Source organism: Rutidosis leptorrhynchoides, chromosome 1 (genome assembly GCF_046630445.1).
Source record: "Rutidosis leptorrhynchoides isolate AG116_Rl617_1_P2 chromosome 1, CSIRO_AGI_Rlap_v1, whole genome shotgun sequence".
NCBI lineage: Eukaryota > Viridiplantae > Streptophyta > Magnoliopsida > Asterales > Asteraceae > Rutidosis > Rutidosis leptorrhynchoides.
Window position 1 is genome coordinate 555,301,166 of NC_092333.1, and position 72,089 is coordinate 555,373,254.

At 32.9% G+C, this 72,089-nt stretch overlaps 1 long non-coding RNA gene across 3 annotated transcripts; it reads right to left on the minus strand.

Moving 5' to 3' along the window:
* Positions 1-19,600: 19,600 nt before the first annotated feature.
* Positions 19,601-21,842, minus strand: LOC139880141 (uncharacterized). Of its 3 annotated transcripts, none has more exons than XR_011770978.1 (5): positions 21,737-21,842; positions 21,542-21,656; positions 21,194-21,253; positions 20,785-20,888; positions 19,601-19,922 (listed from the first exon to the last, which is right to left on the minus strand). It is a non-coding gene; the product is annotated as an uncharacterized lncRNA (long non-coding RNA). The 3 variants fall into 3 exon arrangements; XR_011770984.1 differs by having other exon boundaries at positions 20,785-20,916; XR_011770990.1 differs by lacking the exon at positions 21,194-21,253.
* Positions 21,843-72,089: the final 50,247 nt, after the last annotated feature.

Here is a 72,089-nt window from a genome sequence, read left to right on the forward strand (position 1 = left end):
CCCTTAGTTGATGATAACCCGAACGGAGATCGATTTGAAATTCAACCGGTCGATGAGGTGGAAGACCCGGTAATTCGTCGGGAAATACATCGGAAAAGTCACTAACAATTGGCACATCTTCGATGCGCTTTTCGTCGGCCTCGACTTTCTTAACATGAGCAAGAATCGCGAAACAACCCTTGCGAAGTAGCTTTCAAACTTTAAGGCACGAAACGAGATTGAGTCCGGTGCAATTTTTGTCGCCATAGACAATCAATGGTTCACCATTCTCGATAGGAATTCGGATTGCGTGAAGATCGCAAAGAATGTGAGATTTATTTTTGACCATCCAATTCATACCGATTATTACATCAAAACTCCCTAGTTCCATGGGTATCAAGTCAATTTCAAATTCATTACCCAAAATGTTTAAAGTACACCCCCGGTAATATGTGTCGGCACTTAAGAGTTTTCCGTCGGCCACTTCGATGGAATAAGTAGTATCTAAGGGGTGTGGTGGAGTGCAAAGAGTAGGAGCCAAAGTCTTAGACACAAAACATTTATCGGCACCCGAATCGAATAAGCAAGTAACATAAGTGTTGTTGAGAAGAAACGTACCCGTGACTAGTTCATTGTCATCTCGGGCTTCCTCGGTGTTGATGTTAAAGGCTCGGCCTCGGTTGTTGGGGTTGGTTTTCTTTTTCGGGCATTCGTTCTTATAATGGCCCGTTTGGCCACATTCGTAACAAGTGACCATTTTTGGAGGATTGGGCCCCTTTCGAGCAACGGGGGCGGCGCTTGTGCAATTGTTGGCCCTATGACCAACACCTTGGCAACGGTGACAAACTAGCTTGTTACATTCGCCGTGATGATGCTTGTGGCATTTGTTGCAAAAAGGTAAGTTTCCGACATAACCCTTCTTGCCGTCGTTGTTGAAAGGCTTTTTGGTGAAGGTGTTGTTGTTGTAGTTGGTTGATGGAGTGGCTTCCCATTTCCTTTTGTTGCCACCCGACTTGTCCTCGGCCTTAGGAGCCGGCACTACGATTTCGTCAACCGTTTCGATTAATTGACGGGCCATGTTCATAGCGGCTTGATGAGTAGCGGGTTTGGATGACATCACCCCTTGTTTGATGCTTTTTGGAAGACCGAGCATGTAGAGCTCAATCCTTTGAGATTCGGGGTTAACAAGATTAGGACACATCAAGGATAGTTCGGCGAAGCGTTGATTATAAGCCTTAAGATCGTTTCCGACCGCTTTCAAAGCTCTTAGTTCTTCCTCAAGCTTTCGGGTTTCTTCGCGCGGAAAATATTCAACAATCATCTTTTCCCTTAGATCGGCCCAAGAGAGGGCATGAGCTTCATCGGTACCTACCGATTGAACATAGGTGTTCCACCATGTTAGAGCAATTCCGGAGAAAGTGTGGGTGGAGTATTTGACCTTGTCTTGATCCCGACAACCGCTTATGCTAAAGACGGCCTCGGTTTGTTCAAACCAACGAGTAAGCACAACCGGTCCCCCGGTTCCATCATAAGTGTGGGGTTTGCACCCCATGAAAGCTTTGTAGGAGCACCCTTCGCTAGAGTTACCGGCTCCTTGGTTGTTGTTGTTGTTGTTATTGTTATTGTTGTTGTTGGACGAGTGACCAGCCATGGCCGCATCCACAGCGGTGGCTATCATGCGTTGCAAAGCTTGTTCGGGAGTTTCATTGCGTCGTACACGGCGAGGAGGCATTGTTCCTTCAAAACAAAAGAATACCGTTGGTTAGTATTCTAAATAATACTAACCGCGATATGGAATAAAGATAAAGAGAAAATTATCCTTGACTCGCCTTAAATTCTTTATGGCATAATGTCGGTATGTTCATATGAGTCACCGTAATATAATTTCCGGGAATCATATTACCCTAATTCATATGTGCATTCGACATTACATCATATAGTCAAGGTGGCGTGTCAATTAAATTATACAACGCAAGATTTAGATAGAATAAGAGTAGATATGAGTAGAAGAGTTAGAGTATAAATGCACAATTTCCCAAGTAATTCCTATGTCAAGTCTATATGCCGGTTGTAGTCTAGACTCACCAATGTACCCTATGACTCGGGGTCGACACCAATGAACTCTAAATCCCTACAACCAAGGCTCTGATACCACTTGTAGCGACCCCGACAAATCGTCAAATGACGGCGTCATCTACGTATGGTCCCATTACATGGTCGTAAGTCTTTATAACAAAGTTTGACCGAAAAATATGTCGCATTCATTTCATAAATAAGGATGTCTCAAAGTTTACAAAAGTAGTTTCCATAACAAGTACATAACAATGTTTAAAGTTTGTATGAAACACGCGCGACACAATTAAAAGTAGTCAAAAAGACGCTCCACGTGTGCAAGTATACTCGACATCCAATGCAAGTATCAAAAAGTATGAGCAGAAGCATGTATCACCTAAGTTCAAGGACCTGAGAAAAACATAGAGAATCTGTCAACGAAAACGTTGGTGAAATCATATGTTTAAATAAGTAAGTGAGTAATAGTAAGTTGAACCACAAGATTTGCAAGATCGATAAAGTCATAGTACATTCTGAAAGTTAATATTCACGAGCACTCAATTATCAAAGCTTAACATTCCGTCCGTTGAACCCCGTAATAATAGTGTTAGAACATACACTGTTTCCCGAAAATATATTTCACCCGTAGACGGTAGCGAACCGTCCGAAGTGAGGGTTTGTCAAACCCATATGGCCATATAACATAAGTTCTCGCTTACACCATCTGATGTAACTAATGATAATCGAATTGAGGATTTGTGTTCAAACTCGTATGTAGAATGTTTGTTTTCCCTGTACTTGTGTTCACGTAGTTTAAAAGAACGTTTATGTTTTCTCATCCCAAAAGTAAGTTCAAAAAGAGTAAAAGTGGGACTATGATCTCACCTTGTATGCACGAACCAAAAAGTACTTCGACAAGTAACGTGTGCAAAGAACAATTCTAGTCTTGACCTAAACAAATAGGTTGTATCAATAACGATAGTCACGAAGGGTCAAAGATGTTCAATTAGTCCTATGGCTCGTTACGACTCGATTATGTAGCATGTGAAATCAAATTGTCAAGTTTCATGCAAGGTACAAGTATATAAACAAGTTAGGAGGGTTGCATAATCATTTGGTTAAGTTTGACAAAAAGTCAAACTTTGGTCGGTCAAAGTCAACAAAAAGTCAACACGTTCGGGTCGGGTCCCGAACTATTTTTCTGAGGTTTTTAATCATGTATGAGCATGTTAGGACAAGTTACATGTGAATCGGAGGTGCGTAGCATAGCAAACATTATTCGAAAATTGACAAAGTTGGACAGACCATAATGGCGCGCCGCGCGGGTATATGGCGCGCCGCGCCATTACCTGTGCAGAGAGTTCTGGCAGTTTTTAAGTTTTATGCACGAACCTAACTTCAAACAATCACCATTTATGATCCGCAAACAATCAAGACAAGTATCTTATACCGTTGGGAAGGTAATTTGACGAGGAAAACAACTAAACACATTTCATCAATCAATCTACCTATTACAACAACCAAAACCGCATCTAATGCTTAACATTAACCGCATACAAGTTCATAAATGCAATTCAATGATTCGGGCAACCAATTTACATGAATGATATGCCGTTTCGAAGGTAATCAAGCATACAATCCAACTAAACACTTACCAATAATATTATCAAGCATTTAATGCATCAAGATTCAATTTACTTCTATCAAACCCTAACCCAAAATCACAAATTCAACAATCATGATTATGAAACTAATCCATGTCAACCTACATACCAATTTGAAGCTAGTAATGTTAGGAACACAATTAAAACATGAACTTTCATCATCAAACAACATATGAACACCTAAAACTCAAGATTATGCAAGTGTTCTTTCATAATGAACTAGTTACATCAAAATTGCAAGAACAAGCATACAAATCACATAATCATACTAGACTTGAGCCATAGACACTAATTAACAACTTTATAACTCAAAAATCTCAAGAACACATAAAATTAGTGATTTTAGAAAGTTACCCAAAATTGATGAAATCGGTATGGAATCGAAGAGGAGATCACGAGGAGTTCAAATATGTAATTTGTTTTGATTGAATCCTTCTTGGACGAATTTGGATGATGATTTCCTTTTGATGAAATTTGAGAAAAATATGGAAGTATTTTAGAAAAAAGAGAAATGAATGGATAATGGTGGGGAGGTGGTTGACTTAGTCAAAAGCTAGTCACCACTTTGGTGTTTTGGCGAAACTAGTCCCTCGAGTTCGGTTGCGGGTGCGTTAAATTACCTAAACATGATAATTTAAAACGCGTATTAACGAGATGTGTTATAAACATATAACGGAACTTAAATAGTTAAACGGAAAATTGACGGAAAAAGGCGGGATGTTACAAAGATTTCAGTTGTTTCATCCAGAAACGTTTATCAAAATATTCTATGAAATTGAGCACCCTGGTAACTAAACTTAACGTATATATAATTTATACCCTTTGTATAATCATCTTAATAATACACGCAAATCAACGTGTACGCTTCTCAAATAGCATACGTCCGTTAAAAGGCTAGTGCTCTAGCTCGGACGGGGATATCAAGCCCTATGGATCCATATACTACTAATCGCGCCCACCAGTTCTTATAACCGGCAGTTACTAGTTACCACAGCTAAGGGATTTTCGGTTCAAACTCAGTGAAGAATTTAGTATGTACTTGTATCCATTGTGTTTAAAATAAAGTGCATGTATTCTCAGCCCAAAAATATAGATTGCAAAATAAATTAAAAAGGGAGCAAATGAAACTCACCTTAGCAGCACATAAAGTTGTTCATCGTAATGTGACCGAAACTCGGAAATCAAATAATCGTAGATTTCAACCTAGAGAACATATGTTGGTCAATAAATGTCTATCAAGCTAGGTCAGGTCATAGTGTATCACAATCCTAATGCTCGAGATCGACATACAAAAGTTATCCAAAGTCGTTTCAAAAAGTCAATTTTGACAGTTACTTAACCAAACGAGACGTGTTTTATATAAGGATTCATTTACTCGGCTGGTAATATTCAAAAATCCAGTTTATCAACCTTACAAACAAGTTGTTTAAATATTAATTGCAGATTCAAAAGCAATTCCAATTATCGTCAATTATAATTCAGTTGACCATATCTTTTGATTCGTTCTTCGAAACTATTCGATATCTAAATGAAAAGTTATTGATTTTTCGCTAGCTTTCCAAAAACATGTATATCATATACCTTTTACCAGTAATATATGTATTTAATTCATGATTCATTATAAACTGTTTAGCGATAAAATTTAGCATACAAGCATGTATAAATATATATACTCGAGCACTAGACATGGATACACAATTAATATATAAAAGATAAAATATAAGTGCTTACGTATCAATATTGAGATTCAATATTGTAGAAAAGTACGTAGACGCAACGGAGATGATAAACACTAGGTTTGATTCATATATATACCCCCGAACATTACCCATAACCTCCTTGGCAATAACCCATAATTTCCTTAGCTCTAGCTTCCTCGTAAACCACTTTTGAAATCGTTTAGACATAACCTCGTCGTAGTATTTTATGTATAATACTAATAATTATTATACTACTGATAATAATAATAATAATAATAATAATAATAAGATTAATAATAATATTAATCTTAATAATAATAATAATAATAATAATAATAATAATAATAATAATAATAATAATAATAATAATAATAATAATAATAATAATAATAATAATAATAATAATAATAAGAGTGTGAGAGAGAGATGGATGGAATGCATCAAAAATCAGAAACGATCGAGCTTTTATACATGTTTGCTGAATCTGATGCCCATGCAATCGCATGGGCTTTCAGTGCAAATGCCATGCGATCGCATGGCCTGTCTGGACAGCTCACTTTCGTTTGTTTTCTTGCTTGTCGACATATTATTTAATTATATATATAATATATTTAATTTATATAATTAATTATATATTATATTAAATTCACATGCATAGTTGACTTGTACTTTTTGTTCCGATAAGTCGTACATCATCACTCGACTTATGTCCCGGTTCCGGTTTTTCGAACGTCCTTTCGTACGCTGAGAAAACTTGTACATTACGTTTCGCGACTCGTACCTTTGTCAAAATATAGTCTTAAATTGTCCATAAACTATACCACTCGAGATATAACTTATACTTTTGAGTGTTTTGGTCATTTACTTCTATAAATCATCTTCTCGTTATTTGTTAATATATATATAATAACAATTCGTTTTATGACCAAGTTAATATTATATTTTATCGTATTGTTAAATATATATTTTCAATATTAATAAACACGTTTTAAAATACATATCGCAAGTTTATTCATATCTAATTCCAACAGTTATTATTCCTTATTATTGTATGTGTCCAAATTACGTTATTTAAACAAACACTTTAAAATTTATTTCGAATATCGTTAAAAATGAACGATTTCTTAAATCAACGTGGACCTCACAACAGAGACTCGTAATAATATTATAATCCTTAAGGGATTCAATAAATATCTTTTAATTCAATCGTTTTGCATAATCTTTTATCTCCGTAGTTAAATATATCGATCAGGTAATCAAACCAATAAATTTTAATTCACAGTATCATATACTCAACACTTTGTTACGTTTTCAAGTTATAGTATATGTATCTATTTACATATAATTGTTCACGAATCATTGAGAACAATCGAAGGGTAATTGAATAGTTCAAAATTTTGAGATTCAACTTCATAGACTTTGCTTATCGTGTCAGAAATATTAAACCATATTGAGAATTTAGTTCAGAATAAGTCAAAATTTTCCGGGTCATCACAGTACCTACCCGTTAAAGAAATTTCGTCCCGAAATTTGAGTAAGGTCGTCATGGCTAACAATAAAAATGTTTTCATGACGAATATGAGTCGATAACTAGAGTTTTATCACTGTTGAATAATATGGATAAAACAATCCAATTACTCGAAGCGTATGAGAGAAGTTATCATAAAAGAGTGAAGATGAGTAAATACATGTTCACCTTAGCTGGTGACGTAGTCACAGTTGATTTCCGGAATTTAAGGAATAGAAAAACTTCGTAATCTAAATAAGATTTGATTCTTTGGGAATTAAGGAGATTAAGATCTTCTTTAATTATATGCGGTCATCTGTCTCGATTGTTCTGTCTGTTATTTCTCTATAAATTGACCTCTTCCGTTTCATTATTTTCACCACTCCTACATCTTCTTCCTCATTTCATACTTCCAAAAGATCGTGAAATGCTTCATCCAGTTCTGATTCTTGATATACTTCTAACTTTCATATCTGTCATTCTTCTCTTTCATCTATCACCGGAGGATTTTATTTACTTTTACTTTTACCTTGGGGTTATAGTGTTTTTAATTCTCCCGTGTCTTTATGTTGCAATTCATATTGATATACACGGTTTATAATTTATGTGTTGCTGTGGGGCTTTATATCTTTCCTTATTTTTCAGAGTCCCTGCTTCTGTCTTTCTATAATCATCAACATCCACAGTTAATGCTCTCTTTTATTTGCTGCGATTTATACCCCAATTTCTGTTTCGGAGCTTTGTCCTTTTGTTTCTTCTTCTTGCGATTAAGCACCACTTGTAATGGTTCAGAAGTCGCAGATTTAAATTTCGAAATGAACATTGTTAATGTTCTAAGAAAGAAATGGTAATGGCACGATCTTGATTTGTTAAATTACCTTAAAACCCTGGAAAAGACCGAATCATCAAGAAAATACTTTCTTGATATTTTTAGAGGTTAAATAGAATACAAGAGTCATGTGACATAATATATGATGACGTTATGATCTGTGAATCATCACATTCCATTTAGAAACTCAGCATAACTTACTGTAATATAATCACGTTGATCAAGTGTCATTATATTATACTAATTTATGCTTCAGTTCCCAACACTACTTCAATAACATTCATATTTTAAACTCGAAGGTTTCAGAATTTAGAAACTAAAATAGTTTCCTTTATGATGATACAGATAACGCAAGAAGATAAATGATTTCAGATAAGAATAGCTATGAAAATATCTTCAGAAATATGGAGGATATTTATAATGAAAGATACGATGATATCTTAGAATTTCTAATATCAGAGGATGATGAAGAATATTGTCCATGAGGGTTTAGAGTCAGGAGCAAGGTATTCGTTAATGACTTCAGCAGATACTGAATCATTTGGATTCTTTGAAGGTAGGTTTAGTCTTTGTGATTTGTCCACAGCCTCATTCATAGTTTGCTCAATCCGTTTTCCAGTTCCAAACCTTCTCTTTTTCTGAGCTTTGCCAACACACTATTTTTTTATTATCAAACTTTTGACTGTTACGGTTGTCTACAGTTTCTGCTGCTTCATTCAGCTTTTTCAAAGTTCCAAGAACTAGTTTGCAGTTTAAGGTGTTTTTCAGAAACTTCACATTCAAAGTATGTAAGTCCAGGAGATAGACGTTATATGTACACATATATCTGTTGGCGTAGACATGCTGCAAAATTTCAAAATACTGATTGCGGATTCCAGTAATTGACATGACAATTCTTGTTACAAGATGCGGATAAGTAAATGATGGGGTTTCGATAAATATAATGATTTTTCAAAAAATCAAGGATCAATGAAGTTGTTGGTAAGTTTACTGCTAATGTGGTGGAATATAAACGATTTCCCGGTAACGATGACGAAGGGCAATGGTTATAATGAGGCTTATTCGAATGAAAAATGGGTGTGACAAAATTGCCTATTTTAGAAGGGATTGAAAAGTTATTTTAGCTAATAAATGCCAAAAGGTCTAACACAAATACGTGTTAAATTATGACTTTGGTTTCAAGAGTTTTTCAGGTACATAACTGTGGGTATCATGTGGTTGGATCATCATCTCGATTGTTCATTGTTTGGAATGTTTTCAGAAATTTCGGATGGTTTGAACACGGATTGTATATATGATGTTCTAGCACAGTTTTGAAGTCAAAGTATAGCTTTGAAAGATGTAGGAATCTAAGAGTGATGATATCGGTTATATTTCGACTTGGATTCTGATATGTTAAAATCAGAATATGTAATTAAATTTGAACGAGTATGGTTGTTTTGATTTCTACGAAAGAATATATCTCATTGTGAAAGTAATGAGTATAATTGATGATTGCTGAATCAGATTCGAAGAATGTAACATATTAATTGTGACTTTATAAATCTCTCGGGTATTACCTACCCGTTAAAATATTCTCACTATTAACAATTTGTACAAAAGAATTACAATCTTCATGAAAATATACCTTTATATATATTTTCCTTAGAAGTAATCATGGATTTAATGAGTTAATCATAATATTAATCTCATCTGGTTTTCGACTAGAACTAGAACATATAATCTTTAAAACTTTTAGAAACTACATATTCTCTGCAGAATATTTCTTTGATGAAGTTATGAATCAATACTTCATCATTTGTTGTTATTGGTATTCCTGTGTATCTACAGGGCGTATGACACCGATGTTCGTGGAACGGATTGTAAAGTTGAGGTTTACGATACTGTTGTGGTTGATGGTGGTAATGGTACTGTTGATGCCGGTGATGCTGTTGGTGCTTGTAACCTTTGCACCATATTTTCTAAAGCCACTACCCGAGCGCGAAGCTCGTTGACTTCTTCTATTACACCGGGGTGATTGGCGGTTCGGACGAGTGAATGAATAAGATCCAGAATTTATGATAGACGAAATACTCTGGAGAGAGAGAGAGAGAGAGAGAGAGAAAAAATGGTATCTCGAACAAGTTCGCCGGTGAGTGCTTCGGGTTCATCGCCAATAGGGCAATGTGGTGGATGGAAGGGATCACCTTCTTCTTGTCTCCAATGATTGAGGAGGCTACGAACCCATTCCCAATTCATCCAGAATAGATGATGGCTGATTGTCTGATCCATTCCGATTATGCTGCTTTCGGAGCTCAGGTCAAATTTCATATCGGAATAGCTGTCGAAATCTGAGAAATTCGAACTTGATACGTGATCCATCTTGTATAATCAGAGAATTGATTTTTGATATGAGATAGATTATAGGATTTAGTTTGGTATTCTCCGATACATAATTTACATATGTATATATAATACCAAAATTCCATAAATTACGGAGAAATTTTTAAAAGATGTCAGGAAAAATTTACAGTAACCGATATGCTAAGATATGTATTAGCAGATACGCTAAGATATGAATTTTTTCTATACACTATTCATGCAATAGTTGCAGGTAAACGTGTCTAGACTTAAGAATGATAAGCATGTAATTTCTGACAAGAAATGATAAGCAAAACTCGGTAAAAACAGATACGATCATAGTCCAGACTCACTAATGCATCCTAACAATTACCAGTTAAACACACTAATGTAAATTCTGGTTCCCTATGACCTCAAGCTCTGATACCAACTGTGACGATCGCTCCAAATCCATATGGACGAACACGTCATTCATTGATTTCATTGCGAGGAATTTGACCTCTATATGATACGTTTTGTAAACATTGCATTCTTTTGAAAAGGCATACCATAAATGAATATTTAATTCTAAGGTTTTCGACATCTGATGATTTCTACATATAGACAATCACCGTAAATAATAGTTTACAATAATACTTCCGTTGAAAATGCAGTCAAAATGGATACATGATGATGGTTTTGTGAATGCAACGTTTTCTTGAATAAAGCATGCAAGACTCCATGCACATAGCTTGTATCACATATAAGCAAACAGCGGAAGACTTCTAGGGAACCTGAGAATAAACATGCTAACAAGTGTCAACACAAAGGTTGGTGAGTTCATAGTTTTAGTGTTTCGCATAATCTGTATATAAAAGTGGATCACAAGATTTCAGTTGTTTCATCCAGAAACGTTTATCAAAATATTCTATGAAATTGAGCACCCTGGTAACTAAACTTAACGTATATATAATTTATACCCTTTGTATAATCATCTTAATAATACACGCAAACCAACGTGTACGCTTCTCAAATAGCATACGTCCGTTAAAAGGCTAGTGCTCTAGCTCGGACGGGGATATCAAGCCCTATGGATCCATATACTACTAATCGCGCCCACCAGTTCTTATAACCGGCAGTTACTAGTTACCACAGCTAAGGGATTTTCGGTTCAAACTCAGTGTAGAATTTAGTATGTACTTGTATCCATTGTGTTTAAAATAAAGTGCATGTATTCTCAGCCCAAAAATATAGATTGCAAAAGCAATTAAAAAGGGAGCAAATGAAACTCACCTTAGCAGCACATAAAGTTGTTCATCGTAATGTGACCGAAACTCGGAAATCAAATAATCGTAGATTTCAACCTAGAGAACATATGTTGGTCAATAAATGTCTATCAAGCTAGGTCAGGTCATAGTGTATCACAATCCTAATGCTCGAGATCGACATACAAAAGTTATCCAAAGTCGTTTCAAAAAGTCAATTTTGACAGTTGCTTAACCAAACGAGACGTGTTTTATATAAGGATTCATTTACTCGGCTGGTAATATTCAAAAATCCAGTTTATCAACCTTACAAACAAGTTGTTTAAATATTAATTGCAGATTCAAAAGCAATTCCAATTATCGTCAATTATAATTCAGTTGACCATATCTTTTGATTCGTTCTTCGAAACTATTCGATATCTAAATGAAAAGTTATTGATTTTTCGCTAGCTTTCCAAAAACATATCATATACCTTTTACCAGTAATATATGTATTTAATTCATGATTCATTATAAACTGTTTAGCGATAAAATTTAGCATACAAGCATGTATAAATATATATACTCGAGCACTAGACATGGATACACAATTAATATATAAAAGATAAAATATAAGTGCTTGCATATCAATATTGAGATTCAATATTGTAGAAAAGTACGTAGACGCAACGGAGATGATAAACACTAGGTTTGATTCATATATATACCCCCGAACATTACTCATAACCTCCTTGGCAATAACCCATAATTTCCTTAGCTCTAGCTTACTCGTAAACCATTTTTGAAATCGTTTAGACATAACCTCGTCGTAGTATTTTATGTATAATACTAATAATTATTATACTACTGATAATAATAATAATAATAATAAGATTAATAATAATATTAATCTTAATAATAATAATAATAATAATAATAATAATAATAATAATAATAATAATAATAATAATAATAATAATAATAATAAATATAATAAATATAAATATAAGAGTGTGAGAGAGAGATGGATGGAATGCATCAAAAATCAGAAACGATCGAGCTTTTATACATGTTTGTTGAATCTGATGCCCATGCAATCGCATGGGCTTTCAGTGCAAATGCCATGCGATCGCATGGCCTGTCTGGACAGCTCACTTTCGTTTGTTTTCTTGCTTGTCGACATATTATTTAATTATATATATAATATATTTAATTTATATAATTAATTATATATTATATTAAATTCACATGCATAGTTGACTTGTACTTTTTGTTCCGATAAGTCGTACATCATTACTCGACTTATGTCCCGGTTCCGGTTTTTCGAACGTCCTTTCGTACGCTGATAAAACTTGTACATTACGTTTCGCGACTCGTACCTTTGTCAAAATATAGTCTTAAATTGTCCATAAACTATACCACTCGAGATATAACTTATACTTTTGAGTGTTTTGGTCATTTACTTCTATAAATCATCTTCTCGTTATTTGTTAATATATATATAATAACAATTCGTTTTATGACCAAGTTAATATTATATTTTATCGTATTGTTAAATATATATTTTCAATATTAATAAACACGTTTTAAATTACATATCGCAAGTTTATTCATATCTAATTCCAACAGTTAATATTCCTTATTATTGTATGTGTCCAAATTACGTTATTTAAACAAACACTTTAATATTTATTTCGAATATCGTTAAAAATGAACGCTTTCTTAAATCAACGTGGACCTCACAACAGAGACTCGTAATAATATTATAATCCTTAAGGGATTCAATAAATATCTTTTAATTCAATCGTTTTGCATAATCTTTTATCTCCGTAGTTAAATATATCAATCAGGTAATCAAACCAATAAATTTTAATTCACAGTATCATATACTCAACACTTTGTTACGTTTTCAAGTTATAGTATATGTATCTATTTACATATAATTGTTCACGAATCGTTGAGAACAATCGAAGGGTAATTGAATAGTTCAAAATTTTGAGATTCAACTTCATAGACTTTGCTTATCGTGTCAGAAATATTAAACCATATTGAGAATTTAGTTCAGAATAAGTCAAAATTTTCCGGGTCATCACACAAGTGGATGAGGAACTCATGATATTATATGTAGCTTAATATTTGGATCCTTAGCCGATGTGGGATGAGATGAGACAACTCAATACTAAACACGCCCCCCTCACACGAGGCGCAAATTACTGCGGGCGCGGTCCCAACATCATATATTTGGATCCTTAGCCGATGTGGAATGAGATGAGACAACTCAATACTAAACACGCCCCCCTCACACGAGGCGCAAATTACTGCGGGCGCGGTCCCAACATCATTCCTTAGCTCTGATACCATGTGAAATAATAGTCTTGAGCTCAATTCAACCCCAAAAGTTAACTCAATGATATGAGAAACCCAAGCTATTATATGTAACTTAATATTTGGATCCTTACCCTATGTGGGATGAAATGAGACAACTCAATACTCAACACATGGTATCAGACTAACTTCGATCCTCACGATCAATTACAAACATAATTTTCTTCTCTTCTTTTTATCCACAATCTACTATCAGTGTTCTCATAATTTTGTGTATCAATTAACTCTATTGTACATGTTTGCATATTAATTTCTTATCCCCAAAGAGTATAAGAGATTTCATCTACTTTTGTGTCCACCGCCTCAACTTTCTTATCGATTTTCTTTTCCTATTTAATTTTTTATCGTCATATTTGTTGAGGATTCTTTTCCCAATCATTTATTTTTCTATCGATAAATTTAATTCTCCATTGTTTATATGGTTTCTTTTTCTATTTAATCCACTGACGTACATACATGTGAAACATTCTTTTGTTTAATCCTCCACTGCCACATAATATCGTCTAAAGTTCTTTCTCGTTTCTTTTGTTTTTTTAAATAAATCACCATGAAATCTTCTTATGCAATCAGTCGCAATGGTGGTCGTAGATGTAGTTGGATTAATTCTGCGTCAAACCAGAACCTCAATTTGAATCACTATAATGGTGGGCCTACTAATAATTATAGTCCAAGACCACCTTATTTGACTACACCACATTATAATTGGATTCGGCCCAACAACACTTCTACCGGAATTTTAGGCCCAAGACTGCAACAGGCAAGTTCAAGTTATGCTAATAATCATCCCGACGAAAATTGGTACATGGACACCGGTGCTTCCTTACACATGATAGGTTCACTAGGAAATCTCTCTCCCTATTTTAATTCGCGCATTAATAAAAATATTATTGCTAGCAATGGTCATGCTATACCAATTAAAGGTTACAGACATACCACTTTACCTCCTCCCCACGCTCCTCTTTTACTAAAACACGTCCTTAATGTACTAAATTTAATTAAAAATTTGTAAATGATACATTATGTATGATGGAATCATTGGGGCTAGTGATGTAAAGTAACACCGTTGAACTTATAGGTAGGAAAGAACAATCACTTAAAGGATCCATTAGAGTAAAAAATATATAATTATTCTTCTTCAAAATCATATACTCGATATTATTATTTCCGAACCATATATTTTAATTAATATTTAAAGTACCATGTTTTGTTAATTACTTTTTAAAAACACTACCCTCTTTAACAAACACGTAAATGATAAATAATTTTAAACTATCTATTTTTTTTAAATATGTTTTCAAACTACAGTTGAACCTCTATAAATTAATAATGTTAGGACAGAAATATTTTATTAATTGATCGAGATATAATTATATAGATAAATTAATAAATTATTAATTTAAAAAATTGGCTTATACTTGTGAGCAACTCTCGAATTAATGTATCGACATTCGAAATTACCATGTCCGTTGAGTTTACCTATTTGATGAAGTTGTGGATGTCGTTCAAAATCTGGTTGATGATGAAGTTGATGATGATTAAGTATCCATGGAACCGATCACTCCGAAAGAAGCATTACAAGCAGCAACAACTCTACACCATTTTTTGTTGCAATACGAGAATACAATGCTTCACTTTTTAAGTGCAATGAGGGGATTTAAATATGAACTCGATATAGATTTGAAATTAACCAAAAACAAGTAACTATAGATTAATGTTTTACTAGAAAATTCTAGAATTTTAGAATATTTTAATAATTATTAATTTATAACTTTGTTATGATTAATATATTTACATGGTCCAATTTTATACTACCCTCAAAGTTGAACGAGACAAAATATTAATTTTATGAAGGTTATTAATTTTTTTTTAATTATATGGAGGTTATTTAGTACGAGGATACAACTCTACTAAATGGCCTATTTCTAAATGTAACCAGAAGACGTCGAAAGACCCAAAAACCCAATCCGCCTCGTATATTTATACTTGTTATCGCTCGATACCCCAACCTTAAAATCAGAAGCATCTGACTCTGTTGCACCCGTAAACGAAGACCAGATCCAGCTACAAAATTAAACGAATTAACCATAGGTAACCTTCCTGATTTACAATTTCACCATTTAGATCACTTTTTCTGTACTCTTTCGATGGTTAATCGTTGTTAATTTCAGTTATAATCGATCAACAACTATTGGAATTTGTTTAACAGGAAAGTTTACGGATCTTTGGCTCGTGCAGGTAAAGTGATTTAGGTTAAACAAGCTCGTGTCAGTGCCGTATGTTTGGCTCGTGCTGGTTAACAAAGTACTCTATATATACGACGTACCAATTGATCAGTTTTTTTTTATCTAACTAATTTACGTTACACAAGTTCAAAAAACGATGAATCCATATAATGTTCACCCCAACATACTAAATCTACCACCAGATTTGTTAGCTTGTGTATACGGTCTATTGGCTCAACATCCACCACCAAACTTGGTAGAATATTTAGATGGGAAACTGATTTTTCGTTATAACACACATTATATGGTATGGACTATTTGTCCTTCTTATACTCGGAATTATCACTACTCACCAAATAATTTTCACCCCAACATGCGAAATCTACCATCAGCCTTGGTAGAATTTGTATACAGTAAGTTGGCTTTACATCCACCCCCAAACTTGGTAGAATATTTAGACGGAAAATTGATTTTCCGTTATAACACACGCTGTAGGGTATGGGCGATTGGCCCTTTAGATAGTCGGAATCATTACTACTTACCAAACAGAAGAAAACGAGAAGAAGATTCTACCCATAATGTTGTACATGGTTATGGTTTATCCAAAAATCAAATACTAAGCCATTTACAAGTGAGCACGTTCACAACTAAAGGCGAAGAAGTTGATGGTATGTGTGCAAGTTGTTTGCGCGATTATGAAGAAAACGACATCGTGGGTGCATTGCCATGTCTGCATCGTTATCATCTCAACTGTATTTATGGGTGGTTGTCACATAAGAATGTTTGCCCAATGTGTAGGTCTACAGCATTGCCCATCTAGATTTACATTGTTCATGTTTAGGATATAGTTCTTGTTTATGTCAGTTTTGAAATACTGGATTTTGTGATTTTTGACAACTTTGCCATTTGAGTAGTTTCTTTAATTGCTGCTTAAACTTTATCTGTTTTGCCGATAGGCTATGTCTTAGGATTGGAAATCTATATTCTTTTAAAACTAATTGCATGATACTTGTTGTGCTCTGATATATAGAACGAGAATTTGGTCCGACATTATATTATGGTTTGGTGATTGTTTGGTACATAGTACGGTTGATGTTACAGTGGCTGTAAATGTATATTACAAAAGTTCGCTACATAAACATCATGTAGCTTGAATTATGTTAGCAATAAGCGTTTGGTTTGGGGTTGTGTGGCCTGCGTGAAATCCATGCACGATATACCCTAGCCTCGAGTATGTTGTTTGTAACACCCCAATACCGAAAGAGGAACGAGAGGTCACATTTATTAGTAATATTAAAGTCTCGTAATGATTATTAATCGTAAATATTTTATTTAATAAAAATTTAAATCTTTTAACATGTTATAAATCCAAACTAATAAATGAAGGTAAGTCTCTAGGTCATCTGCATGTCTTGAAGCTCTCTCACTCATCCCAGATTACCCGAATACATGTCGCGGGAAAAGAAAATGCGGCTGAGCTAATTGCTCAGTGCGCGGATGTAGACAAATATAATATTAACTAGTTAAAGACCCGCGATTTCGCAGGTTTTATGGAATGCTGATATTGAAAGATAATCTTCAAAACATTTCAAAAGTTCAAATGTGTAAAATAATAAATAAAAAATCTTGCTCAATAAAACTACTGGCTTAAATTTGAAAGTAGAAGTAATCAACAGTGCAGTGCGTATCTGCTAATAGATTCGATGTATAAAGTTGCAGGCGCTGATATAATCTTTTGGTGTTTTTCAATTCTTTGGTGTAGTTTCTCACAAATTTGTTAATTTTATTGATCTTTTGAGGTGGTAATGAGTTGTGAATAATGTCATATTCTTTTCTCTTGTAGTGAGTATCTTTTAGATCTCTGACAAAGCATTTTCACATAAATGGTCATCATTTAAAAATCATAACATTATATTTTGCTACAAATATGTATATTATTGAAAAATATTCAAAGCTGAAAATGTATTGATTGGTTTGCATGATCCATAAAATTTTTTACAATACTTAGTTTTCAAACTAAACTTGACATACAATAAGAAAACATTAACAAAAGAAAATAAGTTATAAATGTTGTTACAATTAAAGATATTTTGAACTTTGCTATAACAATTTTAGTTAAAAAATAATTATCTTTAGTTAGTCTTACTTTGAGTATATCCGAAGAATGCATCCCACCAATAAACATAACATAATGTTTGATACGTGTTTGTTCAAGGTGCGTGAATAAGTTAAGTGATGGTGGATGTATAGAACTATGTACAATCATGTTGGTAAATTTCAGCTGTTGTGTTGTTAGGGTGATGGCATAGTGTGTTGCATAGTTATGTAGGTACATATATGTACCCGCTACATACATACATATTGTTTCAAAAGATTGGTGGCGTATATTTAACTACATATAAACAGGATACTTTCCTAAGTAGTTGGTAGATTGGAACATTAACTACATATTGTTTGAAAAAGACAATAGCGTGTTTTTGTGCCGCTTATGCAAAGAGTTCATCCTACTTCAGTTGCGTTTCTTCTTGGCGATTGTTTCCTGCCTGTCTATTGTTGAAAGGAACTTGTTATATTGAGAGTAATGGTTCAGTGTTTTTGGTTGACGATGTTTACCGTTGTTTTAGAACAGCGCTCGTTTCGATCCAGGTTGAATGTTGCTGATGTTTGTTACTGCCCTGCTGGCAGGCTGGTCGATTATCTGGGGTGTCTGCAGTTGTGCGACTCCACCGCTGCAACCTGTTATAGAAGTAGATATTTAATATGTGATTTGTTGTTGCTAGTTATGTTGTAAGTCTGTGTTCCTTTTTTACCTGTTGGTCGTTGCGTTGTTTGTTCTAGGTCGAATGTGTGTTCGATGAAGAACTCTGGTGGTGTCTTTTTGGGAGTGGTGTATAGGAATTGCAAAATTATTTTTTTGTGGTGGATTTTCTTGAGGATATTTGGTATTTTGTATGCGTTGTTGTGCTATCAAGTGCATCCAAAATACGGGGTACATATTTAAACTTATTCCACAGTTACCAGAACATAAAATAATAAACAACCTAACTTTTTAGCTCTAATAACCAAACACCAACTGAATCTCTACAGCTGATACGAAATGAACAAAGTTTGTGTAAACTGAATCGTGTTTACAATATGAGCCCACAATAGGACGCCGTATAATTCATATTGATACTCGTGGAATGCAGATCCAGTTTCGACAATTTCCTAACCATGTATTCATGCCTAATAAATATAACATTTACATATATCAAAAAATGATGCCACTTGTCAGAAAATCAAATTTCCAGATATCCATATACATACATAAATTCATAAGAGTAATAAATAGTACCTTTCAGGAGACATGTTCCCATATAACAAATCTTTAATGGCGTTAGATGAGCCAAAACATTGAAAAGTAAGTGGCACAATATACTCATATAAACAGGTAAAACAATTGTTCATGAACGTAATAGTGTTTGCGAATCAAATCCAGCCCAGCCTAACCTTTTTTTGAGACAGAACTAAAACTATTTACCAACCCAAATCAACCACTTTAAAGTTCAAAAAAGTAGATTACATAGCATAAAATTTGACCGGTAATTAGGGAGTAAAGGGTAAACTCATTCCGTTAGATATATAGTTCCTGAAAAATGTAATATACTCAAATAAAAAATAATTATGCTTTCATAGATTCAGTAACAATGGGATCTTCTCTTATTTCATTTGAATAAAACTGAAAGTAATACAAGCATACCTTATTAAGCACATAGATCACTTTTAACAGGATAGTGATTATACATGAATCCCATCACAAGTAATTACATATAATGATGTAATAAATAAATAACCTATGTGAATATTGGTGGTGGATATATTCGTATTAAACCATCAAAATCTTACAGACGTCATTCTAGGCTAGATTTTCATTAAAAGGTATCTATGTTATGGATATATAATATAGGTACCAGGACGTTGGTGTTGAGTCATTGTCGTGATCAGCTTCTTGAATTAGAGATTGCTTTCCGTCACTATTCTCCTGAAAAAACAATATCAGTCTAACAGCTTGGCGGTTTGTATGGAAAAGTCAATTATCAGTAAATCTTATAGTAGTACATGAGACAAGAAATGGAACTTAAAAATTTAAAGTTAATCTTATTTACGAATATTTTTTTGATGAATAACTGGACAAAGTAGCAATTTTAAATCTTATCATCGTTTTTTGCACATTCTGTTTGTTTCCCCACCACTATGGGTTCAAAATGAACTTAATGAAGTAACATCATTATGCAGGTCAAAACATCATATTGACTTCAGCAAATAGAAAATAAAAACAGAAACAAGAAGTGCGTTAGCTGTCAGCCCAAGATGACCCATTGTGGGCTACAACAGTTATTGTATTCATTATTTACTTTACTTGTCTATTTGACCCGCCCTTTTTTGCTAATTTTCACAATCTTTCTCCTACCCGTTTTACCTATTTCACAGTTCTTCATAACTTTTTGTCAGACATTTGTGCTTTTGACAAAGCAATAGTTCTTTTTTTTTTTTTTTATTCAGGCATTCCTTAAACAAGTTTCCCTCTTCTTCAAAACCAAATTTTGATTTAGAAATTCCTTAACGACCTCATGCAACATTTTAGTTTAACTGTATGGCCAATCCACCTGGTATGAGATTACTCATTTTGATAAAAAAAACAAGTCTTGACCAATTCCCCAACCTGACAGACCCGCCCACATTGCCAGAATTTTCGGGAGCAGCAAGATATTCACTAAAAACATTATTAAGTAGAGGGTTCAAGCCAAGACTTTAAAATTGCAAATAGATTTCATGAAGTAATGAACATAAAATGCATAAAAAAATACAACAAATAGAGAGCCTTGGAATGGTTTAACAGTCACCTAAAGTTTCTTTGCAAGATCTTCGTGAATCTACAATCCAATCGAGACGTTATGTTGGCAGCAATTTCCGTAGGACTGGTGAAATGGTGAGTAACCTCCTCCAACTGGAAATAATCCAATAAAACGTGAATTCTGTTTAAGGTTGGAGAAGAATTGTATGTATAAGAATTCAAGAACACGAGAATGATAATATATGTAACGTAGCATAGAAAGGGTTTCACAAACCACCTTTCATACCGATAAGTCATAAAGGATTAGAGAGTTATGTAAAAACTAACAATTTAATAAAAAAAAAATATTTTTTAACAGCATGAAGATAAGCATTACACAATTAAACGTTCATATCAAATTGAGTAACACAAATATAGTAAATCAAAGACCAACCCATCATGCATTAATCAATCAATACCTCAAAAATACATTAAAAGCATCAAAATTTGCAAGAACCAAGAAAACCCCAAATGAGTACCTGAAACCAAATATCCGAAATTGAAACTAAAGTATCGGTTTACGGTTCCTGTAATCAGTACCCGCGTAAGCAGTAAAAGTGGACGTTATGAACGAAACGAATGACAAAGTAAAAGTATGAAAATCATCTGAGCAAAACATTAGTGGTAACAAAAATCACGATGAATAAATGTAAACTATGATTTCAAATAATTTAGTATCTAACGATTCAAGTATTACACAGAACCTAAATCAATCAACCAAAAAGTTACAAATATATACATCAACAAAAAATTAGAATCAAAATTACCTCCTACAGAGAACCCTAAATTAATTAACGGAACGCACGTACGTTATGATTCAGGATAATGAAATCTTCAGAGAAAAGGACGGCTTCATGGTATCATCCGTCATATTCTTCGCACCTGTGAAATCAACGAATAGAAAATTGAACATTTGGATTTGGGGCGCTAGATTTAGTGTTTCTCTTAAACGATTTTCTAACCTGAATGGTAGATGATGAATTTGGTAAATGTAGATAATTTGGGAGAGAAAGTTAGGGTTTGGTTTTTCATGAAGGTCGTGGATTATATTATTTCATAACTGATACTCCCGTGTTTTTTATTATTGAAGGGGTATTTTAGGTAGTTTAAAAATCAAAATTGATTTATTAGCTAATATTAACACAGGATTATTTTGAACCATTAGATTAAGGGGTATGTGAAAATCTTTTTTTATCTAAGCGTTAAAAAGTGATTTTTGAAAATAATTATTAGCTAATAATGACTGTCTTTTAAGGTATAGATTGATTGATAATAAAACTTTTATTTTAGCACGATAAGAGTGAAAGGAATATAAATAATTTATACTTTAATTTCAAAATCTCCATCGAGTATCACCACAACACCAGAGTACAAAAATAAAGGCCAGATTAAAGAAGGGTCAGTCTATACCGAGTACACCTAACAAAACAGAATATCATAATCGCACACATCGGTGCCAGAACATATCACATATCATATACCAAAATCACACACTGGTCGCGAATCCAAGTGTCATCCTAATCGAAAGGTGTGTATGGCACTACATCACACGACCGCTCTACACAATCATATCATAATATATCCTAGGCTGCATCCATACGCCTCCCAAATAAACCAAACGCTCTTCCACGAGCAAATATAATAAAGTGGAGACGCTGTGAACTAATCACACCGCCACGGGTAGTGCCAAGTCATTGGTCGCCACAATGACAAGCTTGTGATACCTTCACAGTTAGTTGACTCGGTATACCTATCTCATGTCTAAAATCTAGGGTTCTATGATAGCACAGTGAACATACCAACCAACACCAGAATTATGTTCACAGTACATATGGAACCTAATGAAATGAATTAAGAACGCTCGAACTAAATAAGTTCATCAAGTTTATCAAAAATTAATTAGTTTCTCATAAAGGTTTCCTCAAAACCATTTTGATCAAAGTTCTCGTAAATCAATTCTCCCACAAATATTTTCTTAAAAGTTTCCACAATAATTCAGGTTTCGCAAATTTTCTCAAATTCATTTTTTGAACAAATATTTTTCTTAAAAGTTATCACAATCTATAAATATCATTTTTTTTTTCCTCAAATAAGCTTAAGTAGATAGTTTAAATTAATATATAGTTTAACTCAAAAATATAATAGATATATAGATCAATCAAAACGCCCAAGCATGAATGAAAATGATAATTAAAAAAGCAGTTCAAGATAACGCTGAAGGAAATAGTACGGACATCCGTACATGAATAAGTGTCTAAAGTCTTCAAAGTCAAAAGGTAACATCAGAATCCCTTGTGAACTCTACATAACGTAATTTAACTGAATTTAACATTTAATTTCAATATATAATGACTCAAGTCCTAATATTATATTGTAAAGTGTTATATGTAGCTAAAGTTTAATAATAAAAAGGTTTTTAAATATTTATCTAAGGATTTTAGCGATAGCTTTATCAATCTGTTTATTTTTATTATGTCTGGCAAACGGGTCAGGTTGAGTCGGTTTGAGTAACGGGTCAGAATGGTTTTGGGTTGAAATGGGTCATAAGTGAAACGGGTCAATTTTTTAAACGGGTCAAAACGGGTCAGGTTGGGCCGGTTTGGGTAACGGATCGAAACGGTCACAGGTCAGTTGGGTCAAATGGGTTATATCGCTTTTTTTTACATTTATTACATTATTTTAATTATTGTTATTTATTATATATACATAAGAACTATTAATAAACATAATAAATGATATAACCATAAATGCTTTCATAAACTTTTGACGGATGAAACTTTTTGTGCTCGACCCATTTGACCCGTTCGCAAAACCCATTTGACCCATTTCTATTTATTGCTTTTTAAGTATTGATACCCATTAGACTCGTTCCTTCAGTTTTTTTATAGGACTCAATAGGTTAGAGAGAAATTCATTTAGATCTTTTTTTTAAGTTTTAATTTACATTTTTAGGCTTAATTTTTTTCAAGACTCAATTGACCTGAAAGCTTGACCCATTTAACCCGAATTTGAGTGTATGGGTCACAATTGACAGGTCTAATTTTTATTTTAGATTTGTATTTATCTAATTAAATCTTCGTTTTCGTTTATGTGCGATATCAATCTCAATTCATTCATTTATTTACTTATATTATATTATTATGTTAAATACAAGCCTTTCAAAAAAAAAAAACTATGTTAAATACAAGGACTTAACTAGATTTGCAAAACAATATCACGGTTCCGTCGTCTTCCTCGTTCTTCAACTATACGTACAGTACATTTTCCATACTTGTATGTTTTGAAGTTAATTAAGTTAATTTAATTTGATAAATTTAATTGAGTGTGATTATATAAACCTAATCATAACATAAACCTTACTATACTATCTTATATTTCGTTGTTAATCAATTTATATAAATCTAACCGACATCGTAACCGATGACTTTTCAATCGGTAAACATGAATACCATATGATTCATAGATCTTACTAACATATTAATATTTGAGATAGGAATTTACCCTTGAATATAACTTTCAATGACTTCGTGTTCGTTTCCTACTCGGCTTCACTCTCTGTTTTAGATCTTCTTTTTCTTCAACAAATTTTCTTTTTCATCATACGTTAATTTAATTTATATTTATGTGGGTTGATTGAATGGATTTGTTCTATTCAAGATGTAGTGTAGATATGAATATGAGTCATAGATATATAGATAAAATACAAGGAAAGTCAGGATGGTTTGAAAGGTAAGGAGAATTAGGAGGGTTTGGAAATGTAGGCATGTAGGACCTAGGATGGTGGATAGTAGGTTGGTGGATCCGATTTCCCGAAACCGAACCGGTACCGATCGGGATTCGCTATCGGTTCCGGTCCTTGATTTTAAGCTAATTCGGTATCGGTAGTACCATTCGGTATCGGTATTTTTCGGTACTGTACCGAAAAAAACGTATTTAAACCGTACTAAATACATGTAAAAATCGAAAAAAATGTAAATTCGGGACAAACGGTATAATACCGAAAATTACCGGTACCGGTATTGGAAAAACGGTACGGTACCGGTATTCGAAATTGAGTAAATTCGGTACCGGTACTTTTCGGTTCGGTACCGGTTCCGTACCGTGCTCATCCTAGATGTACAAAACAACAAAAACGCTTTGTTATTTTTTTTTTAATTTACTCATTAGCTCTATTAAGATTCAAGATGCAACTAATATTATTAGTAAAGAAATTAATTAGTATTTGTGTAGTCATTTATTCATTTATATAAGAACATTTTCATTCGGGCTATTATAACATATGTAAGACCCAAATATTTATTGTACATAATGTATTTATGGTGTACGATGCGTGTATGAAGTTTACGTGTTGCTTGCTCGAACGCCGAAGGAAACTGGACGTTGTCTGAAGTGACAAGGTGTGTACGTATCTTTTCAACCCCAAATAAAGTTTGTGTTGATGTTTCAAAGCCTTACCATTGGAAAGGAAATCTTATTACGTTTCCAACGATATTTGATTCATCGAAAACGGAGCTACGGTCAAAAAGTTATGGCCAAAACAAGAAACTGAAAACTGACCTGAAGGTTGGAGCGGCGCTCCACCTTTCGGAGCGGCGCTCCGAACCCGTCTGATGCAATTTTCAGCCTTTTTAAAAGGCTTAAATGAGGGGTACTTTGGTCTTTTCATTTAGGGTCGGTTTAGGGTCACCAAAACTGATCTAGAACTCCATTGGAGCTCATTTTCACTCATCAAACACTCTCATCTTCAAACCCTAGAGTGAGAGGAGAGTTTTAGAGAGAGAGAGCTCCAATTGGAGAAGAAGAAGGGTGTTTCGGGTCAAACCTCGGGTATTAAAGTTGTTCTACTCGTCAACGGCATCATTTTGGCGGTATTGGTAAGTTCAAACTCCGAACTTCATCTTTGTAATTTGATATTCAAGTTTAGGGTTTTGAACTAGTTAGTTATAAAACCCATTTAGGAGGTGAAATGGGTAATTGTAACTAGTTATTGTTGATGTTGGTGGGTTTAGGGTTGGTTAATGATTTAACCATGTTTAAGGCTTGTATGTAGTGTGTAATCTCTAGTATTAGTGATTCTAGTAGTGTTGAAACTCTTTTGGGTATGTTTGGTTGACTAACTTTGACTAGAGTCAAAGATTAGGGTTTGGTGATGATTATAACCCAATTGTCGATTTAATAAGGTTTATAAACTTAAAACGGATTAAGTTGAAGCATAGAACCGAGTTAAATATGTTTTGGTGTCAAAACTTGCTAATGGCGTGATATTGACTTCTTATGGGTCAAATTAGGGTTTAAGTGTCATTTTGGGCAAGATAGGTGTTTAACACCTATGATTGGGTTTGATTGGCATATTAGGACCATTCTCACTTGTGTTAGTGATTATTGGTTAGTTTGGGCGCGGTTTGTGCTTGGAAGTGCATTTGGGTCAAAATGGCACTAGTTGTCAATTCGGGTTGATTTGTAAATCCACCCTAATTGTGTTATTGTATTTATGATAAATGGAATAGGTACATTCCATCGGCGATTACGGATTTTGGTTTGGCATCCATCAAGACTTCAAGGTGAGTGTTAATATCCTATGTGCATATGTATGTGTAGGATGGGTGCGGGTCGGGCGAAGTGGTTCTCGGTTATAGAGCTCACTTCATAGGTGGATTGATGGACTTGTGTATAGGTCCAATTGGCACGGTTGTGCGTTTTGGTTGACCACCTTTGACGAGATGCACACTTTGTGTGTACATTATCACATGGGCGTGTGATGTGGATTATAACCCCAATGGCGAAGGGTTAATATTGTGAGTGGAATAATTATACGTTCATGTATATGGCGTATTTATTGGTAAATGTTATTGTATGAACCATGTGCCGGTAGTGCCATAACATGTGTGTGATGTGTATTATGATGTGAACCACGTGCCGGTAGCATCGAGTGTGAACCACGTGCCGGTAGCACTACGATTATTGGATGTGAACCACGTGCCGGTAGCATCGAGTGTGAACCACGTGCCGGTAGCACTATGATTATTGGATGTGAACCACGTGCCGGTAGCATCAAAGTGTGAACCATGTGCCGGTAGCACTAAAAAAAGAGTGAGACTCAAATGCGTATGGTGTGAACCACGTGCCGGTAGCACCATAGCGTTATGGTTAACCATACTATTTTGTGTTGTGATTATTTAGCATATTATATACATTGTGTTGAGTATATGCTAATGCGGATTTGCGATGATGTACGACTTGTGGTATTGTCGTGATGTAGCTAACCTTATGGGCGTAGCTTTTTGGCATTGTTCACATCGTTGCTTGTGAACTTACTATATTGTTGATGTTGTTAGCTTGTGCTTAGTGAACGTGCGGTATGCTAGGTTTAGCTTGCCTTATATTTGGACGCTCCGGTATGCGTTAATTGATTATTATTGTGGCGTGTCCATTTTATGCATATATATGTATGTAGTATATTATCATTCACTAAGCGTTAGCTTACCCTCTCGTTGTTGACTTTTTTATAGATTGCATGGATGCGGAGGCTCGGGTAAGCGGGGACTAGTGGACTCGCGTAGTTGCTTTAGAAGGCTTGCTTTTGGATTGATTAGGATTGGGTAGCGTATCCCCAATCTTCATGCTCGACCTTTATTTTGTATTACAAATCATGTGGTTGAAAACTTGTATTTTTGTACGAAAGTCGTAAAACGGCCGATGTGGGCCCGGTCTTCGTAAAACTAATTTTAGTAATGGAACGTGTAACATCTACATATATTAATGTATGGTTAAAAGCGTTTTGTCTAAATACGTCGGGAAGTGGTCAAACATTTTCGCATTTCATGACTTTTTGGACAGGCCACTTTGGCGCGCCGCGCGGCCATATGGCCCGCCGCGCCATGTGCTGTACCAGCAAAATAATTTTTTTTTTCTGCGTTATTGGTTGGTTAACGGGTTGGGTTGTTACAACATATCACTCAAAAATGATTTCGTCCCTGAAATTGACCAAAACAAAATTTGTTATATTACCTAAATTTTCGGTTATTACATTGTTTGGGTCATTGGGATTCAAATCACGTATCATCAACGCCTGCTTTGGGATTCAAATCACGTATCATCAACGCCTGCTCCATTCTGCATAAATGATATAAACAAAAAACATCATATTCGGTTATTACATTGTTTTCAAGATGTTTTAGGTAATAAGTGAATGTAAATGTTAAAGTCATTTAGTTTATTGCCCCGTGAAATCACGAATTCCGACTAAGAAACTTGTCGTTGATTTTACAAACATAAAGTTCGCTCAAAGTTAAATATTTATATTTATATTCTTAATAATAATAATAATTATTATTATTATTAATAATAATTAATGTCTTTTAATTTTTTTAGAAGAATAAAATTACAATTTATGAGAGATTAATATTTCCTTTTATAAAAGATTTTATATTATTTTTTAAATTAAATTAATATATAATTATGACATCATCATTATGAAAAGTAAAGGGTGGTTTATTAGACTATATAGATGAGAGTTGGATTTAAGTCGTTTATCCATCCCAAGCTTTCAAACGACAACAATAATAAATTTACATAACTGACCCTCAAACAATGCTACATTTGTCAACTTCTCAGGAGTAAAAGATGTAAAAAAAATTATTTTATTAAAACACTTAAACAAACTTTACCTAAATTTTTAACGACCCATATCTGCCCGCTCGCCACACGTTAAATTTTTCCAACACCACTGTTCAACTCGAAATAATTTTATGAACACAATGCAACTAACTATACGTTAAACGAACACTTTTTAAAAACCGCTAAATATTTCAGGCAATCTTATATATATATATATATATATATATATATATATAGCATAATAAATAATCCAAATTACGCGATTTTTCTTCCCATTAGGTATACTAATTATTAACCACGTGTATCCAAACACACCCACTGCAAACACATTTTTAATTCTGCAAATACAAAACGCTATGTTAAATATGAATATTCAACTCGAAAGGTCCCGCCGCATCGTACGGGCTGATCCGGATCTAGTTATAACTATTTGGTAGCCATAAGTTATATCATGAGCTGCTACACATAACTTTAGCTTATGTTTATAGTAGTAGTTCAAAATCAAAATATAACATAACAAAACCTTTAATTATAGCTGTCAACGCAAATCAGGAGGGATAAATTTAAAACTCTCAGAAGAGCTTAAAACCTGCAGGAAGGAAAAAGAAGCAACAACTAAACATTAAAATCATTAGAAATATAAGCATGGTTAAATTAAAAATTATTCTGGTTTACATTAATATTAATAGAAGGAATAAATCAATTTCGAAAAAGTAAAGGTATCTTATTTCCATTGCTGATCTATCCAAGCAACCAACTATATTTAAATTTTGACCTTTTATGCTAAATCAAAGTAAAATTGCATCTTGTTTTACTTCGTATGTGCATTGTTCTTAGCTTCAAGTATTTCAGTTAGTTGAAGATCGTAAAGCCTGCAACTATGTAACATCCCGCGTTTTTCCGTTAAATTTATTTTAATACCGTCTTTTTTTTTAATAACATCTTTCGTCACCTATATTCGTACACTTCGTTAACTAATGTTCTTGATAATCCCGTTACTCGATTACAACATCTCTCGTTAACTTGCGTTTTAAAAATATTCGATCGGTTAATTCCCGCACCCGACTACAAACTTGAGGGACTAAACTCGCCAAGAGCCAAACTAGTTGACTAGGTCAACTAGTCAACTCCATCCTCCTCCATTGATTTTCATCTCCACCATCTTCATTACTTCCATCTTTTCTCTCAACCTTCAAACAAAAGATTCATCATCTAATTTCGATTTAGCAAGCAAACATCAAAACAAACTACATATTCTTGATCCTCTCATCATCCTCTACGATTTGATACTAACTTCATTGATTTTGGGTAACATTTCTAAAACTCTAGATTTCTTTAAATTCATGTTTTTGACTTGAAATGTTGTTAGTTAGTGTCTATGGCTCGTGTATAACATGAATATATGATTTGTATGCTCGATCTTGATGTTTTGGTGTAACTAGCTTGAAAATGAAAAGTGTATGCTTAATCTTTGATTTTGGATGATCAAATGTGTTAGATTGTTAAAGTTCATGTTTTAAAAGTGTTACTAGCATCATTAGCTTCATGTTGATGTATAGATTGATTAAAGAAACTTCATAAACGTGATTATTGATTTTGTGAACTTTTGGTTAGGGTTTGATAGCTTTAAAAAGAACTTTTGATGCGTTGAATGCTCGTTAATGTTATTAATAAGTGTTTAGTTGTATTACATGTTTGATTACCTTCAAAACGGCATATCATATGTATAAATTGGATTCCCGGAACTTAAAATGCATTTGATGAACTTGAACTTTGAAAATAAACCTTTATTGATCAATTGACGAGATTTCGGCTATTGTAAATGATGTTTGTGATTGATGAATTGTGTTTAGTTGTATTCCTTGTAAAAATACCTTTCCGATGATATAAGACACATGTTTTGGGTGTTTGCGGGTCAAGAATTGGGTTGGAAAGAGTTTTGGTTCGCGCATACTTTGAAAAACAGAAAAGGGTCTGCCCAGATGGTGGCGCGGCGCGCCCCATCCCCGCGCGGCGCGCGAACTGGCCTGGCCAGATTCTGCTCATTATGTCCCTTTTCACGTGAAATGTTTGACTAGCTATCGACCTCCGATTCACATGAAACTTGTTCTAATATACTTGTATATGAATAACTAGCATAGAAAAATAGTTCGGGACCCGACCCGACCCCATTGACTTTTTCATTGACTTTGACCAAGTTTGACTTTTAGTCAAACTTAACTAAACACTTATGCAATCGTTCTAGTCTTTCTTTTATACTTGATTCTTGCATGAAACTTGACAACATGATTCACATGCTATACTTTTCGAGTCGTAACGAGCCATAGGACTAATTGAACACATTTCACCCGACCTTGTATCGTAACCGGTTAATTGACACAACTTACTTGTTTAGGTCAAGGCTAAGCAACTTTCATGCATACGTTACTTTGTGAAGTACTTTTATACTCGTGCACTCGAGGTGAGATCATAGTCCCACCTTTTCAACAACTTTTATTCTTTTAAATCGTGGGCTGAGAAACATATACATTATATACTTATATACATTTCACATGTATATATACTTTTCATACTTTTATACTTTGAACACAAATACGAATACAAAGATACAGACGAGTTAGAACCAAAGTCCTCAATCCAATTATCATTAGTTCCACTTGCAGGGTGTAAGTGTAAGCGAGTGATTATGTTGTGTGGCCATACGGGTTTAACGAACCCTCATTCAGACGGTTCGCTACCGTTAGTGGATGAAATATAATTTCAACGTGCATAGTGTATGTTCTAACACTATATTCAAAATTCAGAGGGAAGATTCAGTTAAGCTTTGGTAATTGGGTGCTCGCAATACAAACTACATTCTTCGGAATAAATACGATTTGGATAATCATCTATACAAACTATTGTGGTTCAAAATATACTTTTACAAATACATTTATGATCTCACCAACATTTTTCGTTGACAGTTTTCTACATGTTTTCTCAGGTTCATACTTGGCTACTTGATACATGCTTCCGCACTCTTTGATTACTTGATTGGAGTCAACCATGCATGCATACGCTAGGGATAGCACTTTTGGATTCAAACTTTTGTTTACATACTTACGCTATTTATAGCAACTGTGTTTTTAAACTAATTATGTCGCAAGTTATTTCATTTATACTTTATGACTTTTGTAAACTTAGACTTGTTGTCGAACGGTTTTGTAAACTAAACTTGCAAGTCTTGTACCTTTCAAATGAATGCGACATAATTTTGGTCAAACGAGTCTCATATAGGGACTACGACCACGCAACGGGACCTAAGTTAACGGCGCCGTCAATAACGGTTTTGGTTGGGTCGTTACAAGTGGTATCAGAGCGTTGGTTGTAGGGAACTATGACGTGCATTAGTGTGTCTAACAGAGTCGTTAGGACGCATTAGTGAGTCTAGACTACAACCGGATAGTTAGCATTTGCATTCTGACATACATTTGCTATAGATAGCACTTACTTGACTACTTGTGCATTATACTTGAATCATTCTTAGGAAAACTTTTTAATGGTACCCAACCTTCATCATACGAACTCGTATTCCGCCACTTTTGGTAACACACGTGGATTCATGATTCATACGCGTGAGAATGACGACGACTTCATTAGTCACACTAGTTCGGGAAACGCTTCTTTAGGGTTGCACTAATCCTTTCGATTCAAATACGAGTCACGTTTGAGACGTCGTTACATTTTGTTCATTTTAGATCTTCACGATGACACGAACCTGAATCTATGGAGTGATGTGGGAATGGAGGTATGATTTGTCGTAATATAACGACACTCGATCAACGTCGTTATATTACGGTAATTCATGCCAAAGTTCTAATGACACGTGATGGTGGTTAGACTCGATCAACCTAATCACCACCATGTGTCATGTACATGACTTCATCCTTTCATGTTTGGACATCTGAAAACTCCAAAAGTACTGACAACCACCATACCAGGGACACATCTTCGATTATTGTCGAACTATATTTATGCTTCCGAATGAATGACGAATTCTCCCAACTTTGACCATACGTTACACGTGTATACTATCTCGTCCTCGCACAGTCTTATTGACTAACTACAACTTACTCGTTATGCTCGCATCGAGGCGGAAACTTCTCTCGCCTTACACTCGTAATTCCGGTTCAGGAAATCTTTTATTTTAAATTCTCAATGGAGAGAGACTCTTCACGTTATGCTAGTATTCGCCTCGAGGGTGAATAGTCCCGACGAACGTTTTTGGAAACCGATAAATCTTCCGCAACGCAAATTTCTTGAGAAACTTGTTCTAACTAACGTTTTCGAGTCCTAACGGATTTGTTTAAATATACCTTACGGAATGTACTCCGTTTCGGACCGAGATCCTCGTTTCATTTCTAGACTTCGGAGTGCCTCACAAAAAGCCTCGGGACCACGTTTAGACATGAGTACCGCGTACCATCCGCAACCCGACGGACCGAACAAACATACGATTTAAACCTTAGAATCCATAATACGAGTTGTATTACTAACTTCAAATTTACTTGAGAAAAGTATTTTCCTTTAGCTTAATCCTCGTACTACAATGATTTTCATTCGAGTTTTAACGTCACACCTTTTGAAACCACATGTGACCGGAAACGTCATCCTCCTTTTTGTCGAAACCAAGTAAACGATGATCAATTCACCGGGGCCGAGCTTATTCATGAGCAATCGAGAGGATTTATTCATATTCAAGCAAGACCCAACGCGACTCGTAATCACCAGGAGCTATGCCGATGTTACACGTAAACCTTTCGAATTCCATGGGAAACCGCGTCACGTTAAAAGTCGCACTTTGAGGAGGTGTAATCCGTTTCGGGAAACATAGAAAGCTAAATCCGTGATATTTTAATCCTTTTGAAATCTTGGGCCGTTTTAGACCCGTTGCTAGCCGTTTAGATTTTCCGGCTCATTTCGAGTCTCCGTTTATCCTACATTCGATGTATCAACTTAAAGACGTGTTTTGCGAAACAAGAACTTGTCATTCCTTTTCGATAAGCTTACTATCGACGATAAACTTCATTCCTAGGAGGACCGGTTGAAACCATGAATTGTGAACCCAAACTTTAAGACGACGTTAAACCCCGACCGTCAAAGTTCGTTGAAATACCCTAGAACGTACTCCTCCCTCACTCGTAGAATTGGCAACACAAGATCTCGAGGAAGATTCAACAACTACTACTTCCAACTAAATTTCGGGACGAAATTTCTTTTGAGGTGTGGATAATGTAACATCCCGCGTTTTTCCGTTAAATTTATTTTAATACCGTCTTTTTTTTTAATAACATCTTTCGTCACCTATATTCGTACACTTCGTTAACTAATGTTCTTGATAATCCCGTTACTCGATTACAACATCTCTCGTTAACTTGCGTTTTAAAAATATTCGATCGGTTAATTCCCGCACCCGACTACAAACTTGAGGGACTAAACTCGCCAAGAGCCAAACTAGTTGACTAGGTCAACTAGTCAACTCCATCCTCCTCCATTGATTTTTATCTCCACCATCTTCATTACTTCCATCTTTTCTCTCAACCTTCAAACAAAAGATTCATCATCTAATTTCGATTTAGCAAGCAAACATCAAAACAAACTACATATTCTTGATCCTCTCATCATCCTCTACGATTTGATACTAACTTCATTGATTTTGGGTAACATTTCTAAAACTCTAGATTTCTTTAAATTCGTGTTTTTGACTTGAAATGTTGTTAGTTAGTGTCTATGGCTCGTGTATAACATGAATATATGATTTGTATGCTCGATCTTGATGTTTTGGTGTAACTAGCTTGAAAATGAAAAGTGTATGCTTAATCTTTGATTTTGGATGATCAAATGTGTTAGATTGTTAAAGTTCATGTTTTAAAAGTGTTACTAGCATCATTAGCTTCATGTTGATGTATAGATTGATTAAAGAAACTTCATAAACGTGATTATTGATTTTGTGAACTTTTGGTTAGGGTTTGATAGCTTTAAAAAGAACTTTTGATGCGTTGAATGCTCGTTAATGTTATTAATAAGTGTTTAGTTGTATTACATGTTTGATTACCTTCAAAACGGCATATCATATGTATAAATTGGATTCCCGGAACTTAAAATGCATTTGATGAACTTGAACTTTGAAAATAAACCTTTATTGATCAATTGACGAGATTTCGGCTATTATAAATGATGTTTGTGATTGATGAATTGTGTTTAGTTGTATTCCTTGTAAAAATACCTTTCCGATGATATAAGACACATGTTTTGGGTGTTTGCGGGTCAAGAATTGGGTTGGAAAGAGTTTTGGTTCGCGCATACTTTGAAAAACAGAAAAGGGTCTGCCCAGATGGTGGCGCGGCGCGCCCCATCCCCGCGCGGCGCGCGAACTGGCCTAGCCAGATTCTGCTCATTATGTCCCTTTTCACGTGAAATGTTTGACTAGCTATCGACCTCCGATTCACATGAAACTTGTTCTAATATACTTGTATATGAATAACTAGCATAGAAAAATAGTTCGGGACCCGACCCGACCCCATTGACTTTTTCATTGACTTTGACCAAGTTTGAATTTTAGTCAAACTTAACTAAACACTTATGCAATCGTTCTAGTCTTTCTTTTATACTTGATTCTTGCATGAAACTTGACAACGTGATTCACATACTATACTTTTCGAGTCGTAACGAGCCATAGGACTAATTGAACACATTTCACCCGACCTTGTATCGTAACCGGTTAATTGACACAACTTACTTGTTTAGGTCAAGGCTAAGCAACTTTCATGCATACGTTACTTTGTGAAGTACTTTTATACTCGTGCACTCGAGGTGAGATCATAGTCCCACCTTTTCAACAACTTTTATTCTTTTAAATCGTGGGCTGAGAAACATATACATTATATACTTATATACATTTCACATGTATATATACTTTTCATACTTTTATACTTTGAACACAAATACGAATACAAAGATACAGACGAGTTAGAACAAAAGTCCTCAATCCAATTATCATTAGTTCCACTTGCAGGGTGTAAGTGTAAGCGAGTGATTATGTTGTGTGGCCATACGGGTTTAACGAACCCTCATTCAGACGGTTCGCTACCGTTAGTGGATGAAATATAATTTCAACGTGCATAGTGTATGTTCTAACACTATATTCAAAATTCAGAGGGAAGATTCAGTTAAGCTTTGGTAATTGGGTGCTCGCAATACAAACTACATTCTTCGGAATAAATACGATTTGGATAATCATCTATACAAACTATCGTGGTTCAAAATATACTTTTACAAATACATTTATGATCTCACCAACGTTTTTCGTTGACAGTTTTCTACATGTTTTCTCAGGTTCATACTTGGCTACTTGATACATGCTTCCGCACTCTTTGATTACTTGATTGGAGTCAACCATGCATGCATACGCTAGGGATAGCACTTTTGGATTCAAACTTTTGTTTACATACTTACGCTATTTATAGCAACTGTGTTTTTAAACTAATTATGTCGCAAGTTATTTCATTTATACTTTATGACTTTTATAAACTTAGACTTGTTGTCGAACAGTTTTGTAAACTAAACTTGCAAGTCTTGTACCTTTCAAATGAATGCGACATAATTTTGGTCAAACGAGTCTCATATAGGGACTACGACCACGCAACGGGACCTAAGTTAACGGCGCCGTCAATAACGGTTTTGGTCGGGTCGTTACAAACTATTTGATATTCACATCAGCCTTGATCATATAATCGAGCGAAAGAATCTTTTTGAGCTATAAAAGAAGACACAAAATCATTAATCCAAAGCAAGAAACACGAAATAATTCTTTTTTTATAACATTATATACAAAATCCAGATAAGAAAGAAGAAGATAAATATATCATGATTCTCTATACTAATCTACAAATATCACCATCATGATTCACACAATCTATAAACAATTCAGTTGAAAAGTAGCTAACAAAAAAATGAAACTGCAACCTTTCAGTCATCGATCACTTCAGCCGGCCAAGATGTGGTCCTTCATAAAGGACCATCAATTGCCTGTTGACTACAATTACAAAAGGGCAAATAAAAACCCTAATATTTCGACGGTTGCTTGTGGTACCAAAAGGTTACAGATGCATAAATAACAATGAAATTAGGTGAATATAATATGATAGATAATGACAATCGCGCAGAAAAAACCCAAAAAATCATAACCCTAAATTGATGCGCAATCACCCACCAAATGTTTTGAAAAAAATGCGTAATAAAATGAGTTGTCTACTTTTTTTTAAAAAAAATTCTATAAGAGTAGTCACAACAGTGGTGTCTACCACCTAGCCAAGCCAGCTGCCCAGGAGAGCGCCGTTGACAGCGCTGTGCCCAGGGGGCCGTCTAGGCCACCGCCCTCCTTCTCGTATGTTTGATTGTGCTTCTGTGAAATATTTCTGGACGGAAAAATTCAACAAAAATGAACGTTAAAAAAAATCTAACGGCTAGCTAACGGCTATTTTCATTTTATTTTTATTTTTTATTTATCTAATTTATTTATTACTCTCTACATATACATATACATATCCATATCCTACATCCATTTCACATCCATTTCTTCAATCTCATATCCAATTTCGTTTTACAAGAAATGAGTAAAGGAAAATCCAAACAAAGATCACAAGTTCAAGGTTGAAACGCAATCGATCGAAATATGATGTAACAATTACTCGAATCTGCGCAACAAACTTCCGGTTTTTCTCAATTTGCAAATATCAACCCTTTTGCTAATATGTTTCCAAATGTTCACACACAACAAACAAAGCATCTTCCAATCTACCCGAACAACCAACACAACAACTTTCAATCTACCCAAACCAACAACAAACACAACCCATACTGTAACACCGACCATTTTTTTTATATACAGCGGAAGACTTTATAAAAAAACACACAATATAAGTCACGTCATTACATTAATCCGTGTAATTAAGTTTAAGTTTACACAACGGTGTTACGTTATTACAAAACATTATTTAAAAAAAAGTCCACATCAGAGTAGGGTTGTCAAACATGTCTTCTGCATCAGCATTCATCCTGACTAGTAGTACCTAAACCTGCAAGGGGTAGTTATGTGGGTGATTAGTGTGACGACCCGGAAATTTTCGACCAAATTTAAACTTTATTCTTATATGGTTTCGACATGATAAGCAAAGTCTGTTAAACTGAGACTCAAAATTTTTGAACTGTTTTTATGAATTCAGTTAACCTTTGACAACTCCCGACGATTCACGAACAATTGTGTATACATAAATATGTAAAATATATATAATTATAAATATAAATATAGGTATATATAATATTTTGAAACAATAAAATACAATTTAGTTATTTGATTTGAATAGGTAAAGTAGTATACAAAATAGTAGAGTTACTATTAAAAATAAATATCTATATATATATGGATCTATACATAATTAATGTTGTAGGTATATTATCATATATATAAAATATATAAATATTAAATATTCTGAATATGTGATTATATATATATATATATATATATATATATATATATATATATATATATATAAATATTAAATGACATATGTTATATTAATATATTAAATATAATTACAAGTTTAGATATAGTAATATATCAATATTAATATTATTACTCTCATTATTATTAATAATATTAAAATTTATATTATTATTCGTATTATTAATATTATTATAATATATACTATATAGATGTAAAAAAAAATATGAAACATGTAACTTGTTATGATTAGTAGTTATATTAAGTATTAACATTAAAAATCATTATTTTTATTTTTATCATTAATAATATGATCATTATCATTTTTATAATTATTATTATAATTATCATTATTTATTATTGATATTATTATCAATATCATAAATCTTATTATTATTTATGTAACTATTATTAGTATTAATATTATTATTAATATATGTATATATACAAATTATAATCAGATACATATACCTGTACAAAATACTGATATATATATAAATACATACAGCTCTATACATATACATATATACATATAATACGATTATATATCAAAACATATACAGCTTTTTATAAAAAAATACAGTTTTATACATATATATATAAACAGATAATACGTATTATGTTATGAATCACAATCACATTTAAATTATTTATATGATGTTAAAGTCTTAGAATCGTACAAATTGAAATATAGAATCATACTCGTTTTTATTTTCTTCATATCCTGTTTCAGATTGTACAACTTGTCGAACCAATTCAGCTACAAAACAAATCATAATTAATACGAATCAGTTGTAATGTTATTATTTAAACTCTATATAATCATCAACTAATGCAATGAGAATGGAAACAGAAAAATAAAACAGAAATTAGAAGAAACCAGTCGAAGACTCTGCTTCTGCTTCATTTTTTTTAAAACTTTGATTTTGAATAAATTTACAAAATGTATAAATACAGTTCTGTTAGGAATCATCCATCTAAACTATCTGTAAGTTTTCGTGCTTCAAATCTTCCTATTAATTTCCAATTTTGAGGTCAAAGTTAAATTCAAAAAGTCAACTAAATCGTTCATCTTAAAATTCGAACTCACATTGATGATTATGGATCAATTGAGGGTCCAGAAAGCTTTTATGAATGATTTACGACACAATTCTTGTTGAAATTATAATCCATAACCGTTTTAAATTTGAGATTTGAATTGAAGTTCTTAGTTTTCTAAACTGTGATGAACAATAGAATAAATTGAAATCAAAATTTAAAATCTAATATTGCAATTAGATTAAAAATCCTATAGTCAAACTATCTAGAAAGTTTCAGCTTCCAGTGTCTATTAACGATTTCGAATTTAAGAGTCAAAATTTTGGTATCAAAAGTCAACAGTTTGTTCATAAATTAAATTTGGATTTTTTGATATGATTTAAGTTTAATTGATGATTTCAAAAGTTTATAGAAACAAATTAGAACATATTTCTTGTTGTAATTAAAAGCTATAACAACTTAGAATTGAAAATCATGAATTAAGCAGCCATTATTAACTTTCGAACCTGACACAGCTAATTTTCTGTAATTCGTAAATAGAAACTGTTAATTTTGATCATAAGATATTTATAATTAAGTGTTAAAACTAGAACAAACGATAAATTAATTTTAGGAGTGATTCAGAGTTGATTTGTATAATTTTATGAAGAAGAAGGGATATACAAATTTCGGGTTATATATTTACATTTATGTTATAAAACATAATAAAATGAATGGAGCATTGGTTATGGGTCTTGACGGTTTAGCTAGAGGTCTCGGGTTCGAGCTCGGGCGTGGGTGTTTATTTTTTTAGGAACTTGTTTTGAAGGTAGCCTATTTTAATTTTTATTTATTATTATTATTATTATTATTATTATTATTATTATTATTATTATTATTATTATTATTATTATTATTATTATTATTATGTTAACATTAATATTATGATTATTATTAACATAAATACAATTTTTTTATTATTATTACATAAGTATTAGTATTATTATTATTATTATTATTATTATTATTATTATTATTATTATTAGTATCGTTATGATTAAAACCAATATTATTATGATGATTATCATTACTATTATAAACATCATTATTTCTAAAACTATCATTATTAGCATTATTATGAAAAGTATCATTTTAGTGAAAGTATTATTTTTTTTAAAAATTATTATTATCAATATTATTAAAAATAACATTTTTAGTAAAATTATCATTTTTATTACTATTAGGATATTATCATTAACACTATTAGTATTATTTGTAGAGACATTATTATTATTTTTATCGCTATTATTATTACTATAATTAATATTTTTATCAGTATTATTATTATTATTATTAATATTATCATTATAATCAAATACAACCTTTGTTACTATTATTGATATAAAAATATACTTATAGTAATATTACATATAAGTAGGTACTAATCATATTAACATTTTTTAACAAATTATATATATATATATATATATATATATATATATATATATATATATATATATATATATATATATATATATATATATTTTTTTTTTGATATAACTATATATATTAATCATTTTAAATTGTGACAACCCGGAAATTTCTGACCAAATTTAAACTTTATCTTTATATTATTCCGACGCAATAAGCAAAGTCTGTAAAACTGAATCTCAAAATTTTTGAACTACTTTCATATATTCAAATACCTTTCGGTTGTTCTCGACGATTCGCGAACAATTATATGTATATAGATACATATATATATATATATATACTATAACTTGAAAACGTAACAATGTATTAATTGTTTGATACCGTACATTAAACTTATTGGTTTAAATATTTATTTGAATATATATGATAAGTTGGAATATTAATTATATGAATAACTTGCGACGTATATTTAAAACGTGTTTATGAATGTTGAAAATATATATTAACTTGGTCATAAAACGATTTGTTATTATATATATATATTAACAAATAGCGAGACAATGATTTATAGAAGTAAATGACCAAAACACTCGAAAGTTTAAGATACACTTTGAATGATATAGTTTATTGATAATTTAAGACTATATTTTGACAAAGGTACGAGTCACAAAACGTAAATTGCAAGTTAACTATGCACATGAATTTAATATAATATATAATTAATTATTTAAATTATATATATTATATTTAAATATGTCGACGAACTAGCAAACAAAAACATTTTGAGCTGGATCAGGTGGCCATGCGATCACATGGAAAATACACTAAAACCCCATGCGATCGCATGGGCATCAGATTCCAAAAAGTTGCCTATAAAAGGCCAGTTTCTGCTCGAGTTTTTTTTACACATATACTACTCCCTCTGTAATATTATTATTATTATTATTATTATTATTATTATTATTATTATTATTATTATTATTAAGATTAATATTATTATTAATCTTATTATTATTAGTAGTATTTGTATTATTATTGGTATTATACATAAAATACTACGACGAGGTCATGAGCGTGTCACTTTCAAAATGGGTTTTCAAGCAGGATAGAGCTAAGGAAACTATGAGTTATTACTAAGGAGGTTTTGGGTATTGTTCAAGGGTTTTGCTCGTGAGTCAAACTAGTATTTATCATCTCCGTTGCGTCTACGTACTTTCCTACAATATTGAATCACAATATTGATACGTAAGCATTTATATCTTATCTATTATATATTAATAGTGTATTCCTGACTAGTGCTCAAGTATATAGGATTATGCATGCTAGTACGATTAATTTTGTCGTTAAATAGTTTATGATAGATCACGAATTTAATACATATATTACTGATATAAGGTATATGATATGCATGTTTTTGGAAAACTGGCGAAAAATCAATAACTTTTCATTTAGAGATCGCGTAATTTCGATGAACGAATTAAAAGATATGGACAACTGAATTATGATTAACATTAATTGAAATTGCTTTTGAATCTGCAATTGATATTTAAACAACTTGTTTATAAGATTGATAATTTGAATTTTCAAATATTACTAATCGAGTAAATGAATTTCTATATAAGGCACGTCTCGATTTGTTAAACAATTGTCAAAATTGATTATTTTATCATATTTTAAAGCCTTATAAAAACTATAGTATTGAATCAGATTGACTTTTTGAAACGACTTTGGATAACTTTTGTATGTCGATCTAAAGCATTATGATTGTGATACACTATGACCTGACCTAGCTTGATAGACATTTATTGACCAACATATGTTCTCTAGGTTGAGATCTACGGTTATTTGGTAATCCGAGTTTCGGTCACATTTTGGTGAACGACTTTATATGCTGCTAAGGTGAGTTTCATATGCTCCCTTTTTAATTGCTTTTGCAATCTATATTTTTGGGCTGAGAAAACATGCACTTTATTTTAAACAATGGACACAAGTACATACTTAATTCTACACTGAGTTTGAACCGAAAACCCCTTAGCTTTGGTAACTAGTAACTGCCGGTTATAAGAACTGGTGGGCACGAGTAGTTATATATGGATCCATAGGGCTTGATATCCCCGTCCTAGCTAGAGCACTAGCCTTTTAACGGACGTATGCTATTTGAGAAGCGTACACGTTGGTTTGCGTGTATTATTAAGATGATTATACAAAGGGTACAAATTATATATACGTTAAGTTTAGTTACCAGGGTGCTCAATTACGTAGAATCTTTTAATAAACGTTTCTGGATGAAACAACTGAAATCTTGTGATCCACCTTTATATACAGATTATGCACAACATTAAAACTATGAACTCACCAACCTTTGTGTTGACACTTTTAAGCATGTTTATTCTCAGGTTCCTAGAAGTCTTCCGCTGTTTGCTTATATGATATACAAGATATGCGCATGGAGTCATACATGCTTTATTCGAGAAAACGTTGCATTCACAAATCATCACCATCTATCTTATTTTGACTGCATTATCAACGGAAGTATTATTGTAAACTATTATATTACGGTGATTGTCTATATGTAGAAATTATCAGATGTCAAAAACCTTTGATTTAAATATTCATTTATGGTGTGCCTTTTCAAAAGAATGCAATGTTTATAAAACGTATCATATAGAGGTCAAATACCTCGCAATGAAATCGATGAATGACGTATTCGTCCATATGGATTTGGAGCGATCGTCACATAAATATATACACAAATTAAATATATATAATACATAAATTAAGATATAATATATAAAACTGTTCGATTACGATTATATGTGTTAATATATATACAAATGATATAGGTTCGTGGATCCAAGGCCAACCCTACATTGTTCACTATCATCGTATGCATATTTTTACTACAAAATATAGTATTGTGAGTTTCATTTGCTCCCTTTTTAAATGCTTTTGCAATATATATTTTTGGGACTGAGAATACATGCGCTGCTTTTATAAATGTTTTACCAAATAGACACAAGTAATCAAAACTACATTCTATGATTGGATTATTAAATCGAATATCACCCCTTTTTGCTTGGTAACCTAAGAATTAGGCAGACGAGAGGTAATGTTCCTAATTGACGCGAATCCTAAAGATAGATCTATTGGGCCTAACAACCCCCATTCAGGTTATGGATGGCTTTAGTACTTCGAGATTATATTAGACAGACGAGAGGTTCTGTTTGGGGATATTCTATGCATTAAAGTTAATGTCGGTTACCAGGTGTTCACCATATGAATGATATTATCTTTATGCAAACGAGAGGTTCTGTTTATAAATATGAAAAATCTTGTGGTCTATTAAAATTATGGAAATGATTGATTATGATAAACCTATGAACTCACCAACCTTTTGGTTGACACTTGAAAGCATATTTATTCTCGGGTATGAAAAAAATCTTCCGCTGTGCATTTGCTCATTTTAGAGATATTACTTGGAGTCATTCATGGCATATTTCAAAAGACGTTGCATTCGAGTTGTTGAGTTCATCAAGAATATTATTAAGTCATTTATGGTTGGATATATTATGAAGTGGTATGCATGCCGTCAACTTTCGATGTAATGGAAGTTTGTCTTTTAAAAACGAATGCAATGTTTGTAAAATGTATCATATAGAGGTCAAATACCTCGCAATGAAATCAATTGATATGAATCGTTTATAATCGATATGAACGGGTCGTTAAAGTTGGTATCAGAGCGGTGGTCTTAGCGAACCAGGTCTTGCATTAGTGTGTCTAACTGATAGTTGTTAAGATGCATTAGTGAGTCTGGACTTCGACCGTGTCTGCATGTCAAAAGTTTTGCTTATCATTTCATGTCAAAAATTACCTGCTTATCATTCTTAGTCTAGACACGTCTTACTGCATTTAGTGCATCAATAGTGTATAGACAAAATTCATATATTAGCGTATCTGTTACTGTAGACTTGCCTGACATATTCCGTAATCTACGAAATCTTTTGTTCTATATGTATAGATATTCTATGTAAATAGAATACCATCCGATAGCCAAAAATCATTTCATACCGAAAAACCCTTTACTCAATCGTACGAAATGGAACTCGCCACTAGTTCAAGTTTTTTGGAATCCGACAGCTATTCCGACATAGATGTTCACCTAAGCTCCGAAAGCAGCATCACCGGAATGAATCAACCAATCAGCCATCATCAATTCTGGATGAATTGGGGATGGGTGCGTAGTCAACTTAATCAATGGAAACAAGAAGAAGGTGATCCCTTCCATCCACCACATTGCCCTCTTGGCGATGAACCTGAAGCACTTACCGGCGAACCTATTCGAGACACCATTTTCTCTCTCATTTCCAGAGTATCTCGTCACGATTATATACTATCTCACATTCTAGATCTTATTCACCCACTTATCCGAATCGACAATCATCCTGGAGTAATGGAAGAAGTCAACGAGCTTCGCGCTCGAGTAATCAATTTGGAGAATATGGTGCAAAATTTACCAGCATCAGCAACATCACCGACACCAATAGTACCAGTACCACCAATAACAACATCTGCATCCCACACCTCGACATCACAATCTGTACCTCGAGCATCAACATCGTACGCACCATAGATACCAAGGAGTACTAATAAGAATCAACGATGAAGTATTGATTCATAACTTCATTGGAGAAACATTCTGCAGCGATTATGTAATCTCTAAGGTCTTAGAGATTATTTAATCTAGTTCCAACCGAAAAAGCAAATGAGATTAATATCATATTAACTCATTAAATCTATGATTACATCTGAAGAAAATATATATGTAAGTATATTTTCATAAAGATTGTAATTAAAAATTCTTTTGTACAAACCGTTAATGGTGAAAATATTTTAACGGGTAGGTAATACCCGAGGAAATATTTAGCTTTCATATTAACATGTTATACTGTACAATCTTCCAACCTGATTCAACAGTCATTTACTATCCTATTTACATCCACAGAGATACGAATCCGTTCACCACAGAATAACCATTTTCATTCAATTTCATAATTAGATTTTGACCTATCAGAATCCAACAAGTAGCATAATGAAGAAAACATTGGACAAAATAAAATTTGTTAGAAACAAACAAATTAATTATGAGAAATTGTGTTAAGAATCTACGCTAACAAAATCCTAGCTAACTGTTCCTAGCTAACTGTTAATTCCTTATTACATTTTATTTATCGCAATTTATTTATCGCAATTTTAATTCTCGCAATTTTATTTATCGTCATTTAATTTCCATTATTTATTTTACGCACTTTAAATATCGGGACACGTATACAATGTTTTGACATATCATATTGACGTCATCTATATATATTATTTGGAATAACCATAGACACTCTATATGCAGTAATGTTTGAGTTAGCTGTACAGGGTTGAGGTTGATTCTCAAATAATATATATACCTTGAGTTGTGATCGAGTCTGGGACATGTATATAATGGGTAATGACACGTATTAATTAATTCGAATATTATATATTAAACTATATATGAATTGTTGAACTACTAATTATGGACTACTAACAGTGGACTAATAACATTGGACAATTAAAATGAATTAAAATATTGATTATAACATATGAAACTAAACATTTCTTCAAGTTTGCCACTTGATTTCATCTTAAACCTCATTTATATCTTGACAATTACAATCTGCGTTCAAACCTTTCATGATTCTTGAAAACACCTCAATCGAGAGGATGAACCAACCGCACTTCATCTATGGAAGGAAAGATTTATGCATATAGTTATGCACCTGAAAAACTCTCGGAAACTGAGTAAACATTTAACACGTAGATGTGCTAATTCCTTTAGTGTTACTAATACCGAAAATAACTTTGCAACTCCTGTTCGAGATAGCCAATTTTGTCAAAGCTCCAGCAAGTCAACTTCGACTTTTCAGTCAGACTAGCCTTATTATAACCTTGATATATATGATTGCCTTATTCATCATCGTCACCAAAGAAACCGTTTATATTCCACTACATTAGCAGTAAACTTACCAGCAACTTCATTAATCTTTGCCTTTCCGAAAAATCATAATATTCATTGAAACCCTATCATATACTCTTCCGCATCTTGTAACGAGAAATTTCCATACCAATTACTGGGAATCAGCAATCAGTATTTTGAATCTCGCAGCGTTTCTACATCAACAGTTATATGTATACATATAACATTTATCTCTTAGAACTATGATCTTCCATTCTGAAATTCTGAAAAGGCACCCAGTTTACGAATCAATTTTCTGAGTTTTGAAAAAGCTGATGAAGCAGTGAAAACTGAAGACTGCCTTAACAGTCAAAAGTTTGTTGATAAAGAATGGAGTGTTGAAAAAGCTCAAAGATTTTGATACTGAAAAATGAATTGAGCAAATCACGAAGGAGACTCTGAACAAATCACAAGGACTAAACTTGTACATAAAGAATCCTGATGATTCTATTCTGATGAAATCTTCAGCGAATACATTGCTTCTTAATTATTTTAAATCATTGTGAATTAATTTCTTCATCAAAATTTGATTCTAAAATCATAAGATATCATCATATCTTTCATTATAAATATCCTCAATATTTCTGAATATATCTTCATAAATATTTTTGTCTGATATTATTTATCTCTCCGCGTTATCTGAAACTGTTAGTTTCTAAATTCTAAAGAAAAAAAATTCGAATGTAAATTATGAATGTTTTTGAAGTAGTGTTGGAAATTGATGCATGAGATGGTATAATATAATGACACTTGATCAACGTGATTATATTACAGTAAGTCATGCTGAGTTTCTAATGGAACGTGATGATTCACAGACTATAACGTCATCATGTGCCATGTTACACGACTCTTACATTCCATCTAATATATAAACATATTAAGAACATAATTTCTTGATAGTTCTATCTCTTCCCTTGAATTCTGATAATCTGACAAATCAAGATCATGTCATTCCAATTTCTTTCTTAGAACATTAACTATGTTCATTCCAAAATTCATATCTACGAATTCTGAATCATTATTTGTATTAATTAAAGTCAAGAAGAGAAAACGAATGCATGAAGCATCGAAATATAAATAGGAGTATATCCAGAATCAGAACTGGATGAAGCATAATGACGAATGCTTTAAAGTATGAATTGAGGGAGGAAAGAATAGAAGGTTTGAGCTGTGGAAATAAGGAAATGAAGAGGGTGGATTTATAGTGAAATATCCGACAGAACAATCAAAACAGATCATCGCATTTAATCAAAGAAGATTCTAATTTCCTTAATTACCGAAGAATCAAATCTTATTACGAAAATGTTCTCTAAATCCCTGGAATTTCAAAAATCAACTGTGACTATGTCACCGGTTAAGATGAACCTGCATTTATTCATTTCACTCTTTTGTGATAGCTTCACTCGTACTCTTCACATAATCAAATTGTTTTATCCATATTACTCAATGATGATAAAACTCTATTTATCAACTCATATTCGCCAAGAAAACATTTTTTATTGTTAGCCATGACAACCACATTCAAATTTCGGGACGAAATTTCTTTAACGGGTAGGTACTGTGATGACCCGAAAATTTCTGACCAAATTTAAACTTTATTCTTATATGAAATGTCCCGTTCATATTGATTATAAACGTTCCATATTAATTGATTTCGTTGCGAGATTTTGACCTCTATATGAGACGTTTTTCAAAGACTGCATTCATTTTTAAAACAACCATAACTTTTATTTTATCTAAAAAGGTTTAAAAAGCATTACGTAGATTATCAAATAATGATAATCTAAAATATACCGTTCACACACGACCATTACATAATGGTTTACAATAAGAATATATTACATCAAAAATAAGTTTCTTGAATACAGTTTTTACATAATATCATACAAGCATAGACTCCAAATCTTGTCCTTATTTTAGTATGCAACAGTGGAAGCTCTTAATAATCACCTGAGAATAAACATGCTTAAAACGTCAACAAAAAATGTTGGTGAGTTATAGGTTTAACCTATATATTATCAAATCATAATAATAGACCACAAGATTTCATATTTCAATACACATCCCATACATAGAGATAAAAATCATTCATATAGTTTGAATACCTGGTAACCGACATTAACAAGATGCATATAAGAATATCCCCTATCATTCCGGGACATCCATCAGACATGATAAAACAACATCGAAGTACTAAAGCATCCGCTACAACGGATGGGGTTTGTTGGGCCCAATAGATCTATTTTTAGGATTCGCGTCAATTAGTAGATTGGTTTACTAATTCTTAGGTTACCAAGTAAAAGGGGCATAGTTGGCTTCGATCGTTCAACCAAAGAAAGTAGTTTCATGTACTTGTGTCTATTTTGTAAAATATTTATAAAGCTGCATGTATTCTCATCTCAAAAATATTAGATTTTAAAAGTGGGACTATAACTCACTTTCACAGATTTTTACTTCGTTGGGAAGTAAGACTTGGTCACTGGTCGATTCACGAACCTATAACAAATATGTACATATATATCAAAGTATGTTCAAAATATATTTACAACATTTTAATACATTTTAATGTTTTAAGTTTATTAAGTCAGCTGTCCTCGTTAGTAACCTACAACTAGTTGTCCAGAGTTAGATGTACAGAAATAAATTGATATATATTATCTTGAATCAAACCACGACCCAGTGTATACACGTCTCAGGCTAGATCACAACTCAAAGTATATATATTTTTGGAATCAACCTCAACCCTGTATAGCTAACTCCAACATTACTGCATATAGAGTGTCTATGGTTGTTCCAAATAATATATATAGATGGGTCGATATGATATGTCAAAATATTTTCATACGTATCTATGGTATCCCAAGATTACATAATATATTAGAATACATATATAATACAATATAAGTTAGCTACGATATGATTAATATAGATTTGTTACCAATTTTCACGTAGCTACAACAAGAAAAATTATCCAATCTTGTTTTACCCATAACTTCTTCGTTTTAAATCCGTTTTGAGTGAATCAAATTGTTATGGTTTCATATTGAAATCTATTTTATGAATCTAAATAGAAAAAGTATAGGTTTATAGTCAGAAATATAAGTTACAAGTCGTTTTTGTAAGAGGTAGTCATTTCAGTCGAAAGAACGACGTCTTGATGACCATTTTGAAAAACATACTTCCACTTTGAGTTTAACCATGATTTTTGGATATAGTTTCATGTTCATAAGAAAAATCATTTTCCCAGAAGAAAAACTTTTAAATCAAAGTTTATCATAGTTTTTGGTGATGTAGCGTGAGGGTACGAAATAGTATTATTTTTAATACAAAATACTACAAAATATGACACAAGTTTTATTAATTTACGGATGGGATATACCTAAACCTTGCTACAACACTATAGGCAGTGTACCTAATCGTAGAGTAGTGTAGTTTTTATTAAGTCCGGTTCGTTCCACAGGGAGCTGGTGATACTTACTATATTTTTAACTATATTTATACAAAATATATATAATTATATAAGTAGTAATATTATTATAAAAGGGGGGTTTTACCGTTTAATGACCGGTTTGTCGATTCTATATTTTAAGCGTAAAGATAAATGACGATAATTAAAGTGCGTAAAATAATGACAATAAATAAAATGACAGTAAATAAAATTGCGAGTAATAAAATGACAGTAAATAAAGATACGATGAGAAACATAATAAAAGAATTATGCTTATTTAAACTTCCGTAATCCTGATGTTTGACGTGTTGATTTTAATTTATTACCATGGGTTAATTGTCCTTTGTCCTGGTTTATTTGATACGTCTATCTGGTTTTTGTCCATAATAGTCCATCGGTCATAAATATAAAGTGCGAGTATCCTCGTCAAATTACCCTTATACCCGAAGTCAAATATTCCAACTGATTAAGGATTTAAACTGTGACGCAGTTATCACTTCTGTCAACAATTACACCAGTTATCACTGTATGTAATCCACCCCTGTTTTAATTAGTTTATGAATATTAATTCATCCACTTGATCAGAATGAATAATCAATTACCCAACCCAATTGATTAATTAAATGATTATAACAGATTCCATATGAACATCACTAAATAGGACAACCATAATCATTATTAATTATTAGGTTAATTAATTTGAAGATAGGTTCGACAGACTCCAATGAGTTGTTACTCAATTAGACAATATCCCTCATCTATTAATAGTCAATAGTTCAATTTTTACAAGTGTCGGTCTTTTGCCAAAAACCTTAATTATGGTCCAAAGTTCAATAACCCCTTCTTAATATTTTAGCCCAACATCACGATTACTTCGGCTCAAATAAGCATAATAATAACTTAGTTACGATACATTAATTTAAAAAGGAAGAACATAGCTTACAGTGGTGATTAATCGCGTAGCGTTACACGGGCAGAGTTTCGACTTTAAAACCCGTAAAACATTTCTTACAATAACCCAATTATTATTAATCTTAAATTAAACTTAATATTATAAATATAAATATAAATTACATAAGAAAGAAATAAGATTGGAAAAAGGTGTATCTAAATCATCGATTTAGATGGCCTTTTATAGGCAAATGATAAATTGAAATTTTCACTTATGACCCCTGAACTATGCTCAATTAACAACTTTTTATTATTTAATATTATTCTTATTATGAATTATTTAAATATTATATTATATTCTTGTGCATAGTTGACTTGTACTTTCAGCTCCGTTGCGTCGAGCGTTGAAAGTTGGCTCGGGTACCGGTTCCGGATTTTCGAACGTCCTTTCGTATAATTTAATATCTTGTACTTTGCGTTTTGTAACTTGTACTCTTGTCATTTTTAGACGTTTCTCATCAATAAATTGAACCACTTTAATTGTATCTTGTACTTTTTAGCTTTTCGGACCTTTGTGTCTTCAATTCGTCGAATCTGCCTTTTGTCTTCGCACTTATTTAATATAAACGAATATTACTTGAAAATAGAACAATTGCAACTAAAATCTTGTCTTTCTTGAGGGATAATGCTATGAAATATATGTTCCTTTTTAGCCTTATCAATATCCCCACACTTGAGCGTTGCTTGTCCTCAAGCAATACAGTCTTGAAATAAGATAATACAAATCACACGAATCACTTCTTTATTCTTCACACTTTGTACATCAGTGATTTTGATAGAGCGGTATAAACAATGATAGTAACGATAGAACCATGGTTGAAGGTGGTTGTGCCATCCACAGTTGCCTCAGGTTCAGGTCAACGACACTTGCAATCAAATAGCCGATTTACTTTCGGTTTCCAAAGCAAAGTGCACATTTGAAAGGTGGTTTACAGTCCCACATGACTATAAAAATGTAGATCCCTAAGGAAATTGGATCTTTATGAAAACTTTTGATCTTTTGAAAATTTAATCTAGCTATTACCCTAGACAAGTTTTCTGATTTGATCCATCATTGGTGTTGCAAAATATATTTGTGGATCATTATTTTGGCTAAAACTTTTAGGCTCGTGTAATCCACTGCTATCCCGGTATCGAATAGCACACATCCAGTTTACTTGTTCCGTATATTACCTTTCGGTAAACTACCGTCCGGTTGTAAAGGAAAGCGATGAACAAGAAACTGTTAAGGCAATGTCTAATGACATGCATTTGTTCATGGTCTAATTACGTGTCGGATGCTAGTACTATCCTTGGTAGGAGCAATAGTAAAGATCATCCTATGATTTTTCGGTCTGGCACAAGGTCCTATCTCCGACCATGCTATGCAACCACCGTTCTTACGGTTGACACCCGATTTGGTTCAGGTGACCTAATGAATTCCAGGTGAATTCCTAGGATTTTACGTTCAATGGTAATGAACGCATTGAAAATGGATTTTCAGAAAACAAATCGGTTTATAATTTTGATCAAAATATTTTCTCGTTCAAGCTCGAGTTTAGATATCATCGAATTCCATGAGTTTAAATTCTCAATCTTTAAGGTCAATCTCAAGGATTGAGTAATATCAGGCTTAAAAGCTGATTTTTAATCTTTAAGGAGATTATCCTTTCTGGGGATCTGATTCATTAGTCTTATCCAGCTAATTTGCATGGTGCCCCCCCATTGTACGAGATAAATCCTTCTCATGGTTAGGATAAATCTGACCACTTGGCGACCCTGTTTAATGTTGAGGTCCGTGGATTTCCTGCTGATTTTAGAGATGACTTTTCTAGATTTTTCGTCAACCTACAGCTGGTCTGGACGACAACTTCATGACCTAAATCAAGAAGCGCGTTTCTTTTTCGGAAGACTTTACTTCCTTTTAATGATGGAATTGATTCATCGTGTAGATCCATCTTTCTTACAGTAAATCGGGTAAAACTGATTAGTATCGTCCAAAGCAAAAGTACCTGCAATAACTTTACAGAAACATGTGATAGATAGTTTTTAATTGAATAACTTGGTACATTCTTCCCACACTTAGTTTCTTTCTTTGCCTTTTTATTCTCCTTTATTCCATTTTAAATGAATTCAAGCGTTTTAGGTTGTTTCTCAATTTATGCCCTTTCCGAGGTAACGATAATTTCGGCATTAACACCTAGTTTTATCGTTCATAAATATGTATAAACATGATTTTGAATTCATTTAGTTAAAAAATTTTAAAATTTTCATAATATTTAGAAAATAAGCCAAGTATAAACCCGAGAGAATTTATAACCCTTCCCCACACTTGAGATCATGCAATGCCCTCATTTGCATGAAATCAGACTATAATTATAAATTTCATGAGGGTGATTAGTGTAGGAAAGTGATTAAAAATACCCAGTTTGTAATTACAAAGCTCGTCGAATGATAGATGGCGCGCCTCATCGTTCATTCCTTCATTTATTATATCACATTTGTTGTTTTGCATCTTGTCGTCAAAATCAGTAGCTTTTGCTGAACTTAATGTTAGTCTTTGAAAGTGCGTTGTTTTACCCTGTTGTTTACATGATAAAATACAAACATATATACATATTTTTAAAGTTGGGTATATTACCCCACGTTCAAAAATTTATAAAATCAAATATATTTTTTTTTGCATACTTTAAATCAATAAAATTAAAAATAATGATGACAAAATTTTTCGCCCCGCCCTCGGGTAAAGTAATTTCGGCTCAACGACCTAGTCTTCAACTCACGACGAATTTTAGAAATCATTTTTTTTAACTTAATGAAATAAAGTAAATTTTTGTTTTTAAATTCACACAAAACTTAAAAAGAAAACATATTAATTTCATATAAAACCTAAAAAACAAAAAAATTCAGAATGGGGGGAGAAAACTAGTTCTTTAGTGTCTGCTAGTGGAAAAGACCAATCGGATTCCATTCTTGGAACTACACGAGAACAGAACAACTAACTCCAAACAGCATTTTCTTTTTAGAATATTTGAATCTCCTCACACTTAGGTAGATGTGGTGTCGAAATTGTAATTAACTTCATCGTCAATTTCTCTTGGACCATAATCAACTTGCATATCTGTGACTTTTGCTTTAAGCCAGTGACCAGCTTTTTCCGTAATATCCACAAATTCAACTAGCTTCGCCTTTTCTTTAGGCGACAGATTGGATACTAACCGGTTATATAACTTAAAGTTCCCCTTACTTTTAGCATCAATAACCCGTTTAAAAAGTTTCTTCATTGAACTGTTAATAACGGGGTCATTTAATTTCGTATCAACTATGGGGTTCTTTATTATCAAGTCATCATTAGGTGTTACTTCATTTTCCCCACACTTAGGTGTTCTATTATTGTTAAGCATTACCGTTGGAGTTGGTAAAACAACATGGTTCTTACCAATCGTTTTTGTCGGTTCAACAGTTTTGGTTTGTGGATATTTAGACTTTCGAATCATAAAGGTGATAGATTTCTCATCATTACTAAGTGTCATTCTACCCTTTCTTACATCAAATAACGCCCCGGTGGACGCTAAGAATGGTCGACCTAAAATTAGAGGAACGTTTGAGTCCTCTTCTATGTCAATGATAATGAATTCGACTAGAAAGGTTAAATTACCTACTTGAACGGGTAGGTTGTCAGCAATTCCAACTGGGTGCTTAATGGTTTGATCAAAGAGTCGAACACTCATATCCGTTGGAGTTAACTCACCTACACCTAATCTCTTATATAATGAAAGAGGCATAACACTCACACTTGAACCTAAATCTGCTAGTGCATCATACATGACACAGTCACTAAATAGACAAGGAACAATAAATTCACCCGGATCACCTACCCTAGGTGGAGGATTTGGTGGAACTGTCTTCACCGGGTTTACTTCTACTGTTTTTGTTTCTTGCATTTTTTTATTCTTCTTCTTCTTCTTTCCAGAGGTATCACAAACTTTATTACCTATTACTTGCTCATACTCAACTCCTTTTCTTGGAAACGGGATGGGTGGTCTGTATGGTGCCACCACTGGCTTTACATACTCGGGTGGTGGTGGTGGTGTAACTTCTTCATTGTTACTTACATCTAAAACCTCTCCATCTTCTGATGCTGGTTTTTCAGAATTTGTTGAAACCATATTAACATTTTCATTCCTAGGATTTACTTCAGTATTACTCAGTAGCTTTCCTTGTTTCATTTCACTCATCAATCTAAGAAGAGTACCTACTTGTTTTTCTAGATTCAAAATAGAAGCTTGTTGAGTTCTAAATGACTGATCAAACCTCTCATTCGTTTGAGTTTGAGTTTCAATAAATTGTGTTTGAGATTCAACTAGCTTAAATACCACTTCTTCCAGATTTGACTTTTTCTCTTCGGTTTGTTGTGGTGGTTTATACAAGCCAGGTCTTTGTTGATTGAAAGTGTTGTTTTGAGTTGGTTGGTTATTCGGACCTTGTTGGTTATACGAGTTATTGTCGGGTCCTTTTGGATTGTAAAGAATGTTTTGATTTCGATTGAAGTTTGGCCTTGGCGGTTGATAATTATTCTGATAACTATTTTCCAGCCTTTGGTTCATGTAGACAACATTCTCACGTTGTTCCATCGTTTGTTCAATGTGACAGTCTTTCATTAAGTGTGGTCCACCGCATTGCTCAGAACTAATTCGTATTGCGTGAATATCTTTATTCATCTTTTCCATTCGTCTCTCGAAAGCATCTATTTTTTCAGAAACGGAATCAAAGTTATGGCTAGAATCGGCTCTAGCCGCTTTAGATGAACGATATATATCTTTCTCTTGGTGCCACTCATGAGAGTAGGAGGCTGTGTTATCAATAATTTTGTAAGCTTCAGTTGCGGTTTTCTTCATAATGGAACCACTAGCTGTTATGTCGATGTCTTTTCGTGTAGCAACGTTGACACATTGGTAGAATATTTGTACTATTTGATAAGTGTCTAAACCGTGTTGAGGACATCCTCTCAACAACTTTCCAAATCTTGTCCACGCCTTATATAGAGTTTCATTTGACTTTTGTGTGAACGTAACAATTTCTCCTTGAAGTCTCACGGCTTTAGATGCTGGAAAGAATCTTTTAAGAAATTTCTCAACTAAAACATCCCATGTGTCAATCGTTCCTTCAGGTAATGATTCTAACCAATCTTTGGCTTCTCCCTTTAAAGTCCATGGGAACAACATAAGATAAATAGTTTCATCCTCAACTTCTCGGATTTTAAAGAGATTACAAATCCGATTAAAAGTTCGAAGATGTTCGTTTGGATCTTCTTTTGTTGTACCACCAAATTGGCACTGATTGGTGATCATGTGTAGGATTTGTCCTTTGATTTCAAAATCTGATGCTCTAACATCTGGCTGAATAATGGCGTGACCTTGGCCCGTGCGTGTGGCTCTCATTCGATCTTCCATACTTAGAGGTTCCGTTACTTCCATAATTGAATTTGTTGAATACGAATCACTAGAAGATTCTGATTTAATGGTTTGTGGTTCAGGAGGAATGATTAGTGGTTCAGGATCTTGGAATTGTCCTTAAATATTCTCCGGGTTCTTGGTTGTGAGAGCCTTTATATTTAGGGTTTAAAAATTGGATTATCGGAAATTTGAGTTGGAGTACTTGGTCGTCTAGATGATGATTCTAAAGAAAAATCAACGGCGATAATATTGGCTAGATGTCTTGATCGAGTTACAGATAGTGAATGTATGAAAGGTGGTGAACGTTTTGCTCGGTGCATTCACAGAATATCCTATTAGTTATAAAAAATAGAAAAACTTATATAAGTTGTCCAATTAATAGACTTTTCTGATTTTGCCCACGTTTCGAATAACCAAAAGATGCAGCAGAGGGGCAGGATTCGTTTGGTCTCAATATAATTGAGGACTGTTTGGCTCCAATAACCCGGTCCACGTACAAATTCAACTATTACTACGAACCAGAAAATTTTGATGTCTATCAATTTAACCACTTAAAATAAATTTTCGTAATTTTAAGAAATTTAGATAAGAAGTAGAATAAAAATCTTATCCTAAAACTAGAATAGCGAGAAATAAGAAAGAAAAAGATTGCGCGTCGAAAAAGGTCGAAAAATAAAAGGTCGAAAAATAGGCGTCGAAAAATAAAAATAAGAAAGTAGCGCGAAAAACGGCGTCGCAAAATTCTAAAGCACATAAATCTTAGTCTAAGGAATAAGCACTTAAGGGATTTTACGGCAAACCTAAAAATTCTAGAAATAAAAATAACTATGGCAAAACTAAACTTAATACTAAAAATTGTAACTAGAGTCTAAAAATCTAAAGGTAATAAAAAAAAAACTTTTTTTTTAATTTTTTTTTTTATATTTCGTTTTTTAAGGATTTTAAAATTTTTTTTTTTTAAAATTTTTTTTTTTATATAAATTTTTTTTTAAAACTTTTTTTTTTTTTTTTTAAAAATTTTTTAAAAAAACGATTTTTTTTTTACAATTTTTTTTTAAAACGAATTTTTTTTTCTTTAAAAAAAACGATTTTTTTTTACACAAATTTTTTTTTTTTTAAAAAAAACAAAATTTTTTTTCTTAAAAAAACGATTTTTTTTTTTTTTTAAAAACGATTTTTTTTTACAAATTAATAATTTTTTTATAATTATAATTTTTTTTTCAAAACTTTTTTTTTAATTCATTTACTATTCATGAATAGTAAATGAAAATAAATTAATTAATTTACTATTCACATGAAAGCGACATGATAGAAATTATTAATTATAAGTTACATAATATACCCCTGAAGTATTTAATAAATACGACTTTTTAAAACTTTACGTATATTCTAAAATATTATTATATTATTATATTCTATTTCAATATTATTATATTATTATATTCTATTTCAATATTATTATATTATTATATTTTATTTCAATATTATTATAATTAAAAATATAGCGTTTTAGCGCTCCCCGGCAGCGGCGCCAAAAACTTGGTGATGTAGCGTGAGGGTACGAAATAGTATTATTTTTAATACAAAATACTACAAAATATGACACAAGTTTTATTAATTTACGGATGGGATATACCTAAACCTTGCTACAACACTATAGGCAGTGTACCTAATCGTAGAGTAGTGTAGTTTTTATTAAGTCCGGTTCGTTCCACAGGGAGCTGGTGATACTTACTATATTTTTAACTATATTTATACAAAATATATATAATTATATAAGTAGTAATATTATTATAAAAGGGGGGTTTTACCGTTTAATGACCGGTTTGTCGATTCTATATTTTAAGCGTAAAGATAAATGACGATAATTAAAGTGCGTAAAATAATGACAATAAATAAAATGACAGTAAATAAAATTGCGAGTAATAAAATGACAGTAAATAAAGATACGATGAGAAATATAATAAAAGAATTATGCTTATTTAAACTTCCGTAATCCTGATGTTTGACGTGTTGATTTTAATTTATTACCATGGGTTAATTGTCCTTTGTCCTGGTTTATTTGATACGTCTATCTGGTTTTTGTCCATAATAGTCCATCGGTCATAAATATAAAGTGCGAGTATCCTCGTCAAATTACCCTTATACCCGAAGTCAAATATTCCAACTGATTAAGGATTTAAACTGTGACGCAGTTATCACTTCTGTCAACAATTACACCAGTTATCACTGTATGTAATCCACCCCTGTTTTAATTAGTTTATGAATATTAATTCATCCACTTGATCAGAATGAATAATCAATTACCCAACCCAATTGATTAATTAAATGATTATAACAGATTCCATATGAACATCACTAAATAGGACAACCATAATCATTATTAATTATTAGATTAATTAATTTGAAGATAGGTTCGACAGACTCCAATGAGTTGTTACTCAATTAGACAATACCCCTCATCTATTAATAGTCAATAGTTCAATTTCTACAAGTGTCGGTCTTTTGCCCAAACCTTAATTATGGTCCAAAGTTCAATAACCCCTTCTTAATATTTTAGCCCAACATCACGATTACTTCGGCTCAAATAAGCATAATAATAACTTAGTTACGATACATTAATTTAAAAAGGAAGAACATAGCTTACAGTGGTGATTAATCGCGTAGCGTTACACGGGCAGAGTTTCGACTTTAAAACCCGTAAAACATTTCTTACAATAACCCAATTATTATTAATCTTAAATTAAACTTAATATTATAAATATAAATATAAATTACATAAGAAAGAAATAAGATTGGAAAAAGGTGTATCTAAATCATCGATTTAGATGGCCTTTTATAGGCAAATGATAAATTGAAATTTTCACTTATGACCCCTAAACTATGCTCAATTAACAACTTTTTATTATTTAATATTATTCTTATTATGAATTATTTAAATATTATATTATATTCTTGTGCATAGTTGACTTGTACTTTCAGCTCCGTTGCGTCGAGCGTTGAAAGTTGGCTCGGGTACCGGTTCCGGATTTTCGAACGTCCTTTCGTATAATTTAATATCTTGTACTTTGCGTTTTGTAACTTGTACTCTTGTCATTTTTAGACGTTTCTCATCAATAAATTGAACCACTTTAATTGTATCTTGTACTTTTTAGCTTTTCGGACCTTTGTGTCTTCAATTCGTCGAATCTGCCTTTTGTCTTCGCACTTATTTAATATAAACGAATATTACTTGAAAATAGAACAATTGCAACTAAAATCTTGTCTTTCTTGAGGGATAATGCTATGAAATATATGTTCCTTTTTAGCCTTATCAGTTTTTAATTATCAAACCCAAAACAGCCCGCGGTGTTACTACGACGGCGTATGTCCGGTTTTACGGTGTTTTTCATGATTCCAGGTTTTAAATCATTAAGTTAGCATATCATATAGATATAGAACATGTGTTTAGTTGATTTTAAAAGTCAAGTTAGAAGGATTAACTTTTGTTTGAGAACAAGTTTAGAATTAACTAAACTATGTTCTAGTGATTTCAAGTTTAAACCTTCGAATAAGGTAGTTTTATATATATCAATCGAATGATGTTATGAACATCATTACTACCTCAGGTTTTGTGGATAAACCTACTGAAAATGATAAAAATAGATCTAGCTTCAAAGGATCCTTGGATGGCTTGAAAGTTCTTGAAGCAGAATCATGACACGAAAACAAGTTCAAGTAAGATTTCCACTCGAAATAAGATTGTTATAGTTATAGAAATTGAATCAAAGTTTGAATATGAGTATTACCTTGTATTAAAAAGATATCTTACTGTAATAAGAAAGATTTCTTGAGGTTAGATGATCACTTTACAAGATTGGAAGTAAGCTAGCAAACTTGGAAGTATTCTTGATTTTATGAAACTAGAACTTATAGAATTTATGAAGAACACTTAGAACTTGAAGATAGAACTTGAGAGAGATTAATTAGATGAATAAAATTGAAGAATGAAAGTGTTTGTAGGTGTTTTTGGTCATTGGTATATGGATTAGATATAAAGGATGTGTAATTTTGTTTACATGTAAATAAGTCATGCATGATTACTAATATTTTTGTAATTTTATGAGATATTTCATGCTAGTTGCCAAATGATGGTTCCCACATGTGTTAGGTGACTCACATGGGCTGCTAAGAGCTGATCATTGGAGTGTATATACCAATAGTACATACATCTAAAAGCTGTGTATTGTACGAGTATGAATACGGGTGCATACGAGTAGAATTGTTGATGAAACTGAATGATGATGTAATTGTAAGCATTTTTGTTAAGTAGAAGTATTTTGATAAGTGTCTTGAAGTTTTTCAAAAGTGTATGAATACATATTAAAACACTACATGTATATACATTTTAACTGAGTCGTTAAGTCATAATTAGTCGTTACATGTAAATGTTGTTTTGAAACCTTTAGGTTAACGATCTTGTTAAATGTTGTTAACCCATTGTTTATTATATCTAAAGAGATGTTAAATTATTACATTATCATGATACTATGATATATTAATATATCTTAGTATGATATATATACAGTTAAATGTTGTTACAACGATAATTGTTACATATATGTCTCGTTTCGAAATCATTAAGTTAGTAGTCTTGTTTTTACATATGTAGTTCATTGTTAATACACTTAATGACATGTTTACTTATCATTTATTATGATTAAACATAGTGTATCAATATCTTAATATGATTCATATGTATTTAGTAAGACGTTGTTATAACGATAATCGTTATATATATCGTTTCGAGTTTCTTAATTCAATAAACTCAATTTTATGTATATAACTCATTGTTAAAATACCTAATGAGATACTTACTTATCATAATATCATATTAACTATATATACAATTATATATATGTCATCATATAGTTTTTACAAGTTTTAACGTTCGTGAATCACCGGTCAACTTGGGTGGTCAATTGACTATATGAAATCTATTTCAATTAATCAAGTTTTAACAAGTTTGATTGCTTAACATGTTGGAAAAACTTAATCATGTAAATAACAATTTCATTTAATATATATTAACATGAAAAAGTTCGGGTCACTACAGTACCTACCTGTTAAATAAATTCCGTCTCCAAATTTTAAGCAGTTGGAGGTGTTGATGTATCTTCTGGAAATAGGTGCGGGTATTTCTTTTTCATCTGATCTTCTCGTTCCCAAGTGAACTCAGGTCATATACAAGCATTCCATCGAACCTTAACAATTGGTATCTTGTTTTGCTTAAGTCTTTTAACCTCACGATCCATTATTTCGACGGGTTCTTCGATGAATTGAAGTTTTTCGTTGATTTGGATTTCGTCTAACGGAATAGTGAGTTCTTCTTTAGCAAAACATTTCTTCAAATTCGAGACGTGGAAAGTGTTATTTACAGCCGCGAGTTGTTGAGGTAACTCAAGTCGGTAAGCTACTGGTCCGACACGATCAATAATCTTGAATGGTCCAATATACCTTGGATTTAATTTCCCTCGTTTACCAAATCGAACAACACCTTTCCAAGGTGCAACTTTAAGCATGACCATCTCTCTAATTTCGAATTATATATCTTTTCTTTTAATGTTAGCGTAGCTCTTTTGTCGACTTTGAGCGGTTTTCAACCGTTGTTGAATTTGGATGATCTTCTCGGTAGTTTCTTGTATTATCTCTGGACCCGTAATATGTCTATCCCCCACTTCACTCCAACAAATCGGAGACCTGCACTTTCTACCATAGAGTGCTTCAAACGGCGCCATCTCAATGCTTGAATGGTAGCTATTGTTGTAGGAAAATTCTGCTAACGGAAGGTGTCGATCCCAACTGTTTCCGAAATCAATAACACATGCTCGTAGCATGTCTTCAAGCATTTGTATCGTCCTTTCGCTTTGCCCATCAGTTTGTGGATGATAAGCAATACTCATGTCTAGACGAGTTCCTAATGCTTGCTGTAATGTCTGCCAGAATCTTGAAATAAATCTACCATCTCTATCAGAGATAATAGAGATTGGTATTCCATGTCTGGAGATGACTTCCTTCAAATACAATCGTGCTAACTTCTCCATCTTGTCATCTTCTATTATTGGCAGGAAGTGTGCTGATTTGGTGAGACGATCAACTATTACCCAAATAGTATCAAAACCACTTGCAGTCCTTGGCAATTTAGTGATGAAATCCATGGTAATGCTTTCCCATTTCCATTCCGGGATTTTGGGTTATTGAAGTAGACTTGATGGTTTCTGATGCTCAGTTTTGACCTTAGAACACGTCAAACATTCTCCTACATATTTAGCAACATCAGCTTTCATACCCGGCCACCAAAAATGTTTCTTGAGATACTTGTACATCTTCCCCGTTCCAGGATGTATTGAGTATCTAGTTTTATGAGCTTCTCTAAGTACCATTTCTCTCATATCTTCAAATTTTGGTACCCAAATCCTTTCAGCCCTATACCGGGTTCCGTCTTCCTGAATATTAAGATGCTTCTCCGATCCTTTGGGTATTTCATCCTTTAAATTTCCCTCTTTTAAAACTCCTTGTTGCGCCTCCTTTATTTGAGTAGTAAGGTTATTGTGAATCATTATATTCATAGCTTTTACTCGAATGGGTTCTCTATTCTTTCTACTCATTGCGTCGACTACCACATTCGCCTTCCCCGGGTGGTAACGAATCTCAAAGTCGTAATCATTCAACAATTCAATCCACCTGCGCTGCCTCATGTTCAGTTGTTTCTGATTAAATATGTGTTGAAGACTTTTGTGGTCGGTATATATAATACTTTTGACCCCATATAAGTAGTGCCTCCAAGTCTTTAATGCAAAAACAACTGCGCCTAATTCCAAATCATGTGTCGTATAATTCTGCTCCTGAATCTTCAATTGACTTGACGCATAAGCAATTACTTTTATTCGTTGCATTAATACACAACCGAGACCTTGTTTTGAGGCGTCACAATATATCGCAAAATCATCATTCCCTTCAGGTAATGACAATATAGGTGCCGTAGTTAACTTTTTCTTTAACAATTGAAACGCTTTTTCTTGTTCATCCTTCCATTCAAATTTCCTCCCTTTATGCGTTAATGCAGTCAAGGGTTTTGCTATTTTGGAAAAATCTTGGATGAATCTCTTGTAATAACCAGCTAGTCCTAAAAATTGGCGTATGTGTTTCGGAGTTTTTGGGGTTTCCCAATTTTTCAACGGTTTCAATCTTTGCTGGATCCACCTGAATACCTTCTTTGTTCACTATATGACCGAGGAATTGAACTTCTTCCAACCAAAATGCACACTTTGAAAACTTAGCGTACAGTTTTTCTTTTCTCAACAACTCTAGCACTTTTCTCAAATGTTCTTCGTGCTCTTGATCATTCTTTGAGTAAATAAGTATGTCATCGATGAAAACATTGACAAACTTATCAAGGTATGGTCCACACACTCGGTTCACGAGGTCCATGAACACAGTTGGTGCGTTAGTCAACCCAAACGACATAACCATAAACTTGTAATGACCGTAACGCGCCCTAAAAGCAGTCTTTGGAATATCATCCTCCTTCACCCGCATTTGATGATACCCAGAACGTAAATCAATCTTCGAATAAATTGACGATCCTTGTAGTTGATCAAATAAGTCGTCGATTCTCGGTAGTGGGTAGCGGTTCTTGATGGTAAGTTTGTTCAACTCTCGGTAGTCGATACACAACCTGAATGTACCATCTTTCTTCTTGACAAACAGAACAGGAGCTCCCCACGGTGACGTGCTTGGTCGAATGAAACCACGCTCTAAAAGTTCTTGTAATTAGATCTGAAGTTCCTTAATTTCGCTGGGTGCGAGTCTGTATGGAGCACGAGCTATTGGTGCAGCTCCCGGTACAAGGTCTATTTGAAATTCAACGGATCGGTGTGGAGGTAGTCCTGGTAATTCTTTCGGAAATACATCGGAAAATTCTTTTGCGACGGGAACATCATTGATGCTATTTTCTCCAGAATTTATTTTCTCAACGTGTGCTAGCACAGCATAGAAACCTTTTCTTATTAGTTTTTGTGCCTTCAGGTTACTAATAAGATTTAACTTCGCGTTGCTCTTTTCTCCGTACACCATTAAGGGTTTTCCTTTTTCTCATATAATGCGAATTGCATTTTTGTAATAAACGATCTCTGCTTTCACTTCTTTCAACCAGTCCATACCGATTATCACATCAAAACTCCCTAACTCTACTGATATCAAGTCAATCTTAAATGTTTCGCTAACCAGTTTAATTTCTCGATTCCGACATATATTATCTGCTATAATTAATTTACCGTTTACTAATTCGAGTAAAAATTTATTATCCAAGGGCGTCGATGAACAACTTAGTTTAGCACAAAAATCTCTACTCATATAGCTTATATCCGCACCCGAATCAAATAAAACATAAGCAGATTTATTGTCAATGAGAAACGTACCCGTAACAAGCTCCGGGTCTTCCTGCGCTTCTGCCGTATTAATATTGAAAACTCTTCCGCGGCCCTGCCCATTAGTATTCCCCTGATTCGGGCAATTTCTACTAAAGTGACCCGGTTTTCCACATCCAAAACAAACTATGGCAGTGTTATTGGTTCCGACATTATTTGTTCCTTTAGTTTTGTTATGCATTGGTCCGTAGATTTCGCACTTCTTCGCGCTATGACCATTTCTTTTACACCTGTTGCAAAATGTCGTGCAGAACCCCAGGTGATGCTCTTCACATCTTTGGCATGGTTGTTTTTGGTTTTTGTTGCCATTATTGTTATTGGGATTGTTGTTAGGATTGTTATTGTTGCTATTGTTGCTGTTGTTGTTGTTATTGTTGTTGGGACGGTTATTGTAGTTGTTGTTGGAATGTTTGTTGAAGTTGTTGTTGCGATTGATGTTGCGGTTATTGGGATAGTTATTGCGATTGTGGTTGTGATTGTTGTTGTTGTATTGGTGACTCTTGTCATTGGTTTCTTCCCACTTTCTCTTGACTTGTTTCATGTTAGCCTCTTCGGCCGCCTGCTCTTTAATCCTTCCTTCGATCTGGTTCACTAATTTGATTCGACTTGCCTTTTGTATGGAGGCGGGCTCGTGTGAACTCACATCTTCTTGAATTCTTTCCGGTAACCCTTTTACAAATGCATCGATCTTATCTTCTTCGTCTTCGAACGTTCTGGGACATAATAGGCACAATTCTGTGAATCGTTGTTCGTACGTGGTGATATCGAAACCTTGCGTTCGTAATCCTATAAGCTCTACCTTGAGCTTATTGACCTCGTTTCTGGGACGATACGGCTCGTTCATCAATTGCTTGAATGCTGACCATGGTAGTGCGTAAGCAGCATCTTGTCCTACCTGCTCGAGATAGGTATTTCACCATGTTAATGTCGTACCTGTGAAGGTATGCGTAGCGTACTTAACTTTGTCCTCTTCAGTACACTTACTTATGGCAAACACCGATTTGACCTTCTCGGTCCACCGTTTCAATCCAATTGGTCCTTCGGTTTCATCAAATTCCAAAGGTTTGCAGGCAGTGAATTCTTTGTAGGAGCATCCTACACGATTTCTTACAGAATTAGTTCCACTGCTAGATCCAGAGTTATTGTTATTTTGCATCGCCGCCTGCACTGCGGCTATGTTCGCAGCAAGGAAAATACGGAAGTCTTCCTCACTCATGTTCAAGTTCTGACGAGTCGCCGGTGCCATTTCCTCCAAAAATAGCCAAAAGAATTGAGTTAATTATATAGAATTTAAGAGTAGTCAATAGTATTTCATAGGATAACATGAACTTATTTATAAAAGCTTTTTCTTCATATTAGCATTTTATAGTTTTAATTCGGGTAGTACCTACCCGTTAAGTTCATACTTAGTAGCTATTATACAATTCAACTACTACGATTCTATATGAAAAACTTTTTACAATAATATTTCGCGTTCAAACTTTATACAATATTTTACAAACTTACAATACTGCTATTATACATATAGAATAAAATATAGCACATAATAACTTTGCTACTCGGCAGCTATGAAGGCAATTCTAGTTAATACGCAAGTTGTTCAGCAAAAGAAATAAAAACACGTAATTCATAAGTCCAGAAACAAGTCATGCATTCAGGTTTTACTAAGACGACTTCCCATCCTTGATCTTGTGGAAAGTAACCGTTATGAACATTGGCTAGGCAGCATGTTTTAATGTCGTCAAAAGGACGAGGGTTTCATAATGTCCAACAGCCCCGTAATAATCTAAAAACCTTGTTTCTCACCCCAACTACTGAATCCGTCACATGTGGGAAGGTTTTATTTAAAAGTTGTAATCCGATGTTCTTTTTCTCACTTTGGTAAGAAGCGAACATCACTAACCCGTAAGTATAACATGCTTCTTTATGTTGCATGTTAGAAGCTCTTTCTAACTCACGAAATCCTATGTTGGGATATGTTGAGTCAAAATAGGTTCTTAACCCGTAACGTAAAATTGCATTTGGGTTCCCCGCATTTAACGCTTTAAAGAAAACACGGCGTAACTTACGGTCTCCCCAATGTGATATACCCCACCTATCAAAGGAAAGCCTTTTATAAACTAAGGCATTTCTGGAAAGTCTTTCAAATGTTTGACAAGTTAATTTCGCCATAACTAAATGTGCTGATGAATTCTGACCGACTCTAGACAAGATTTCCTCAATCATATCCTCTGGTAGATCTTCTAAAATATTCGATTATCCACCCTTAACGTCCATTTTGTTTTTATACTGTAAAATAGACAAGGATTAAATTCGTAAAAGATAATTAACAAACAATACAAGCAATTTTTACATAGAACATAAAAGTACAAGCACACTACAATACATATAATACACAACATGATTACAACCCTCTAATCTGAATCACTGGTTTCTTCTTCTTCGGACTTGGTTCGTTTTCCTAATTTTCTAGGAATATAGGGTGTTCTTCTAATACGAGCCTTCGTTTTCCACAATGGTTTAGAAAAACCTGGTGGTTTAGAGGTTCCCGGGTCATTGTTACATTTTAGGAAATACGGATGTTGCCGATACATATAAAGTTCATCGGGGTTGGAATCGGGTTTCTCTATTTTTATACATTTTCCCTTATTATTTTATTTCGCTTTATTAATTTGGGTCGAGGTAATTTCTATAACATCATCGGAATCCTCATCGGGATCCGATTCATCGGAAAATTGATAATCTTCCCAATATTTTGCTTCCTCGGCGGAAACACCATTGACCATTATTAACGTTGGTCCGTTGGTTGAGGATTTTCTTTTATTTAATCGATTTACTATAGGTATCAATATTTCTTCCTCCGGAACCTCTTCTTCTTCCGGTTCCTCCTCTTTCGGTTCCTCCTCTTTCGGTTCCTCCTCTTCCGGTTCCTCCTCTTACGGTTCCTCCTCTTCCGGTTCCTCTTCTTCCGGTTCCTCTTCGGGAATTTGTGAATCTTCCCAAAATATATTCGACTCTTCATTATTATTAGGTGAATCGATGGGATTTGTACTAGTGGTAGACATCTATCACACAATATCAAACACATTAAGAGGTTAATATATCACATAATATTTACATGTTAATAATATATAGTTTCCAACAAAAGTGTTAAGCAATCGTTTTTAAAGAAAACACGGTCGAAGTCCAGACTCACTAATGTATCCTAACAAACTCGATAAGACACACTAATGCAAATTTCTGGTTCTCTAAGACCAACGCTCGGATACCACCTGAAATGTTCCGTTCATATTGATTATAAACGTTCCATATTAATTGATTTCGTTGCGAGGTTTTGACCTCTATATGAGACGTTTTTCAAAGACTACATTCATTTTTAAAACAACCATAACTTTTATTTTATCTATAAAGGTTTAAAAAGCATTACGTAGATTATCAAATAATGATAATCTAAAATATACCGTTGACACACGACCATTACATAATGGTTTACAATAAGAATATATTGCATCAAAAATAAGTTTCTTGAATGCAGTTTTTACATAATATCATACAAGCATGGACTCCAAATCTTGTCCTTATTTTAGTATGCAACAGCGGAAGCTCTTAATAATCACCTGAGAATAAACATGCTTAAAACGTTAACAAAAAATGTTGGTGAGTTATAGGTTTAACCTATATATTATCAAATCATAATAATAGACCACAAGATTTCATATTTCAATACACATCCCATACATAGAGATAAAAATCATTCATATAGTTTGAACACCTGGTAACCGACATTAACAAGATGCATATAAGAATATCCCCTATCATTCCGGAACATCCATCGGACATGATAAAACAACATCGAAGTACTAAAGCATCCGCTACAACGGATGGAGTTTGTTGGGCCCAATAGATCTATCTTTAGGATTCGCGTCAATTAGTAGACTGGTTTACTAATTCTTAGGTTACCAAGTAAAAGGGGCATATTCGGCTTCGATCGTTCAACCATAGAAAGTAGTTTCATGTACTTGTGTCTATTTTGTAAAACATTTATAAAGCTGCATGTATTCTCATCCCAAAAATATTAGATTTTAAAAGTGGGACTATAACTCACTTTCACAGATTTTTTACTTCGTCGGGAAGTTAGACTTGGCCACTGGTCGATTCACGAACCTATAACAAATATGTACATGTATATCAAAGTATGTTCAAAATATATTTATAATATTTTTAATACATTTTAATATTTTAAGTTTATTAAGTCAGCTGTCCTCGTTAGTAACCTACAACTAGTTGTCCAGAGTTAGATGTACAGAAATAAATTGATATATATTATCTTGAATCAAACCACGACCCAGTGTATACATGTCTCAGGCTAGATCACAACTCAAAGTATATATATTTTTGGAATCAACCTCAACCCTGTATAGCTAACTCCAACATTATTGTATATAGAGTGTCTATGGTTGTTTCAAATAATATATATAGATGGGTCGATATGATATGTCAAAACATTTGCATACGTGTCTATGGTATCCTAAGATTATATAATATTTTAGAATACATGTATAATACAATATAAGTTAGCTAGGATATGATTAATATAGATTTGTTACCAATTTTCACGTAGCTACAACAAGAAAAATTATCCAATCTTGTTTTACCCATAACTTCTTCGTTTTAAATCCGTTTTGAGTGAATCAAATTGCTATGGTTTTATATTGAACTCTATTTTATGAATCTAAATAGAAAAAGTATAGGTTTATAGTCAGAAATATAAGTTACAAGTCATTTTTGTAAGAGGTAGTCATTTCAGTCGAAAGAACGACGTCTTGATGACCATATTGAAAAACATACTTCCACTTTGAGTTTAACAATGATTTTTGGATATAGTTTCATGTTCATAAGAAAAATTATTTTCCCAGAAGAATAACTTTTAAATCAAAGTTTATCATAGTTTTTAATTATCAAACCCAAAACAGCCCGCGGTGTTACTACGACGGCGTATGTCCGGTTTTACGGTGTTTTTCGTGATTCCAGGTTTTAAATCATAAAGTTAGCATATCATATAGATATAGAACATGTGTTTAGTTGATTTTAAAAGTCAATTTAGAAGGATTAACTTTTGTTTGCGAACAAGTTTAGAATTAACTAAACTATGTTCTAGTGATTTCAAGTTTAAACCTTCGAATAAGGTAGTTTTATATATATGAATCGAATGATGTTATACACATCATTACTACATCAGGTTTTGTGTATAAACCAACTAGAAATGATAAAAATAGATCTAGCTTCAAAGGATCCTTGGATGGCTTAAAAGTTCTTGAAGCAGAATCATGACACGAAAACAAGTTCAAGTAAGATTTTCACTCGAAATAAGATTGTTATAGTTATAGAAATTGAATTAAAGTTTGAATATGAGTATTACCTTGTATTATAAAGATATCTTACTGTAAATAAGAAAGATTTCTTGAGGTTGGATGATCACTTTACAAGATTGGAAGTAAGCTAGCAAACTTGGAAGTATTCTCGATTTTATGAAACTAGAACTTATAGAATTTATGAAGAACACTTAGAACTTGAAGATAGAACTTGAGAGAGATCAATTAGATGAATAAAATTGAAGAATAAAAGTATTTGTAGGTGTTTTTGGTCGTTGGTATATGGATTAGATATAAAGGATGTGTAATTTTGTTTACATGTAAATAAGTCATGAATGATTACTAATATTTTTGTAATTTTATGAGAAATTTCATGCTAGTTTCCAAATGATGGTTCCCACATGTGTTAGGTAACTCACATGGGCTGCTAAGAGCTGATCATTGAAGTGTATATACCAATAGTACATACATCTAAAAGCTGTGTATTGTACGAGCACGAATACGGGTGCATACGAGTAGAATTGTTGATGAAACTGAACGAGGATGTAATTGTAAGCATTTTTGTTAAGTAGAAGTATTTTGATAAGTGTCTTAAAGTCTTTCAAAAGTGTATGAATACATATTAAAACACTACATGTATATACATTTTAACTGAGTCGTTAAGTCATCGTTAGTCGTTACATGTAAATGATGTTTTGAAACCTTTAGGTTAACGATCTTGTTAAATGTTGTTAACCCATTGTTTATTATATCTAAAGAGATGTTAAATTATTACATTATCATGATATTATGATATATTAATATATCTTAGTATGATATATACAGTTAAATATTGTTACAACGATAATCGTTACATATATGTCTCGTTTCGAAATCATTAAGTTAGTAGTCTTGTTTTTACATATGTAGTTCATTGTTAATACACTTAATGACATGTTTACTTATCATTTATCATGATTAAACATAGTGTATCAATATCTTAATATGATTTATATGTATTTAGTAAGACGTTGTTATAACGATAATCGTTATATATATCGTTTCGAGTTTCTTAATTCAATAAACTCAATTTTATGTATATAACTCATTATTAAAATACCTAATGAGATAATTACTTATCATAATATCATGTTAACTATATATATAATCATATATATGTCATCATATAGTTTTTACAAGTTTTAACGTTCGTGAATCACCGGTCAACTTGGGTGGTCAATTGACTATATGAAACCTATTTCAATTAATCAAGTCTTAAGAAGTTTGATTGCTTAACATGTTGGAAATTCTTAATCATGTAAATAACAATTTCATTTAATATATATTAACATGGAAAAGTTCGGGTCACTACATTATATGGTTTCGACATGATAAGCAAAGTCTGTTAAACCGAGACTCAAAATTTTTGAACTGTTTTTATGAATTCAGTTAACCTTTGACAACTTCCGACGATTCACGAACAATTGTGTATACATAAATATGTAAAATATATATAATTATAAATATAAATATAGGTATATATAATATTTTGAAACAATAAAATACAATTTAGTTATTTGATTTGAATAGGTAAAGTAGTATACAAAATAATTGAGTTACTATTAAAAATAAATATCTATATATATATGGATCTATACATAATTAATGTTGTATGTATATTATCATATATATAAAATATATAAATATTAAATATTCTGAATATGTGATTATATATATATATATATATATATATATTAAATGACATATGTAATATTAATATATTACATATAATTACAAGTTTAGATATGGTGATATATCAATATTAATATTATTACTCTCATTATTATTAATAATATTAAAATTTATATTATTATTTGTATTATTAATATTGTTATAATATATACTATATAGATGTAAAAAAAAATGAAACATGTAACTTGTTATGATTAGTAGTAATATTAAGTATTAACATTAAAAATCATTATTTTTATTTTTAGCATTAATAATATG